At 40.1% G+C, this 71,793-nt stretch overlaps 2 protein-coding genes across 6 annotated transcripts; one reads left to right on the top strand and one right to left on the bottom strand.

Annotated features, from left to right (window-relative positions):
• Positions 1–13,173: 13,173 nt before the first annotated feature.
• Positions 13,174–30,155, bottom strand: TGDS (TDP-glucose 4,6-dehydratase). Of its 4 annotated transcripts, none has more exons than XM_013053143.2 (13): positions 29,928–30,148; positions 28,644–28,750; positions 27,590–27,656; positions 26,512–26,580; positions 25,269–25,359; positions 22,690–22,832; positions 21,472–21,570; positions 20,539–20,598; positions 19,282–19,325; positions 18,485–18,650; positions 16,572–16,630; positions 15,823–15,920; positions 13,174–14,642 (listed from the first exon to the last, which is right to left on the bottom strand). In XM_013053143.2, exons 2-13 carry the CDS (start codon positions 28,649–28,651, stop codon positions 14,572–14,574), a joined length of 975 nt encoding a protein of 324 aa, XP_012908597.1. In that variant the 5' UTR covers positions 28,652–28,750; positions 29,928–30,148; the 3' UTR covers positions 13,174–14,571. The 4 variants fall into 4 exon arrangements, with proteins under 4 accessions (XP_012908597.1, XP_012908596.1, XP_004746205.2 ...); XM_013053142.2 differs by having other exon boundaries at positions 28,644–29,522; positions 29,928–30,036; XM_004746148.3 differs by lacking the exon at positions 28,644–28,750 and having other exon boundaries at positions 29,928–30,155.
• A 1,958-nt stretch (positions 30,156–32,113) lies between these two features.
• On the top strand, positions 32,114–64,461 carry GPR180 (G protein-coupled receptor 180). Of its 2 annotated transcripts, XM_004746146.3 has the most exons (9): positions 32,115–32,392; positions 35,311–35,469; positions 43,505–43,705; positions 51,568–51,748; positions 51,890–51,939; positions 54,788–54,945; positions 57,930–58,121; positions 60,181–60,258; positions 61,432–64,461. In XM_004746146.3, the coding sequence occupies exons 1-9, from the start codon at positions 32,248–32,250 to the stop codon at positions 61,588–61,590; spliced, it is 1,323 nt and encodes a 440-aa protein (XP_004746203.1). In that variant the 5' UTR covers positions 32,115–32,247; the 3' UTR covers positions 61,591–64,461. The 2 variants fall into 2 exon arrangements, with proteins under 2 accessions (XP_004746204.1, XP_004746203.1); XM_004746147.3 differs by lacking the exons at positions 51,568–51,748; positions 51,890–51,939 and having other exon boundaries at positions 32,114–32,392.
• The last annotated feature ends 7,332 nt before the right edge of the window (positions 64,462–71,793 follow it).

Raw genomic sequence — 71,793 nt, 5'->3', positions numbered from 1 at the left:
AAAAGGTGGGTGGGGGGGGGAAGGTCAGAACTTCAGAGCCATAAATCAAAGTTTTAAAATTTGTTGGAAATAGAAAGACATTTCTCAAGGGCTTATTTGTCCTCTTTTATTTACTATTTCTCAACTTTGTAAATTTTCTTCAGCATTTTACCTGAAAATGGGCTTTCCTCTTCTCCTATCCCTATAGTTAATCCTCACAGCTGTCTTCATTAAGTGAGCAAAATTTTCACTCCAGGTCCATAGATGGGGGACTAGGCAAAGTGTAGAACTATTTTTAGACATTCGATTCAAGGGTTTTCCACCAGTTTGGCACCAAGGGAGGAAGTCCACAAGTTAGAATTACTTTTACTCCTCAACATTGACCTAATTAAGTCAGAATGATGAAAAGGGGGCTTCCCACGTTATACATTTACGATGGAAAGATTAGACTGATAAAGCAGAAGGTTTTCCATCACTGGGTAAAGCTCATCTTTTTGAGTGTGTCCTTTGGAACATAATGAGTTTAGCTATAAACATAAGAGTATTAGAAATACCATTAAAGCCAAGAAAAGATCAAAGAGCCATTTTTCAACGTGTTAACCTTAAACATAAAACTGCCAGTTATTTTACCAGCAAATGTGGGCTCATTGGGAATAAGAGGGAATGGTCCTCCTGGACACACAGCCTAAGCCAAACCGTAGGCAACTCTGAAGAACAAAAGAGAGGACAGCTCTTTTATAGAGGAAAACAGGGGGTGAGGGAGGGGGAGGGCTCTTATAAACTAAAAGTCCATTGGGGTAAACTGGGAGTTTGAAGTATAGTCGCTTCTCGTTGTCTGAGCAGTGACTGTCCCTCATGGGCTGAGCTGCTGGGAGGTGGGGGATGAGAGGGTAGAGAAAACTTCCTCCTTCCTCCTGCTGGGATAGGAAAGTAGAATGGATTAGAAAAGACCCCCTCTTCTTCTTGGGTCTGCTATTGAAAACTAGTGCTGGCATGAGAAGCCCCCTGCCGCTACATCTCCGCCCAGTTCCAACCTAAATGAGGTTTCCTTTTATTAATTTTCACAGAAGATCTGTTTCTCCAAGGAAGAACCAAAGTGGGAATTAATGATCTGTCCCTCTAAACAACAACAGAACGTACGTGAAATCTGTGGCAAGCATGAGACTTGTAAAACAGGTTGGTCTCTTGACTCGTGCAGTTCAAGGAAAAGGGGAGTTTCGAGTGGTCCATGGAGTACGAAAAGAACAAGGGGCTCTGCCTGGAGTGAGGATGGGGAGACGATGAAGGAGGTTGGCTGGATGGAAAGAGAGGCAGAGAGAAACCGAGAGAGACAAAGAGACATGACAGACCCTGCTCCTTTATAACCCCACAGATGGATAGAGATGCTGCATGTCCAGGTTGTGGGATGCAGAGATGATTATACTGCTGGGCGCATCAAGCCTGGTAGAACACACATACCCATAAATTCATGACCATCTGAGTAAAGAGCGATGGTAAAATACAGGACAGGACCTCAGCATCTGCAGGCAGATGGAACTTGGGGGAATAGATGACATTTCCGTGGCCACATGTGATGGTGGCTCGGATGGAGCTGCCAGGAAGGTGGGAGAGCCTGTGTGTCCAGCACCCTTTGGAGTCTGAAGCACTGAGCATCGAGGACCCAGAGTATATTTTCTATACCAGGAAGTGGTTTGATTTCTAAAAATCCAAGTCCAGGAAAGTGTGAAGGAAAGGTCTGAGTGGATAGGGTCTGGAGGGGAAACCAGCGGGGAAGGAATAGCAGTAAGTGTAAGGCGGTGGTGGGGGAGCTTTAGAAGAGACGCCAATTTTCAGAGATGGTCAAGGAGGAATCAGCAGGATTTAGTAACTACAGACATGGACAGTGAGACAAAGTCAATGATGGCATCGGAGTTAGTGGCTTTGAATAGGGTGAATGGGGACAATATTTTTTCAAGACCACGAACACAAGAGGCCAACTACTCTGGGACTGTGGAGGAGGGGGGTTCTCCAGTATTTCTGTGAGAGTTGAGAAGTTGATTCCATCTTCTGGAATCCAGATGGGGGGACCAGAATGCCATAGCACTCTGAGCCTAGAACCCAGGAAAAAAGGTAAGTGCTGGGAGAATGAAATGTGGGTATCATAATCACCATGAAGATGGGAGTTGAGGCAACAGAAATGAATGAGACCCCACCAGGGGAGCATGTGAGTGAGGGGCCCAAGGAAGGAATTCTGGGAACATCATCACTTGGGGCAGTGGTTCTCAACTAGAGATGATTTTGCTCACCAGGGGACAGTTGAAAACACCTGAAGGCATTTTCAGTTGTCACAACTTCGGGAGGAACAGAGGCCAGGGATGTTATTAAACCTTCTACAAAGCACATGACAGCCCCTCACAACCAAGACTGATCCAGCCCAAAATGTCAATTTAGGGAATGGGAAGAAGAAGAAGGAGAAGAAGATGCCAGCAAGGAGGAGAGAGTGGAGAAATGGGGAGTGAGATGGGAGAGGGTTGTCTCCAAAGATCAAGGAAGAACAAGTTTTAACAAATGGGGCATAAGGAGGGCCACATGCTGTGGGGGAAAGAGGAAGAAGATTGGCCTTTGGCTTCCCGTTTAGGAGGTTGACTAAAGATGGTGAAAACAGACTCAGAAAGCAATGGGGCAAAAGTCAGGGGATCCCGAGGTGAACACATGGGGGGTGGGGAAGACACTCTCGAGTCTGTTGGTGAATAGAGGAGGGAGACCAAGACAGGAGGCAAGACAGGAAGCAAAGAAGCAGAGATTCCTGTTTTCTCTATTTTTTTTTCCTGTGAAGTAAAAATAAATACATTTTATTTATGTTCTGGGCACTGTCCTGATGTTTTACATGCATTACCCCCATTTAAAATTCACAGTAAAAGGGGGATATTGAGCCCCAGCTGAAGAAATGTGCAGAAGATCACAGAAGCAGGAAGTGGTGAACTGAACTTTGAACTTGGAAGTGCTGGGGGCTTTCCTGAGCTTGGTGGTGTTTCAGGGTTGCAGCTGCTGACTTTCAGCTGCCTGTTTGGACGGCTCAAAGGCAGTGTTCAAATTCAAGAAACAGGTCAGGACAGCCTTACAAACAATGCTGGTGCTCACTTTGTTCACGCCCAGCAGGAGGCCAACAAAATGATCCCAGGACACTGAAGTTCTCCATCCCAGGTTTGGACAGTTGGGTGTAGGCTTCCTCAAGATCTCGCCAGCTGTACAATGCTGTGTGACTGATCCCTTGCTCAGTCCTTCCAAGCAGGTGACAACCCAGAAGGAAGTCTGTCTGGGCATGGTTGTCCTGGCACTCACCCTGGCCGATCCTCTTCCAAAATCTCCTGAATCATGGACTGGTGGAAGGAAATTCGTAGCGCCGATGGATCTGGGTGGCTAGGATTTTGTGAGCTTGAACACAGCTGCTTCAGGGTTACTCAAGAATGTTCAAAGGTGAGCACCAGTTTTCACATTTGCTTTGGTCTAGGAGACACAACTCCAGCACTCGTGACCGTTATATCATTTTGCTTTTTTCTACCATAGTAACCAAAGAATGGACTGAGAATGAGGGAGATCCCAACTGGGTCAGGAATGCAACATTGGGTAAAAATCAAGAGCTCCTTCCCTGGGGCGTATAGAAGGGAAGTAAGCAGGAACAGATGAAAGCATTGCTTACGGTTTTGAGGACCTGCTTATTTAGTTTGGGTACCCCCCAACCTTTGGGGGTTGAGTACCCCTATACCTAAAACTTAGACATTTTCTTTAGCAATATCCTCTAGTATAGGCATAGAATTAGGCAAGGAGAAAAGTTAGGTTCATTCAACGTTGGGCTAAGGAAAGATACTTGAAACACAGTAGGCATTCAATAGTAGGGACTGAGTGAATGAATAAATAAATGAATGGACAGATGAATGAATGAATGAATGAATGAATGAACAGATGAATGAATGGAGCTGGAAATGTGTTTACACCACTGGAGACAACGGGGGTCCGGACTGACTAGGAAGAGCTGTGAAGCCACGTGGAACATGAAGAGACAGACCGCTGAGGCTGATGTGACTGGGGTCTGAGGTGGGAACAGGATTGGATGATCCCTGAAACTCATGTCCAGGGAGATGCTCTCCAAGGAGATGCTCCAATTAATGTTTATCATCATGTCACTAAAAACGATCTGCTTCCAACTTGCCAGCTGGAAAACCAACAACAACATAAACAGGCAGTTCAGAGAAAAAGGAACGTAAGTGGCCCATAAACAGACACAGAGGACTTGAACTAGCTAAAGGTTACAGAAGGGCAATGAGACAACAGAATGTATCTTCCAAATTGGCACAGATTAAAGGGTTTGTTAACATCTACGACAGGCGGTTTCAGCTGTGCCTTTCCACGCCTCTAGACCCCAAACAGCAATTCTCAGCATCCGTCCTTCTGAAATGCGGGTCCCTGTGTGGGGAGGCGGGTACAGGGGTGTTCAGCACAGCCCTGTTTTCTGTAGCTATAACAGGTGTCACTCTAGACTCATGACCTTGACTTGGCTGTATTTTCCCGTTGGCAGTGGCAGAGTTTCTGCATCTCAGGCGCCCCTGAGCCTTTTCAAAATTCCCACTTCTCTCCTCAGTTCTTCCCCCCATTACTCTCAAGAAGATACTGAGGCCTTGGTGACGCCCCTCATGCTCCCTCCCCAACGTCTCTGTATCCAGACTCTTCTCCACTCCTGCCTTCGCTGGTCCAGGAGGTTGAGATGGACACCACCAAACCCATTTCCCCGCTCAAAGCTAATCCTTCCTCGCGGTACCCATTGACCCCACTAATTACCTGCACCCCCAAGTCATCTTTCTCTCCTCCTCTGCTGCCCAGCCTACAGTTTAGAGTAGTACAGAAGTCCCTTTGGTCCTAAAACCAAAATAGAGCAGCTTCCGAAAACTCTTTTGGAAGAAAAACTAGATTCCCTCCTCTATTCTATTATTATGACACTCACGCCTCCAGTCCCGACATGAGTGGGTTTTCCCCTCACCAAGCTGTTCTTCAGGTCTCTGTGGATACCCACTGGGCTCCCAACAATGCAGCTCCATTGACGCTATCCAACTGGTGTTACCATCAGATCCCACAGAATTCACTCCCGACTAGGGGTCGGGCTCACCAGACTGCCCGACTTCAGACACCCCTGGCAAGTCCCTCTGCTTCTGACCAGTTGACTCAAAATCGCACATTCCCACGACACCTTGGTGGGGCTTGATAATTTGCTGGCATAGCTCACACAACTCAGGGCAACCCGTGACTGACATAGACCAGTTTATCGTGAATCGTACAACTCAGCAACTGCCGGATAGAAGAGATGGACAGGGCAAGATGTGGGATAACAGGTGCAGAGCACCCCCAGTCCCCCGGTGCCTCCACGTGCTCGCCAGCCTGGAAGCTCAGCAAATCTCCCATTTCAAGAGTTTTCTATAGAGCTTCATCTCCAGGCCCTGGGCCGCTTGCCCGGGGTTGGTGCGCAGGGCTGAAGGATCCCATTCCCTAATTACTTGATTTTTCTGGTGACCAGCCCGCCCTGAGGCTATCTTGGGTCCCAACCCTAAGTCACTTCAATTAGTATGAACTCCCTTGTGATCTGAGCTGCTCAACATGAATAACAAAGACACTCCTATCACTCAGGAAATTCCTAGGGGTTTATGAGCTGGGCCAAGAGCCTGGGACAAAGACCAAATATATTTTTAAAGCGCACCTTCCATGACCCCTGCGTTGTCCGCAAGGCTGGCCATTTCTTGACTTTTCTCAATTCCTTGAAAAACTGGTTGAAATGTCGTGTCTTCAATCTTTGATCCCTAATCACTACTCTATTTTTATTATCCAAATACTCTCCTTCCCCCCAGGACTCCATAAAATGACTAGAAAATTTGCCAGCACACGTTGCCAAAACAGACACTGTTAAAAGTCTTTGCTTTACTGAACTTCAGCCGGCCTGCTGCTTGTCCTTGAATGACCTTTTTAAAAATTCATTCCTTCCAAATATTCTCCTTCTACACCTTACACCTTGGTGTTTCTCCCCTTGTTCTGTGAATCAGCGTTGCTTACCTGGCCGTTCTGTGCACCCTCCTTGGCAAGATTTCATCCACTCTCAGGGTTTTAAGAGACATTTAACTCCTTAATATGTATCTGTAGATCTTGAACCCTGCCCACCAGCTTGAGCTCTAGATTCATAGTTGGACAGTTAGGTATCTCTGCTTGGGCGTCCTGATGAAGTTTTAGCTTATATATAAGTGAGGTTTGGTGGGGGTGAGGTCTGGAGCCAACGACCAAGAAAGAATTCTTGAGACATCTTTGGTGCAGAATGGTGGTTTATTAAAGCACAGGGACAGGACCCATGGACAGAAAGAGCTGCTGCCCCAGGGTTGTGAGGGGTGGCTGATCATATACTCTGGGGTGGGGGGGGTTAAGAAAAGGGAGGGTTTGAAAGAACTTACATGTATTGAAGAAGACATGGTGGATACTGGAGGCTTTGCCATTCCTCTAGTTAAGGTCGTTTTTCCTTTTTTGTTTGTTTTTTTTTGTTTGTTTGTTTTTTGTTTTTCCTTTTAATAAGGCGTTAACAGTAAGCTAGTTGGGAGCTTCCTGGAGGATTGTCACATTCCTGCCATCACAAGTTCTTATCGATGAGCTTTAGGTTTAGAAGAAATTTAACTTTATTTACATTTCCCTGTGCCTCAGCCTCCCTCAATTTTACGGAGGGGAAGATGATGTGAGGGCTTCAGAGACTGATTTATGGGTCTTTGGAAGTTAGGCTATTGATAAGAAAGCCTCTTCCTTATAAATCACTAGGACGTTTGTAAATGGAAGCAGACTCAGGTCTTGCGGGATTGTGGTCTCTATAAGTTAACTCTTTGTTTTTTCCTTTAGGGCAGCCAGGAATGTCTGAGGAATGTCACACGTGTCACAAGGGGTGTAGTGTGCAGGGGGCCAGCTTCTGCTTTGTCCTCAGCTAGCTACTGTTTCCCTCATCAAGCCCATGGATCTCTACAGCTCAACATCTCCCCCAAACGTGACTTACCGTTTTCTTAACAATTCAACATCCAAAAACTTCAAATACCACCCAAGTCAAGAAAGTGCCCCTCCTTTACATAATCAATCACATTTTTTTGATCTAAAGAGTTCTCCCGTCTATCCCAATGCCACCTGTTCCCGGCGCTGTGCTTTCGGTCTTATCATCACCAGCCTGATTGATTGCAACAGCTTCATAACTCAGATCCCTGCAGGAGCTCAATCTTGCCAGATTCTCAAATTCATCTTCCAGACTGTTGCCAAAATGAGCTATCAAAAACGTAATTCCACAGTCAATAAAAATGGCAAAAGATCTCATAACATGTAAAAACATTCATGATATATTGCTTAGTGGGGAAAAAAAAAAAGCAGACTCCAACAAAACAGTATTATGATCCCATGTTGGTTTGGTTTTTTGTCTTTCCAAATGTATATATACGCTCCAAGAAACGAAGAATATACACCAAAATGTTACTTGAGGTTATCTTCCGGTGGTAGATCAAGGGTAATTTTCTTTTTTTATTGATTTAGCTTTCTTTCTGCAATGAGCATGGATAATTTTTGAAATTGGGAAAAAGTTTAGTCCCACATATATAACAATGTCAATTTCTGCCCTAAAATCTCGAGTCATCCCTCTGTCAGCAGGATGAGGTCCAAGCACTGTTTCAGGACACACAAGGGTTTCGAGGACCTGCCCCTTCCTTCCTCTCTGGCTTCACTTCCCCTCTCACATTGGAGAGCAGCGGGGCTCAGACATGGGGGGGCCCCAGCCAGAGTTTCAGATTCTGTATGTCTGAGGTGGGGTCCAGGAGCTGGCATTTTAAACAAATGATAGAGATATTGTTGTTCTGGGGAACACATTAAAAAATTATAACTGTGGCAAAATAGACGCAACATAAAATTTACCATCATAACTACTTTCAAGCATACAATTCAATGGCATGGGGTGCATTCACAATGTTGGGTAGCCATGACTATTGGGCATTTTCAGAACATTTTCACCTTCCCAACAGAAACTTGGAGGCATTAAACAATTTTACCCCCATCTCCTCTTCCCCTCCCTCCTTGTAAACTCTATTTTATTCCCTGTGTCTATGAATTTGTCTATTTGTAGGTACTTTGTATAAGTGGAATTCTACCACATCATCATTTGTGAATACCTCGACTTACTTATCCACTCATCTAGAGACATACATTTCAGTTTCCACCTTCCGGCTCCTGTGAATAACCCTGTGAATGTTGGTGTGCAAGGACATGTTTGAGCCCCTACTTCCCACTCTATCAGGCACATACCTAGAAGCAGAATTGCTGGGTCATATGATAATTCCATGTCTGACTTTTGGAGGACTTGCCGTCCTATTTTCCACAGCGGCTGACCCATTTTACATTCCTTGCCAACATTTATTTATTTATTTATTTATGATTTTACTATTTTCTTATTATTTTCTGCTTTTTTCAAATACCATCCCAAAATGTATTCAGTGGTATCGCATCACAGTTTTGATGTTCCTGCTGGACTAGCGACACGTTGTGAGGATGTCCATGCTGGAGGACGACGGAGGATCTCTGTTCCAGGAACACATAGTATTGTTCGTAGCTTGATGTTTCCACAGGGACGGCCCTTCTGCCTGGGATCCTCCCCAGTTTCCTCTACAGATTGTGGTTCATCCTCTAAAACACAGCACAACTCAAATGTCATCTGCCGAAGGTTTTCTCAGAACCTCTAGGTTGGCATGGCAGACCTCACAAAAGGCTCCCAGAGCATGGGAGCCATGGAAGGTGAGCACAGGGGAGGGGGCAGTGGGTAAGGCACTGGCTTAAAAGCAAGTGGTTTGGTTGAAAGTCTGCAGGGAGCTGATAAGACCCAAGACCCCTTCCCCATGGCAAAGAGCCCAACAGCGGCTATGGAGGCCTCACCACTTGGATTTCCCTTCAAGATGGAGCTCGCCACTCAGCGGCCAAGAGAGCAGTTAGCAGACATCCTCTGTCTGCAGAGTCATCAGGATCCACCTCTGTTCTTTCAGAGCAGCCACAAGCCCGTGACTGAGCACAATGGGGCATGTGGCATTTCTGCCCAGTTGGAGACTTCTTTGCCAAACCGTCTTTGCTCTGGAGCTCCCCAGTTGGCGGCCATTTGTTTGGGCAGATCTGCATCATGGGCTGAGGCTCTCCCTGCCCACCCTTCCCCTCCCCTTCCTTTTCGCAGCTGTCTGACCTGCACTGCAGCCTGGGGATCCCTCCTGTCCAGATAAGATCCTCCCTTGCACATCGTTCACAAGAATTTCCCTTCCTTCCTATAAACTGCACCCCTACCTCTGTCTCAGTCACCAGTCCCCAGAGGATCCAACGGACACAGATGGTCCCAAGAGTTGGTGCCACAAAGGAAGTGGTAAGTAAGGTTTGGGAACAGATCACTGTCTGCCGGACTGGTCATGAGAATCCCATCCTGAGTGGGGCATGAGGCACAAATCATCCCTCATGCAAGGTGGCGACCCAAGTGCCAAAATTTGCAATAATTCATTCAGACATTGAAATGTTCAGGGAGCATGTCTTAGGAGGACAATGGAATTTGCTGCTTGTTATGGAGTCACTTGGCTGCCCCACGGTGGGTGAAGAAAAGCTGAGGGCAGTTAATGATTACATGACATTTGAGGGTGGGGGCCCTATTTCTTAAAATAGGAGAACAGAAAAAAACCCAAGACCAAACTTAGAATGTAATAGTTAAAAACCTTCAAAAAGAGTCAAAAATCTTTATGGATATCCACCCAGATATTCCTATCCCAAGTGTCAGGGGCCCAGGTTTTCCCAAACATCCTGAACCCCTCCTCTGGTGGAGATAGTACATCAAAAACAAAATCGCAGGGCACCTGGATGGCTCAGGTGGTTGAGCGTCCAACTCTTGATTTTGGCTCAGGGTCATGGGACAGAGCCCCACATCAGGCTCTGCGTTCAGTTTGGAATCTGTTTGTCCCTCTCCCTCCACCCACTTGCACTCTCTCTGTCTCTCTCTCTCAATAAATAAACAAACAAACAAACAAACACAATCTTTTTTTTAAAAAAAATCACAACTTGGATCTGCCCAGGAAGATGAGTACCACCCTGACAGGGTGGCAAGGACAAAGGGCGGATCCCCATCAAGTCTCCATTTATTTCACCAGCATGGCTGGATTCTGGAGAAAGGCCATAGGCAGCTGCTCCCTCAATCAAGTAGTGGCTCCCATGGCAGTGGCCATGCCCCTGTGGCATCTCTTTTGCTAGAGCAGATTACAAGGTCCCTGGGACATGGTATCCAGCCATGGATCTGGTGAATGTGTTCTGAACTCGATCAAAAACAAACATCAGAAACCAGGCGCCTTTATGGTTTCACCCCAGGGCTACGTTTCTGGTTCTGCTCTCTGAAGAGACTCAGGTCTTCCGACCATCCCGCAGAATGTCACATTGATCTATTAAACTGATGGTCTCATGCCAGTCAGGCAGAATTAGCAGAAGGGGTTGCACACAGTTGGCTTTGGTAATTCACATGTAGCCTAGAAGATGGAAGACATACCCCATGAAGATCCAGGACTTGCCATTTCAGTAAGTTCTTGGGAGTCCAGTGGTGAAAATCAAATTGCCACATGTTGCATTCCCCTTCCACAAAGAAGGAAGCACCATGGCTGGCAGGCCTCTATGGATGCTGGAGGCAATGCATTCCACACTTAGGGATAAGGCTCCAGCCCATAAACTGGGTGACACAGAGTCTGTGTGGGGCAGGGAAAGGACCCTGAGGCAGGGCCAAGCTGGGGGGAAAGTTTCCCTGCCACTCAGGTCATATGCTCTGGTGGGGGCCCTATGGTAGTGGAGATGTCAGTCATAGACAGAGATGCAGCATAGATTTTATGGTGAGCCCCAGTGGGAGAATCACAATGCATGCACCTAGGGTTCTGGGGGGGGAAAATTTCCAATGACAGTGGAGAACTTTATGATTTTAGAAAACAGCTCCTGGCAGGTTACTAGGCCCTGGTAGAAACAAAATACTTGACTAGAGGACTTCAAGTGACCATGTCTCCAGAAATGTCCATCACATGCTGAGTTCTTTTGGACTCACTGTTATGGACTAACTTGAGTCCCCACCCCACCTCTTCAAATTCATGTGTTGGAATCTTAAGCTCTAATACTTCAGAATGTGACTGCATTTGGAAATAAGGTTTTTAAAGAGAAAATTAAATTAAAATGAGGTCAAGGGGAGGTTGGGACTAATCCAATTCAGTTCTAAACACACTGGGGTGAGCAGTGTCCTCACAAGAATGAATTTAGACAGAGACATCAGCATGCAGAGAGAGAAGACTGCATGAAGACAGGGAGAAGGCAGCTTTCCATAAGCCAAACAGAGAGGCTCCAGAAGAAACTGACCCTGCCAACGACTTGATCACAGACATCCAGCCTCCAGAAGTACAAGAAAATAAATTTCTGTTGTTTAAGCTACCTGGTCTGTGGTATTTTGTTACAGCAGCTCTGAGAAACTCATGCACCCAACTCATCATTAAGTCAGGTGGGCCCAGTAGCAGTGCATGGTGAGACAAAAATGGTCCATTGGGATTGAGCCTGGGTAGAATCAGAGGGCACCAGGAAGCTGCAGGAGTACGTAGGCTAGACTCACATGACACCAGCTTGGTCCTACCTCTCTCAGCTTCTACCTGTGGCCATGGAGGGCCTGTACAACCTCCTGAAAGGAGAGGAAAAAAACCCAATGTTATAGACTAGTTGGCTTGTAATGTGTGTACAAGCGACAAACAGATGGTGGCTGCATTAAAGCCACATAAGGCTGGCTTTAAAAAAATGTGCAAAGGAGCAATCTGTCAAAGGGCAGAGCTTTCAGCAGTGTCCCTGTTCCTGTGCTTTATACGGAGGTGACTGGAAGTGAGAAATACATGAATGCATGGGCAGTGGTGAATGGCCTGGTTAGCCTGTCTGGTGACTTGGAAGGAAAAGACTAGAGGCAGAGATAAGGCAGGCTTGGAGGCATGTGAATGGCCACATGGGGGTGGCTGGGGAGTGTGAAGATCCATGTGTCATGTATTAATACCCCCTAGAAAGCAAACACGGTGGAAGGGGCACTTAACAATCAGGTAGAGAAAATGAGTAGGTTCCTTAACTGTGGCTAGACTTCACCATCAACTACCCCAGAACGGCCGCAATGGGCACCTGAAAGGACTCACCATAGATGTGGAGATGGAACCTGCCCTTGGGCCTCCCAGCATGGACTCTTCACTTACCAAGGCCAGTCTAGCTGTAGCCGCTGCTACACACCCAACCCGCTGGCAGCAGATAAAGGCTGTGTCCCCAGTAGGACACCATTCCTTGAAGAACCAACCAGTTCCTTGGTGGCAAGTTAACTTCATTGAGTCCTTTCCAGCCTGAAAGGGACAGTGGTCTATTCTCATGATCCTTTTTCCATACGGATTTGCCCTTTCTGCCTGCAGAGCCTTAGCCAGCACCATCACCCTACCCAATCTTGTTCCTTCTTTTATCGTTACAGGTGTTAACTTTGACCGTCTGTTTCTGCATATTCCCTTCAGATTGGCTTCTTTCACTTAGTAATAGGCAGATTGGGTCCTTTTGTGGCTTGACAGTTCATATCGTTTGGATACACCAGTTTATTTATCCATTCACCTGCTGAAGGACATCTTGGTGGCTCCCCAGTTTGGACAATGACGAATAAAGTGAATAGAAACATCTGCAGGTTTTTGTGTGGATGTAAGTTTCAAGTCCTTTGTGTAAATGCCAAGGGGTGTGATTGCTGGATCACACCCTAAGGGTGTTTAGTTTTATCTTCCAAAGTGGTTGTGCCGTTTTGCATTCCCACCAGCAATGTATGAGAGTTCCTGTGGCTCCATATCCTCACCAGCATTTAGTGTTGTCAGTGTTCTAGATTTTAGCCATTCTGATAGGTATCTAATTTTTGTTTTAATCTGTACTTCTCTGATGATATATGATGTAGAACATTCATTTTTTACACTTTTTACATAAAGTTTTATTAACTGGTTTATTATCATGTGTTCCTAATGTTTGTCAAGGTCATCTCCTGAGACTAGATAAATGATAAAAGTGAAGCTATACTGAGTATATTGAAGTTGGAAATAAAAGTGTATACAAAAATATGTGCAAAAACAAACGACACAGAAAAAACGTATTTTATTTTGTCATCTATCTCAATGATCAAAGTTCACCAAAGACCATTTGCTTTCAGCGGGTCCCATTTTCGGCCTATAACTTCCTTGTCTCTCCACACTCTCACCTCCACACCCTTGTGCCCGTTCCCCTGCTCCATTTCCTCTAGCTCCTGGCCACCCCCAAGAGGCACATTCTTTCCTACACAACTAGGATCAGTGGGCATCACTTTGGTCACTCTCTCAGGCTTCTGCTCTGTCTGCCCCTCCTGACTCCCAACTCTGCCCACCTCTGGATCAATCTATTTTGACACTTCTTGGAATTCTGGAATTACAATGTTCAATTCAGTTTGTGCTTCATTCTTGTTTGGCAAATCCTCTTACTAACTTTGGATTTGCTTGTTCTTTTCTCAATCTCTACCTCCTCAAGGCCCTTCTCCAGTCTTATCCCCCTCCTTTAGCCACCTCCAAGTTAATGACCTTGTTACCCACTCCACAGAGGAAACAAGCCATCACCCATGCATGGAAGCCAGAAAACTGGGCACAATTTTGGACTCCTTTCCCTTTCTCAGTGTAATATCCAGTCAGTTGCTTTTTCAAGTTGTCTTAAAGTCTTTAGGAGACAGAGGAATTAAAAATATTTAATCAAGTAATATAAAACTTTTTTCTACAGCAAAATAAAAACATACCTTACTAAAAATAAAGCCACATTCTACATTGAATACATTAAAATATTGATATTTTATAAATAAAATCATTTTAAATGGTAAATACATGATAACATTACTCTCATATGCAGTTACTTATATATAGTACAACAACTGACTTTGAAAATATAAAAACTACATCCTTCTTTTAAAAAACATTTAACTTAATTTTATAAAATTACTAAAAGATAAAAAGTGCTAAATATGCTTCCATTGTTCCCATTTTAAAATAATTATAGCACATCAGATATTTAAAAAAAGATGAATGAGGGCATATGCCCCATCCTATATTGCCTAAGAATGAAAACTTGAGACTTTCTGGGCAGTGGGAAAGGCTGGGAAGCTGAGTTCAGTCCAGCCAAGGCTGTCACCCGCACAGAGCTGTTCCCCATCCTGGTTCTCAGAACCGTGAGATCCCTCCTTCCTGGCCTCCCTTCTATAGAGAAGCCTTCCTAGGCCTCCTGGTTCCAAACTTTCAGGAGAAAAGGTTTCTGAAAGAACCTTGATACTTAAATCCTATGGCAATACTAAAACTATCCTGAAGATTGAGGCATTTTGCATTTGAATTTTATACAAACAGTCACGAATCAATTCCATATGAAGAAGACACTTCATCAGTCACTTGATTTCATATCATTTGTCGAGGTAGAATAATTTTCTTCTTTCTCTGAAAACTGTCCTTTCTATACAAATGGTGTTTATACTGGAAAGGGTTCTAATGCCTTTTCTGCATTCTTCCAGTTGTGAAAATTCTCTCTGTACCAGTCAACTGATAGGAAAAACCAAAAGACAAAAATAAAATTAAAATATCGAACACCAGTTAGCCAACATTTACTGGGCTTCTGCTAAGTGAGAAAAATCCTGCCCCACAGCTACGCAGCTCATTTTACCTAGATTTTTAATTTAAGTAACAATCAGTCTTGTCAAAGGGGTGCCTCACGAAGAAAACAATTTGATTCTGAACTAATCAATGTCATTAATCACGAGATGTCTCAATACCTGAAAACTTAGATTTAAAAATCAGTTATTGTTTTCTTTTTAACTTCAAAAGTCCTTCGATACTGCATCTGCTAGTGTTAAGTATTTAAGACATTCTGATTTTAAGAAACAAGGAGAGAGATTAAGTTATTTGCCTTGGTTTTAAAGTTACGGAAAGAAATGTACAGTTTGTTCATGTAAATGCAGCAATACTCCATTACAGGTATGAGGAGATGTTGTGGTCTTCCTTCTGGTAATATGTAAAATTAGTTTATGTGGCTATACTATCGGTAGTTTTTTTGGGTTAAAAAATGATCAATTCTCTCTGAATTAGCTTTTAAAAATTCAACACAAGTACTCTGTGTCAAGTTCTAAACGAAGACTTCTCTTCTACATGTGAGTTTATCTTTTCTCATGAATACATTTTTAAACCAAACTTTAACATATATATACAGATTTTATATACACTCATCTTAATGGCTATTTCTGCACATACTAAATTTTGTTGGTTTCAACATAAAAAGACTTAAGACACTCAAAGACTGCAACTTGATCACTCCTCAAATAGAAGATGCCACAGACCTTAAAATGGACTGTTATTTTACATATTGCCAAGAAAGAAAGGAAAGTGCAGTAAGAAGAAAACACCGGCAACATTAAAATTCACACCTTTAAAGAATATGGAAAAAAGTGAGAAGTCTGCACCTGAGAACCAATGAACTAGGTATCTGACAAATGCTGATAAGACACAGGAAGCCTGAGTAGAAGTCAATATGTGAAATACAACATACTGGAGTATGTTGTAGGAGATATGTTACTGTTGCTGCTGGAAATACATGAAATGTAACAGTTTGAAAAGTGAAAATGATTCATCACTATAGTCTACTGAATTTATAGTGTTCTAAAAGTAAATTACATTTTCTTTAAATTTTTCTGAATCTCACCCCCTCCCCATTGATAAAGTATCATACTTGTTTTCTTTATTCCTTCTTTCCAAGGCACTTTGGGTCTCCATCCTAAGCCATGTATTTTTTCTGACTTCATTGGATATCTCATGTCGTTGGTAGGTCTCAAAAAAGAAAAAAGAAAAAAAAAAGATTTAAAATGACATTGTGGATACATATTTACAAATTTAAATACTAAGGGAGCTAATGTGTGTCCATGAACCTTTGCCATAATTCAAATTTTTTCTTCAAAAATTCTCCCTGATGACACACTTAGAGAAAATTTGTAAAATAAAGTACACGTTGAAAAAAAATCATCTGGAATCCCAGATGCCTAATCCTCTCTATGGCTCATCCTTTTCTGCTTTCAGCCACAATCTAGGTATGAACGCAATGCCTCATACCTAAATGTTTGATGAATGAATAAGTAAGTCCACATAAATATATTAGGGCTCTTATGTCCCATACCCTAAGTCAGGTACTTTATATACGTTATAATAAACCTTCAAATACTTCTATTAACAAGACATTATTATCCATATCTCACACTCCAGAAGACCTCAGACTTGGAAAAGGTCAGTAACTTTCTTTAAGTCACACAACTAGTAAGCAATAATGTTACCTTTATTCTTTTGATACACAATTAGGAAAAAAATATTTTAGTGGAAAAATCAAGAGCAATAATACTAGTTTCTGGTTAAGTCCATATATTTTAGAATTGTGTAAGTATCTAAGATTTCACAACCTTTCCCCCAAGGCTTTAACTTGTTACTCACCTATCATTCACATAATCCACCCAGCTTTCCATTTCGGACTCTGAACTGGTCTCTTTGATCTGTCAAAATGGAGAAGGCTTTTGAGTCAAAATTATAAAGTGAGATCAGAGAATAACAAAGTATTCAATAGCTGATTAAAGAGACCAGAAAAACACCCCCTTCGGAGTGCCTCAGTGATGCACTGGGTTAAGCGTCTAACTCCTGCTTCGGCTCAGGTCATGATCTCAGGGTCATGAGACTGAGCCCCACGGAGTTTGCGTGAAGATTCTCTCTTTCTTTCCTTTTACCCCTTCCCCCATCTCTAGCTCTCTAAAATAAATAAATAAAAAAATACATGATAAAAAAAATAAATAATAAATAACAAAAAATAAAATAAATAATAAATAATAATAAAACTTTAAATAAAGATTTATTTATTTATTTAAAAGATTTTATTTATTTCTTTGACAGAAATCACAAGGAGGCAGAGAGGCAGGCAGAGAGAGAGGAAGGGAAGCAGGCTCCCCAGTAAGCAGGGAGCCCGATGTGGTGCTTGATCCCAGGACCCTGGGATCAGGACCTGAGCTGAAGGCAGAGGCTTAACCCACTGAACCACCCGGGCGTCCCAATAAATACATCTTTAAAAAAGAAAAAGAACCCCTTCAAAGTGGGGGAGACAGCTAAAATGAAGAACATTTTAGGAACACTTTCCATGCTTGATAACCCATATGCCATCTGAAGCTCACAAAGAATACACATTGCATAAACTAGGGGAGAATATTAATTTTTTTGGCTCTTGGTTATTATTCAGTGTGATACTGTAATTTATATTAAGTATATATTTGGTCTTTATCCAAGTTCCTAAAACCCTTGGAATTTCCTAAGTGACGTGAGATAAAAGTGTCTTCTGCTGTTCACAACAAGCTCCTTTCACGCACACCAAGTTTATGTTAATGAGTGAATTTTGGAAAGCCCCTACAGGATGGGGGCTGGTGGCCAAGGGAACCAAACCTGTGCTTAGAGGGCTGGAGCCTGAATTAATAGCCAGTGGTCAATGATTTAACCAGTCATGCCTACTTAAGGAAGTCTCCATGAAAAAACAAAACAATGGGGTTTGGAGAACTTCTGAGCTGCAGAAAACATGGAGGTGCTGGGTCAGTGGTGGCCCAGGACAGTGCATGGTCAGTCCATGCTCCAGCATCTCCTCCGTCTAGCTGTTCCTGAGTTCTATCCTTTGCAATGAGCCAATAATCTAGAAAATAAACTGTTTTACTGACTTCTGTGAGTCACTCCAGCTAAGCACCTCTGCTGATCATCAGTCCGTGGTCAGAAGCCCAGGTGACAACCAGGTTTTGTGGTTGGCCCGTGAAGCAGGGGAGAGCCCTGGAGGTCTGAGCCTTTAGTCTATGGGATCTGGAGCCATCTCCAGGCAGATAATGTCAGAATTGAGTTAAATAATAGGCCACCCAGCTTGTCTCTGAGAATTTCTTGGTGTGGAAAACCCACATGTTTGGAGTACAGAGTATTCAGAGAGCCAAGCAAAGGAAAGTATTTCCACACACCAAGTCACCCTACTGAATCCTGAGACTGAGAACTGATGTTCACTAATACATACATACACTCCTAACTATAATTACTTCCATATCATCAATCCTTAAGATTAGCGCACACCGTTTTGTATTTCTGACATTGAGGTATTTATTACAGTAAGCTTCTACATCCAATCTGTTAGGATTTTTACTTTCCTGAAAAGCTGTTATAAATGAGTGATATAACTTCCAATAATTATATATCTTTATGTATTTTTCATTTTTTTACTCAATCACTTTCTAATTGAGTAAATTATAAACTGCTGATTTTGACTAAATGAGTGATGACTGCCACTGATTTAGGGACCATTTTGAAAACACTATCCTCTTAAAATATATACACACCAGTTGTATTAGTTCTTTGGCAAGCTGGAGCACTGACATTTCAAAATTGGTTCCGATGTTATAAATTTCACCTGGTTTCCCTTTCTTGAGGACAGTGAGAAATGCTTCTACTACATCAGTTGCATAAAGGAAATTTCTTGTTTGAAGCCCTGATCCATGAATGCAGCTGGAAAGATTAAATGAAAGGGAATCATAAAGTGTAAAAAGCTCTCCCAAACCAGGGTAACACAACGCCTGGATACAATTCCAGAGAAGCCAATTTCCATGGGGAGCCTAGAAATCTTTTACCGAAAACACTTATTCTCATGACTTCTCCAAATTTTATCCATAATTTTTAAATGACCACTGAACCTCATGCAGCACTCAGTAAGGAAGTAACACACATATAAATGATCCCTCAGAAATAACTTACTCATCAATTTTCTACTTTAAGTTCATTTTGAAGAAATATGTATAGCTCAGTGATTAAAAGGATTAAATAAATCCTTTGGAAAAGCAAAATTATATAAAGATGTTGGATCTTAATGAGATAATTCCAAGTTCTAGGCTACATTATTTAAGAACTGAAATTATTAAAAAAAAAATCCAAGTTATCTAAGTAAATCATAAAGATGAGTAACAGATTATAATTATTTAAAGAACCATCACATTGAGGGTACAAGGAATACATACATCTGTTGAAACATTCAATTCTATGGTCTTCAACTCTTAAGACTTTATGATTCTCAAGACAGGCTGTCACCAAATATTTTCCACATACCAGAAAAACATGGGTACAAAGGTAAATAATAACATACCATTTCCTGTTGTGTTGTAGTAAAGATATAAATTTTGGAATAACCTAAAAGAATATTTAAATATCATTTCAGATATCAGAAATTCACTCATTAATATGAATCTAACTCATCATAAGATTAAAAGATTATGATTATTAAGAAATATGCATATAGATAAATTCTAATTTTTTATCAGTTTCAAGAAAAAAGCTATTGTAATTTTGATAAGTGAAAGAATTCTACAATAGCCTCCTATTTCACAAAAACAAGTCATCTGCTGGACAAATATAAAGACAAAATGATACAAATAGTGTAAAAATTCAGAAAATGTCTTTGTGAACAGTTTGGTCTCATCACAAGTTCACCTTTGATTTCCTGAGGACAGGAATCATAGCCCACTTACTGCTCTGTGTACAGCACCTACCCAACCAGTGCTTGTGAAATTAATAAAAAGTGAATTCCAGTGCCACTGAATTTAAAGAAAGGTTATGTTAAACAGGGTGAGATATATTATTCACCTTATAATGAGCCTCTGAAAGGTACTCCCCAAATTAAGCAAAGGAGACATTAAGACCAACAGATCATGACACGGCCCCTTTCTTTGGCCAAAGAGATCAATGCAACCAGCTGAAAAGTGAAAAATCCCATCTCCCAGTTTTTAGGCACAGAAGGCAATGGTTCGTTCAAATTAGGTTTAATGATACAGAACCAACTGCACAGTTGGTTCAGCCTTTTAAGTACATTTCTTTATTCACAACTCGTACTATTTTCTGGAAGACATTCAGGCCAGCAACTATAAAGAGGAGCTGGGGAAAACAGTGAGCCGGCTGACGGGAAGACAAATTTCTGTCCCAGCTTCCCGCAGGACTCTCTCACTAGCTCTCAAATTCCTGGACGCAAGCCAGGAAGGAGTCTTCAGCGGCATGGCAGAGGCGAAGGGAATGCTCTGCAGAGCTTCAGAATCGTGAAGAGCACCAGGCATTTTCACATTGTGATCTCACTGGACCCCTCAAAATCCCTTGAGTATTTTCACTATCCCCCAGTTTAAAGACAACGTTCCAAGGGCGTAAGGTCACACCAGCCCATGTCAGGTTTAGACCTCAACTCAGGTCTTCAGACTCTACACCTGACGAGATTTGCACATGGCCCATACAGTGCTTATAATTATGTATAATTACAGCAGAAAATATTTCAGACAAATAACTGCAGAGAGATTATCTTAAATAACAAGAAGCTACAATCACTGAAACACAGTGCGGATTCACAAGTAAAATGTACCTTTTCTGGATACTGATGTGGTCCGTAAACATTACTGCTTCGCGTGATGACAGCTGGAAACTTAAAGAGTAGTCCATGTTAATGCAATAAGAGGTCCAATTGTAATGATTCTCTAAGATTAAGAAGTCCTGAAAAATGGGCACTTGCAGCTAAGTAACTCCACACACATCAAGGACAGAAGTGAAGAGCTTTTTTTTTTCCTGTTATAAGGTTCCTGAAAACATGGGAGAGGATAGGACTCAGAGAAAGGCAGAGGCTCCTAAAAGGAAGAGGAATATTTTCTCTCCTGGGACAAGAGCAGGACAAATACAGATGGGAGCAGGTTGGTTAGGTTTGAGAGCAGAAAATCAAGGGAATTTCCACCAGATGATTTCAGAGACTGCGTCTCAGACCTTAGGTTTGGTTAGATGTGAAACTTCACATTGTCTTTCTCTGATGCACCAACGCTTACAAATAAAAAGAGCTGGAAAGTGAAAAATCCCATCTCCCATGAAAGGACAAAGGGTCAACGCTTTGGAACACAAAAGGCAAGAAAATGTCAAGTCCATTCATGAGGAGCCGAGAGAGGTGAATGAGGCAGAGGGGACCATGTGCAGGTCACGGAAGCTGCTCTACTTTGTCTGCTTCCCCCCAGAGGATTCTGGGAATCAGGATACTCCAATAGGGCTTTTCCCTACAGCTGTCATACTTCATGTACCACTGAAGTGGGAAAACATATATAAAAATGATTTCCTTTAAGTGGTGAACTAAACAAGAAGTAGGTCCCACTTTGTCCACATGATATAGGAAATAAATATTTTAAACTCCTTAATATATAAACTCCTGAATCTATGTCTTCAACTTTAAAAATGGAATGTGGCTAATGCTAACTTGGAGTTTTATCACCTAAGTCAAAAGAAAAATGATTCCAGAGTTTCTGAAATCAGCTCTTACCTTATATCGTTCCCAGTACGACTGTACAAAACACTCAGCAGCTGCTTTAGATGATGCATAAGGATTTGTAGGTTGTTTGGGTGAAGATTCATCAAATTCCTAATTTCAAAAAGATGCATTAAAAATACATATTATGCATAGTTTCTAAGTAGAAAAAATAAGAAAACATATAATAAACTTGAAATGTTAATTACTACATGTTAAAAGACACTACTGAACCCCAACTATATCCCTGGCATTTTTCTAAGCATTTTTTATATAGTAGCATTCACAGCAACCCTATAAGAAAGGCAGAGAGAACAGCAAGTGCAAAGGTCCTGGGGCAGAATTGTGTCCACAGGAACTGCAAGGAGGCTGATGTGAGAGAAGAGAAATGGGAGATGAAGCCAGATAGCTGGAGACCATGTAGAACCTTGAAGGCCAGTGTAACAAGATGAACAGATTTTGAGCAGAGTAATGTCATGATCTGACTTTTATTTTAAAAATCATTCTGGTTACTGTGTCAGATCTGATGTAGGGTGACAAAGTTACAAGAAGAAAAAAGTTCACCTCACAAAAATTGCAATGAGAACTGAGAATAATAGCTTCTCACAGGTGGGACTGGATACTGAGGAGAAGTGGTCAGGGTCTGCTTTTTCTCATTAGAAGTTGTTTCAAATTGCTTTATTTTTTTTCTCGCCATGTGTGTGTTTTGGTAAAAATACAAAACAGAATGAGGTCACTCGTTGCAAACAGTGATGATGAAAAATGCAGATGAGAATGGAGACATCTTTTGCATAAAAAGTACAGTATGTGCAAACGATTGAAAAAGAACAGACGCCAGTTCCTACATTAATTTCATATTCACTCCTTAACATTCCACTGTTTCCTCAGGGGAGGAGGAAGGTGAGCAGGCAGTATGCCGTAGTCTAGTTACCTACGCCTGGCCATGGGAAGGACACTTGTCATATATGGACTGGGACAGAAAGGTGGGATGTTCTGCTCTCTTGCAAAATACTGTCAGTCAAATTACATATTAATTTGTACCAAGACTAGGTGGTTGTTGTCATTCAAGGTGACATTCTTTGATCTGAACAGAAGACACAAAGGAATAACATTTTGGAGAGTCCCACAGTGTGTGTAATGAGGGGATGAAAGAAACCCAGAAAAGGTTTTAAGAAGACAGATTTGCATCGTGGTCCACGGTAAGGAGGAGAAACATACCATTTCTGAGCTTACCTTATCGAGACTGCCTCCATATACTTCATCTGTGCTCACGTAAATGAACTTCTCCACTCTGGCTTCGTGGGCAGCACTCACCAAAACATGAGTGCCATAGACATTAACATACGTAAACTCAAAGGCACGTACAAATGAAAGATCTAAAAAAAAAAAAAGGAGAGAGAGAGAGAGAGAAATCTAGAATAATTCCACCCAAGGGACAAAACAAATACCCAACAGTAGACTCAGGTTTAAGGAAAGTTCTATTCACTTCTCTTCATTCACCACAACTGCAAAAGTTTAAAAAAAAAAAAACAAAAACACATTGCTATTTATGATTGCTTTAAGCCTAAATTGTGAAGCATATGTAAATTCTTAGAACCTAGAAAACTATCAGTGATAAATTTGCAGGAAACACTTTTTTTTTTTATTCTAAAAAGAAAAAAAAAAGGATACATCTAAATTTAAAATGTTCTTAAATTTAAAACTTGAAACTTCCAGTTTCATAGATGGCAAGGCTTTTCAGATCAATCTGTTATTGTTGAAAACACAACAAATGTTCGATAATTTTTTTTTTAAATAAATTTACTTGAAGAATAGGTTCTCTATAATCTGGGAATGAGGGAAACTTTACTAAAAATGGCTCACAATCCAGAAGCAAAAGGGGAAAAAAAAACCCCAAAACCTGATCAGTTCAACTGTGTTAAAGCTCTTGCACAGAAAAAACAACCAACCAAAAAATCTATAAACAAAGTAAAAAGACAAATGACAGATGAACCATGACAGACTATGGACTCTGAAAAACAATCTGAGGGTTTTGGAGGGGCGGGGGGTGGAGAGATGGGTGAGCCTGGTGGTGGGTATTAAGGAGGGCATGGACTGCATAGAGCACTGGGTGTGGTGCATGAACAATGAATTCTGGAACACTGAAAAGAAATTAAAAAAAAATTTTTTTTTAAAAGACAAATGACAAACTGGGACAAATATGTGAACTTATCAGAAACAAAAGGCTAATATATTCAATCTAAAAAGAAGTCATATAAAATAAAAGAAAACAACCCTTTTGGATAGGAGACATAAACAAATAGTTTAGGCAAAAAATGCAAAGGTCCTTAAGCTGAAGATGCTCGGCCTCAATTACAATAAGAAAAATTCAAAATGAAATCTCAGAGATGCCACTTCTTACCTATCAGATAGGCAAAAATTTAAAAATTTGTTGGTGAGGCTATGGGGGAAAAGATACTTTATATATTACAAGTAAGAATGCAAAGTGTTTTCAACCCCTAAGGAAGGAAATTTCTCAATAGCCAGGTGAATTACATGTGCCTTTCCCCCTTCACCCTGGTTATCAGGCTGAATTGTGCTCCCCCAAATTCATGATGGAACCCTGACCCCAAGTACCTCAGGATGTGCCTATATTTGGAGACAGGGCCTTTAACAGGTAGTTAAATAAAAATAAGGCCATCCAGGTCCCTGTCCACCATGACTGGTATGTTTCAGAAAAGACATTTGACACAAAGAGAAACACTAGTGATGCCCAGGGGGAAAACTGTCAGGACACAGAGAGGGAGTGGCCACTTGCAAGCCAAGGAGAGAAGCTTGAGGAGAACCTGGCCTGCTGGTGCTTGGACTTCCAGCCTCCAGAACACAAGGACACAGGCATGAAGCCATCCACTGTGGTACTATTTAAACAGCAAAATGTAGGAAATGAACACAAACGGGGTACAGCTACATAATGGAGCGTATGAAAATAAAAAGGAACGAGGAATATGTTATATTCTGCTACAGAATAATCCCCTAAATAGACTATGGAAGAGACCAAGGTAAATTATAATTTTAAAATCAAGTAACAAGGCAGTAATATACCACTAACGAGGATTCAACAATATTCTATCTTCTGTTTAGGTGATGGCTATACGAGTATTCACACTATCATTATTCATTTAACTTTACTTCTAAATTCTTCTGAATGTATGGGATATTGCACAATATAAAATGGTAGGCAGAAGATATCGCAGATGCACAGAACACTATGGATAATATAATGTTCAACTGCGTATCCCCCACCTGGCTTTAAAAAAAACACACACATGTACACACATTAAAAATATAGGTGAGGGTCGCCTGGGTGGCTCAGTGGGTTAAGCCACTGCCTTTGGCTCAGGTCATGATCTCAGGGTCCTGGGATCGAGTCCCACATCGGGCTCTCTGCTCAGGAGGGAGCCTGCTTCCCTCTCTCTCTCTCTCTCTCTCTGCCAGTCTCTCTACCTACCCGTGATCTCTCTCTGTCAAATAAATAAATAAAATCTTTAAAAAAATATATATATAGGTGAAGGCCCATCTCCCCGGAAGTTATCACTATATTGCATTTAGTTAAACTCAATGTTTTAAGATTGCATTTACAGTTATATTTCAACCTACATGAATAAAAGTGACTGGAAAAGCACACAGTTTTCCTGGAAGGGCATGGTATGTGCTCCTTCAAAGACATATTAAGTCCCTACTTGCTAGACTTCAATACTGGACTTTGATTTAGGGTAATTAGTCACTGGGAAAAAAATCTGCCCATCATAACTGTAAGATAAAACAATGCTTACCTACATGTGTTTGTGCAGCAAAATGTAGTACTATATCTATTTTTTCTGTTTCAAAAAGCAATTTCACAAAGTGAGAATTACATATGTCACCCTATACAAAAAAGAAAACAGGAAAAAGTGAAATTTCACTCAGCCACTGCCATTGGTAATAGCCATTTTACTACATGAACCAAAACAATGATAAGAAAAAAATTAATCTCCCCCATCACCCTGCTTTAATAGAGATTATCTTGAAAATCCAACCAAGGGGCCAAATAAGTATAGTAATGATGTATTTCTCCAGCATCTGAGGATATGAGATAATCAGTTCCAAATACTTATTTGCAAATATGTGTCCAAAACAGTATTTTATTGAGCACCAATGACAACTAAGAACCAAGCTAGCTTTTTCCCATAACATTTTTGCCAACCTCATGTTAATAGGAGATTTTTATAAACATATTTTTCAAGTTTGAGATAACCATTATTGCAATACATTTAAAGTAAGTGTAACCATTTACAACCACATTTTTAAAAAATGTGTTTTACCACAACTGAGTGAACTAAGTGGATTCGTTAAAGGACTTTCAATGTTATATGTACATTTAACTCTTCTAAAAATATGTATTCTCAACAATTCTTTGGTGACTGAAAGAAACGCTTTCATATAGAAGAGTGTGCTCAGTATATTCTTTATAATTTGTGGTGAAAAGCAGAGTTTATAGATTATCTTTAAAAAAACCCATAAATCATGAAATAGTTTCATTTGACATTAAAATTTCCCTTTGTAGATTAATGACCTGGCTCTCTGGTTTATACTTCGGACTCTTCTAAGAGTGCCTAGTAAATCAGCCCTCCAGAGCCATTCAATCCACTTTGATTGAAGAACATTAGCCCACGGGCTGTATGATAGGCTCTTTGGCTGTTGCCTGGCCTAAGTAACAGTCCCCTCTACACCAATCTCTTTAAAACCCAGCAAGACCTCATTAAGAAGGCTATTGAGGACCTCAATATCATAAACCATGTAAGGTCAGTCACCTATGCATAGAGCTGCCAAGGCACCAACTATCACATGCAGCTTTATAGTGGTATTAATCTAAAAGTAGTAGTCTCTGTAGCACATGGTACTGCTGGAAATTAGAAGGTCTTCAATAAGTATGCTTTTTCCAAGCCCACACTACACAAGCTTGCCAAGTAGAAACAATGTCTGAATGGCTACATAGGCACATCAAAAAATTATATAATTATAAGAAAAGTTTCATACCTGTATAAATTTGTAGTTTTGTTTGTTAGAAATGGTTTCAAGATTCTTCAAGCTTGCACAGTAATCCAGCTTAAAATACGTAAGTGAGGGAGAGGGAGAGAAACAACACAAAAAGTGATAATAGTTTTTCCTATAAAATATCGATTTATTTTAAAGACTGTAGCTATTCTGATCGTGATACAAAAACATGTTTTCTTAAAGTGTTTGCTCTTTGTTTTTAGAAGACGTCTCTGGTATATTAGAAAGTAAAAAAACAAAAATCATGTAATTTTGTTACTTTTTGAAAATACAAAAAATTACTTTTTAGAAACCCTTCCTTTAAAAAATTTTCCGGCCCAGATTTGCCCCCAGCCACCAGAAAAGCTTACCATTTCTTACTGCAAAAGAACTAGTACTTGAAAACAATTACACCTTTGTTATGCATATTATAACTCATTACACTGTTTTCAGAGTTAATTGTTGGTAAATCCCTGTATAAAGGGGGAAAAAATTACTGTCTCTGATAGAAAGGCAGGCAAAAATTGGTAAGACCTACAGATAATTCTGTCTATAGATTTTTTACGATCATGTCTTATGAAATTAAGGTAACTGTGTCTCATGTTTCAAGTCAAAAATCCAGTGATTACCAATCATGGCTTTCAGACTCTTCAGGGAGACTTCAACTATTACAGAAAAATCCTCAAAACTAAATTAGTTTTAATTTAAGAAATAAGTATGTAATTTTCCATAAGGTGGCAGTTATAATATCAAATAATAAAATAATAAAATCAAATAATCAAAGTATTCCAATTCCAGAAAAAGATTAATAATCACAAGATTACATTAAATATTGAATTCAGGGTTGAAGATATTCTTCTGGTAAAAGTACTGCACTTAAAAGCTTTACTTTATGGGCTATCATAATGAAAAACTTCTAAAAGACTAAGATTAAATATAGCATGATCACATGACTATGTAGATCCCTAAGTTGCCAAAATGACGGAATAAAAACTAAAATATCAGTGGGATAAGATTCTAACACTTTAAAAAAAAATGTATATAAGTATCCGTGCATGAAGCTCATTTTTATAAAACTCACCTTGTCTAGATTTATGATCATATAGTTTGGATAGTCTTCTACTAAAGAAACGATCATATGTGATGCGCTTTAAAAAAAAAGTATATTTTGTTAGTAGAAGATGTAACCTTTTCCCTAAATTCTTCACATTTCCTAAATGTTACCTTAACCTGTCGAGTATTAGAAACTATTCAGAGATATCTTTAAGTTTCTGCAAAATAACAGAAATAACATTAAGTACACTGAATACACTCCCTCCTCCACCCCCACCACTTTTCACTAACTTTCTCAACAGGATCAATAATCGGTATTGATACATCAATATCCTTTGGCACTGTGGAGAAAAGAGAATTTACTGGTCCTGGGTATAAGGAAAAAAAATTGTCTAACCAAACAATTTGTGTCCACGTGCTTTGAGTGTGGGAGTGAAGCAGGTTGCTAAGTACAATGGGTGGTGGTCAGTACAGACAGACTGAAACTATAACATACCTTTAAAGAGACCATGGGTATAACTGTGCAAAACTTCAGTAAGTATGAGCACAGTTGTTTATGTTCACAGTAACCCTACTGCAATTACTATCTCCTGGTGCAAGAATTTGGTGGTGTAAACTACAACATTCAGGGAGGTTCTAGATTAAACAGAGGTTTCCAAGCTAATAATGGCTGCAGCCATCCTGAATTGGGTAACCATATTGGCTCCTGGTTTTCCCAGGAGCAGGAGTGGAACCAGAGGCATCTCTCAATGAGATGGTCCACCAGATTTCCTCATAGACACCAAAACATTCGGCTCCCAGGAATAAGGGCAGCCCTTGACCAAATTATGAACTCAGAGTTTGTACTTGACAGCCCTTTCACAGCATTTTCTAGAACCTGCCCTTCTGGGACCAGCATTCTCACACAAGTACCACCCTTTTATGGCCATGCCCCTCTTCTCATTAGATAAACCCTGCCTGCCTGGTACCCTCCTCCAAGTTATTGTCAGATTTAAAGAGGTGACTTAATGTGCCAATGGGGGATGTGATTCCCATGTTCCCATGTTCTCTTCCACTAGACATCGGGAGTTTACTGTTGGTACCTGTGCATTCATCCATTCAATAACTACCGATGACCTTTGTAGAACAAGCCAGGCATTCTTACAGATGCTGAGGGAACAGTAGTCTCTGCCCTCATCCAGTTTACATTCTAGAGCAGGGATGCAGGCAAGAAGCCAGTAAACATTAATACACAAAATAACTTCAGGACTTCAGATAGTGATTAGTGTGTTAGTTGGGAATGGGGCGCTTTTAGATAGGATGGCTAGGTAATGCCTGTCCCAGGAGGTGATTGATGTCTACGCAACCATCGGAAATGAGTGATGCAAGCGCTCTAACAGAAGAGGAAGCAAGTGCAAAGGCCTCAAGACAGGAGGAATGAGCCTCAAGCGTTCCAGAAATTCCAAAAAGGTTAAGTGCAGCAGGTACAGAAAAACAAAGAGGCAGAATGGCAGATCAGGTTGGAAGATCAGGCCCCGGGGCACTTGAGTCTTCTAGATATGCAAAAGAGTTTGGATTTTATTCTAAATTTGACAGGCTGGGGTAAAACTTCGTGGGTAAAACTGGGGTAAAATTTTGTGCACTTATCTACTTAATAAAAACTGACTTCTGTGTGCAGAACAGACTTTTAGCCAACAAGGGGGGAAGCAGTAGGACCAAATCAGAAAGCTACAGTCGCAATCCAGGCAGAAGCCAGTAACGTGGACTAGGATGGGAGGGGGAAGGGGCGAGAAGTGGTCGCGTGGGAAGGGGATGCGGCGAGAAGTGGTCGCGTGGGAAGCAGTGAACGCGGACTCACTGATTGCACGTGGGTGTGGGAGGGCAGGAGGCATCGCTCAACTCGTCCAGCTCAAAGCACCAAGAGAGGGTGTGGAGGTGTTGCCGTCGTTGTTTTATAGCCCGCTGAATAAATGAATGTCCAGCTAAAATCCAAAAATCGTTTCTTGGCTCTTACATGCACAAGGCCTGTCTGCGTACGGAGGGGGCGGGCTGGAGGCTGGGGCCGTTGGTGAGGAGTTTACCGCCCTGTGGGGGCACTCGGAAGAGGGTCAGGTGCATCCCGGGCCAGGTAAGAGGGCAGAGAGCACCACCGCGCTTCAGCTTCGGTGGGGAGGCGCCTGAAAGAAGTCGCGGTTTCAAAGGAACCAAGACTTCGCAAGCGGGGAGAGGGGGAAGAAGGTAGGCTGATGCTGTTCGTGCGTTAAGACCCTCCCACATCAGACCCCCCCCCCCCAAGCTGGTTCCAAGTTGCCAAGAGCAAGCAGAGGCGCAGGAAAAGGTTGGGGTTTCGGGGGAGCCACTCCTCGTCCAGCGGCGCCGTTACCTACATGAAACCAGCACCCCCGGTCACCAGGAGCCGCTTCGCAAAGCTGCTGGGAGGACCCAAGGGCTCCGTCCGGCCCGCAGCCGACATCTCCCAGCTCGGCAGTGCCCGGCAGCGGCAAGCGCCAGATCTGTACACCGCAGCGAAGTTCCACCGCGACTTTGCGCGACGCGTCTCGCGGCCCCGACACGTCAGTGGGGGAAGGTGGCAGCAGCTTCCGGAGGCGGGCCCGCTTATCCCCGCCCCCTTGCGCGCTGGGCGGGGCCCTCGGGTGCGCGGGCAGCGCCACGCTTCTGCGCAGGCGCAACTCTTCTCTTTCCCAAACAGGGCCCGTTAGGTGTAATTGGGGTGGCTGGGAAGTGGGGTCTGGAATGTTTGGTGTCAAGTGACACCAGAGTGGATCAGGCTTTACCTGGGTACGCAGATGGTCGGAGTTACGAACGATTACCTTCGTTTTATTCTTGTACTGCTGGACAATTTCCACAGATGACTCACCGGTTGAGCTGAGAACTTCAGAAGTCCTCTGCTTGCAAAGTGTGGAAATGGGAGTTCGCAACTACAAAATGCGTTTTGCTTGGTTGTTCATATCATTACCGACAAATCAGGCTGCTGGCAGTTCTGGTAAAGAGGTTCCCTAGACCCTACCCCTACGGTTCTTGCTCACCCTGCCTGCCCTCCTTGTTTCTCCTTGAATTTTTCAAGCATGCTACTTCCCTTAGGCCTGGATGCCCTCTCCCCAGATGCCTGCCTAGTTTTTACCCTTACCTCTTCCGTTCTCAAGTTGAAGGTCACCCTTGTAGAGAGTCCTTCCTTGACCACCCCAATTAAAATAGCAAGCTCTACCACAGTCCTGCTGAACCATTTTATGCTTCTTTCTTTTTTCTCCATAGCAGTCATCAACATTTATGTTGAAATACTCGTTGGTACTGGCCAGAGAGGGCAGGGTCTTTGTTTTGTTTCCTGCTATAATCCCAAGGCCGGGAGACCAGGCCTGGCACAGAATAAATGATAAGTTAATGTTGAATGGATAAATAAATATCCTGATTGTTGTTTTTTTTTTCTTTTTTCATATAATGTGTTGGCAAAGTATAAAAAGAATGAGAATACCCATCATTTGTTACAACCTTTTTGGGGGACAAAGTGGTAACATACAGGAAAAGGTCAAATGCACATAACTTATGATTCCCAAATTCCATGATGTATAATATAGATAATTGCAGAAAAACACAAATATGTTCACCAATATATTGTTTATATGTAATAGTGAAAACGTGCACACAATCTAATAATACTGTCTCACTTCTTAAATACAATGGATCTCGAGTGCTACAGGCTCAGACAGGAGAACCTGGCGTGTTCAGCGAACTGACAGGGGCTCGGTAAGAATGGAGATGAAAAGTCGAGTTGGAAATTGGAGAGACTCGAAAGCTATAGTCTGGAGTCTGGCTTGTGTACTACAGGTGATCAAAAACCTTTGAAGGAAGTGATGCAGTCAAATTTTGTTTCCCAAAGCTTTCTGTGGCTCTAGGGTAGAGATGGGCTGTGTGTGGCCAACTGGAGAAAATTAAGACTGTGCCACAGGACAAGTAAGATGAGACCAGGATGGCCTGGATATCCAGAGTGGCAGCTGCTTCCTACCATCGCCTCCCAGAAGAGGGGCTAATAGACATGTTTCATTGAGATAATTGGATGTACGGGTGTACGCTGTACTTTGCAGCTGTCTGACGATATAAATCAAGAAGACAGGTAACCAAAGAAGTTAAAATCGGTTAGATGCGCCAAGAGAATTCTTGCATTAAACTTGGACATCTACAGTTACAACTACGTATCTTTGGACAGTAAAACGGAAACGTCCAGTTTGCAAAGGCACCTCGGCCTTTGCGGGAGCTTTCTTTTCCTCACCAGAACCGGTGCCATCGTGCGCTTCTTCTCAGTTCTTCCAGAACCCTACAAACTCCCTGGAAAGTCCTCTGGAGCCTGGCGCATGCGCAGTAGTACCACGCATGGAGACGGCAGAGGTCTAGGCTTTTTCCGTAACCGGAGGCAACATCCTTCCGAGTCTCCGTAAAAAAGGCGGGAACTAGCCGGCAGGCTGGGGAGTGATGGGACGCGCGCCTCCACACGTCCCGCCCATCTCGGCCTCTGATTGGTGGGTGTGCTTGGCTCGTGGCGGAGGGGCCTGCCACATAGGTTGTCAGTCTTCCGTGGGCTGGTCCGGGACGCCGGTCCTGCTCCCTCCTCCCGCGGCCCCGGCTGCCGACGTGGGGAAAGCGGCCGCAGGCAGTTAGGGCCCGGGTGTAGGTGCCGCGAGGGAGAGGCGGGGGATGGGAGCCCTGCGGCTGCTGGCGGTGTCTCTCGCCTGCTGCTGGTGGCCGCCGGGCAGCCAGGGTAAGACCCTGCGGGGCAGCTTCAGCAGCGCCGCGGCCCGAGACGCTCAGGGCCAGAGCATCGGCCACTTCGAGTTCCACGGTAGGTGCGGGGGGCGGGGAGCGGGATGCAGGCGCGTGGGCCCACCTCGCGGGCAGCGCCTCCCCGCCTCGCTGGGGGAGGCCTGGAGCCGGTGGCCGCGACGCGGGGGACTGCCCCGGCTGCACCTGGACTTCCCGCAGCGCCGGCAGCCCGCCCCCGACCGCAGCTGCCGGGATCCGGGACGCGTTCACGCCCGCCGTGCTCCGCACTCCCTGGTCTGCACCCTCCCCCGACTAGTGACTGTGGTCCGCACTGGAAACACCGTTTCCCCCTCCCTGCCCACCCGGACGAAAGTACCGAGGACTTCCTCCGCTGCATCTTTCGAGATCCTTCCCTCAAGGAAGCATCCTTTGCTCAGTCCTGGCTCAGCCTGGTTATATACACTAAGACACTGTACTTACGGGTGCATTTAAGCTCCAGAACTTCGATTTACTGGGTTTAGTTTTTGTTTTTAAGATAATTTGCTAAAACCGACTCGAAGCAGAGAGGTCTTGGAAACCAAATAAAATACTTGCTAATCTAGTGGTCCCGAGGGGGGACAGTTTGGTTACCCCACTACTAAAGGAGTAGATTCACCATGGATCAGGAGGCCTAGAATTCACTTGACAGAAATGCCTGTAAGTGTGTTCTGGAAGCTTCTTCATAAGTGTATCCTTTCTGGCCTTTCTGAAACGAGAACTGCATTTGATTCTGACTTCCTGGTCTCCCTCAAAAAGCAATGTCTTAAATGAATGAATTTGCAGTTCATTCTAATTTTTGCTTTACTTGCACTCTGGAAATTGAAGTGATTTTCTGGGTTCGTACTTTTGGTACTCTAGTTGACTGGTATTGTATTCCAAATAATTATTTGCCCTGATGAGGATGGTATCCTTGATTAATACAGTTTTTAGCGTTAAAAGATGCAATGTCAGACTGTTGTCCCAGAGAAGGTAATAGAGCAAAGAAACTATTTTGGTGTAGGGAAGGAATTTGAAGTATTGCAAAATTACAGAATTGGTGTAAATGGAGGGGAACCTGAAAAAAAAATATTTTTTTTTAAATCAAAGTGTTTAAAATAGCTGAGAAAATGAACACAGTTTTCCAATATCCTATGTGGCACAGAGGTTGGGTGAAGAAGAAACTATAGAAACACTTTATTATTTTTTTTTAGGTCACATTTTTAGTTTGTTTATTTTTTTTTTAATCAGTTGGCTGTAACTGTACTTTGAATATTGACAGTGATAGCAAAGACACTACAATAAATAACACAACCTGGACAGTGCTAGAAAATCTGGGATATATGGATGCTATGATGTGGGTTATCAGTAGCAGAGGGACTTAGAAAACCCGGATATCTCATCATTACTTGGTAAACATGGAGGGGAAACTTAGGTAGATAATCCGGATATCTCAAGGAAGATTGAGGACCAAGTACGTTAACACACATACACGCTCTTTCTGTGTATGTGTGTGTTGTGTGTATGTATATAAATTTTTTTATTATTTCCAGTCTTCCGTGAATTTGAATTCAGTAAAATAATAATACTAAGTAATACTGAAATAATTAACTAACTCAGAATGTGATTTAAAATGTTAAGCCTTCATGTCACTTCTAAAATTTTGGATAGTTTGTAATATAATCAATTTATGTAGGAGACTTGGACATTCTTTGATACATACTAACATGAATTTATTTAAAATGTTTTTTCAGGGCACCTGGGTGGCTCAGTGGGTTAAAGCCTCTCTCTGCCTTCGGCTCAGGTCATGATTCCAGGGTCCTGGGATGGAGCCCCACATCGGGCTCTCTGCTCAGCAGGGAGCTTGTTTCCTCCTCTCTCTCTGCCTACTTGTGATCTCTGTCAAATAAATAAATAAAATCTTAAAAAAAAAATGTTCGTCAAAGTGATAATTATAAAAAAAAGGACAACAGCACAGGAGAAGAGATCTTAAAATGAAAACTGAAAACCGCCTCCTGCTTTACCTCTCACCCAGAGTCCCTTTCCCTAGAGGCAACTACTTTTTGCCATTTCTGTTCGGGGTCTTCAGTGTACATTGTGTGTACAACCAGGCTTATTTTATAATGTCTCACAACATCTATTGTTCTGCAAGTTCCTTTGTAAAAGTCAAAGATGTCAAATCTTTTGTCAAGTATAAAATGTCTACCTCCAAACTCATTTGTTTAAACTTTCTTGCTATTAGCTATGCGTATTTTTTACATTAAAAGTATATTAACTCACAAGTTATATTAGAAAACGAGGAACTTTGGTGGGAAATTTCTGTAGATAGTTTATGAACAAATAGTAAAGATGTGGAGTGGTTGTAGAATGAGGCAAAAATTCTCTTATGGTGAATGTCCAAATACAGCAGATGTTTGCTGTTTATTCAGTGAAATGGCATCACTTTTCATTGGAAGTGTAAGGAGATACCACACATTAATTTGGATAATTAATATGAATAGTCTTTTGATTTGCACCTGAATGGGCGCCTGGGTGGCTCAGTGGGTTAAAGCCTCTGCCTTGGGCTCAGGTCATGATCCCAGTATCCTGAGATGGAGCTCCCCCCCCCCCCCCCCACACACACAATCGGGCTCTCTGCTCAGCAGGGAGCCTGCTTCCTCCTCTCTGCCTGCCTCTCTGCCTACTTAAAATCTCTGTCTGTCAAATAAATAAATAAAATCTTTAAAAAAAAAAGAATGAAAGAAAAACTGTTCTTGGATATTCTATAAGACTGATGAATCACTGAACTCTTCCTCTGAAACTAATAATATTAATTTAATTAATTAATTTAATTAATTTAATTAATTTAATTTAAATTTTAAAAAGCAAAAAGGAAATATGCTTTTTAAATTCCTGTTTTGATTAATAAAGGTGTTGAATTGTCTTATCATGTGAGTTCCATACAAGACCAAACAATTTAATAATTTTTGTCTTAATGTCAAGGTGACCATGCTCTTCTGTGTGTCAGAATCAACAACATAGCAGTAGCTGTTGGAAAAGAAGCTAAACTCTACCTGTTCCAAGCCCAGGAATGGCTAAAGCTACAGGAGAGCAGTCATGGTTATAGTTGTGGTGAAAAATTATCCAAAGCTCAGTTGACAAGTGAGTATATCTTCTTTTCTTTGATCATTAGATTTTGTGGGGTTTTTTTCCCTCTTGAATGTTAAAATCTTTATTTTCATATCAGCATGTTTCATGACACATCTCACTGTGATGACATTTTGTCTAGAACATTTTAAGCTGAAGTTCTCCTTGATCAAAGGATAGAATGACTTTCCCCTCCCCTTGTTAAAATTTTGTGAAACATATCCAGGTAATATAAAAGGCATACTCTCCTTCATTCAGACTTCTTACAAGTCAGTCACATAATTCATACCAATATGGCAAATGTATTTTGGCCTAGTGGCAGCATAAAATGAATAATAGCATTTGTTGAATGTTTATTATCTGCTAGCACTGAGCTAAGCACTAAATATGTATTATCTCAGTTAATTGTATGATTTAGCCCAATTGATGGTGTTTGTTTAAGATTTTATTTATTTATTTGAGAGAGAGAGAGAGAAAGATCATGAGAGGGGAGAGGTCAGAGGGAGAAGCAGACTCCCCACCGAGCAGGGAGCCCAATGCAGGACTTGATCCCAGGACTCCAGGATCATGACCTGAGCCAAAAGCAGTTGCTTTTAACCAACTGACCCACCCAGGCGCGTTCAAGTGATGCTGTTTTGCAACGTGTTATTGGAACGTGGGATCTAGTCATAGGGTAACACAGTGTCGTTTTAGGATGTACCAGCACCGCATCATTTGTAAACTTCTAGATTTGCTTCCGGAAAAGCTCTCTTATTATCATAGTTGCCTGTATCTTTGAACCCCTTTACCCTCATCAGCCCTATCCCAAGTATTAGCGTGTATTATCCAGAATTAGTGAAATTCTTTTTAATTTCTGTGGAAATGAAGGGCATATGCCCTGCTACCCATTTTACCCCTTGGAAGGTAATTGGTTGTAGGAATGTGAAGCACCCAGGGAAAAAAAAATAGGAATTATTCCTCTCCTCTCTTTCCCCCCTTTTGTTTCCCCTACCACGTTCTGCATATCAGCGAGTCTGAATCTTCTTTTAATCTAGTCAAGTAAAACATTGCCATTTTCTGAACTTTCAGTCTTAGTCTCAGCAGCTCTCTGGTCCCTCATAAGGCAGCCAGCAGGAATAGGGGTAAGAGGAGAAGCCCCTGGGGTGCCTGGGTGTTCAGTTGGTTGAACATCGGACTCTTGTTTTCAGCTCAGGTCATGATCTCAGGGTTGCAAGGTCGAGCGCCACACTGGGCTCTGTGCTCAGCACAGAGTCTGCTTGAGATTTTCTCTCTCCCTCTCCCCACTTCCCCCACCTCATGTACACATTCTCTCTCTCAAGTAAATAAATCTTTAAAAAAAAAAAAGGTAGAAGCCTTGCAATCCCTGCCACCTCTTGTGGGGCTCTCTTATCTAGATCAATGAGATGACAATGACAGGATGTTGAATAAGTCTTCCATGACTAGATTTAGGTATCAAAGAGATGGTTACATAAACTTATTTTCCCTCCCCTGATTTTCAGAACTCACCTGGGAAATTTGTCAAATGCTCAGTATCAGTTGTCTTTTCCTTTCTATGCCAATTCCGTCATCTAAATGTTCCATAGATGGGTGAAAAGTTACAACCTTCCATTTCCACTTATTATGTCCGAAACCAGTTTATCATCTTGCCCTTCCAAACCTGGTTGTCTTCCACTTCTGGTGTTCCCTGTTTCAAGATGGCACCACCATCTGTCCTAGCCAGAACCCAGGGAGTCTTCCAGCACTCCCTCTTTGAGCTCTCCGTCCCCTTCCAATCTATCAGTAAGTGACCTCTGAATATCTCTGGAATTCATCTGTTTTTCTGTGTCCCTGCCCCTCCCATGTTATTCCAGGCTGTCATAATCTTTTGCCTGTTGCAGCAGTCTCTTTCCCGGCCACAACTGCCATGCTGGTGCCCCCCTTAACCAGAGCGATCTTTCTGAACAGCAGATTTGATCATGTCGCGTTCACTTCCTCACCTACACCCAGAAATACTCCAGTCATTTTCTTTTGCGCTTAGGACAAAGACAGGTGTCCTGGGCCTGCTCCGCAGAGCTGTCGTGGTGTAGCCATATTTACCGCCCAGTTCCATCCCACAGCAGTGTCCCCTCCTGGCTCATTTCACCTGCAGGCTTGTTTTATTTCAGTGCTAGCCTGAGCCTTTGCACAGGCTTTTCCTCTGTTTGTTCTTCCTTCCCTCTCTGGCCCCTCTCTACACTAAGTTGACACTTGAGTTTTTATAGCTAGTTTTTTTCCATAGCACATATTATAGTTACCACTTTATATCTTGTGTTTTTGTTATAAAATCAGTCAGAGCAGCAGGGCTCTTTTGCTCCACTCGTTCATTTCCATTGCTTCATGTACTAGACAAGGCGCTTGTGATGGATCAGGGACCAAAATATACTCTTTTGGCCCTTAAGGTTAGTGGGGGGTGACAGAAATGAATCTGATCGATGTGAATAAATGTGAAATTACAATTGTGATTAAGTACTATGCATGTTAGTTACATGGTAGTATGAGAATGAAAATTTACAATACCCTAGTGCTTAGTTAAGCTTTTACTAATTGTTTGTAGGATGAATTGTCATAGAGCTTAGGGCTCGAAGGGTATTTTGTTTTATTTTAATTCCGGTGTAGTTAATACGGTGTTATATTAGTTTCAGGTGTATAATATAGTTATTAAACAACTCTGTACTTTGCTCAGTGCTCATCATGATCAATGTTCTCTTAATCCCCTTCAGCTTTCCCACCCATCCCTCCACCCATCTACCCTCTGGAAACCATCAGTTTGTTCGCTCTAGTTAAGAGTATGGTGTTTGCCTTTCCCTGACTGACTTTTTTCACTTAGTATAATCCCTAGCTCCATCCGTGCTTTTGCAAATGGAAGATTTCATATGTGTCACCTCTTCTTTATCCACTCATCTGTCAGTGGACACTTGGGCCACTTCCGTCTTTTGGCTATTATAAATAATGCTGCAGTAAACATACGGGTGTGTGTATCTTTTCAGATTAATGTTTTTGTATTCTTTGGGTACATACACAGTAGTGAAATCACTGGCTCATATGGTATTTCTATTTTTAATTTTTTGAGCAGCCTCCATATTGTTTTCCACAGTGTCTGGACCAGTGTGCATTACCAGCAACTGAACTGAGGGCTCCTTTTTCTCCACATCCTCACCAACCATTGTTACTTCTTGTGTTTTTTATTTTAACTATACTGACAGATGTGAGGTGATATCTCAGTGTGGTTTTGATTTGCATTTCCCTGATGATGAGTGATATTAAACATCTTTTGATGTGTCTGTTGGCCTTCTGTATGTCTTCTTTGGAGAAATGTCAGTTTATGTCTTCTACCCATTTTTTAATGTATTATTTGTGGTTTTTTGGTGTTGAGTTGTGTAAGTTCTTTATATGTTTTGGATATTGACCTATTATCAGATATGTCATTTGCAACTATCTTCTCCCCTGTTGTCTTCCTGTTTTATTGATTGGTTCGTTCACTGTGCAGAAGCTTTTTATTTTGATGTAGTCTCAATAATCTATTTTTGCTTTTATTTTCATCACCTCAGGAGACATATCTAGAAAAATGTTGTGTACAGCTGAGGTCAGAAAAATTACTGCCTGTGCTCTCTTCAAGGATTTTTATGGTTTCAGTTCTCACATTTAGGTCTTTAATCCATTTTGAGGTGTTTTTTTGTGTGTCTGTATGGTAGAAGAGAGTGGTCCAGTTTCATTTTTTTTTGGATGTAGCTGTCCAGTTTTTCTAACACCATTCATGGAAGAGATTGAGGGGGGTTTTTTTGGTTGCTAGGTTGATTGCTTTATATTTGGTCTTTTTCTTCCAGTAAAAACTTAGCAGGCAATTTAAAGCTTTGAGCTGTAGGAATTGATTTAGTTTTTTTGTTACCTAGTTAATGTTATACACTATATTCTTGCAAAAACATAATTTTTGTATCAGTCCTATACCTTCAGTCACAGACTTTAGGTGTATGGGGAAAGCATGGTGCAGTGGAAAGACGTCTAGACTGAGAATCACTGCTTGTTTTCTTCGAGCCTCACTTTACCTATTCATACAGCAAGAAAGTTGGATAAGTTTTCATTAAGGTTCCTGAAAGTCATAAACTGCTGTGATTCTAATTACAACTTTTTAGGATGTTGCATATTTATAAAGCTACAACTTCCAAAACTTCTTGCAGTTGTTTCTTAAACTATTTTTCCCTCTTCTCTATTCTTCTTCTGTTGAGTGCAAGGATATTTTTTGGAATTAATGGAATGGAAGATCTCAGGAAATAGGCGTTTGTGCAGAATGAAGATTGTTTTGTTAAATTTGGGGACCTGAACTAAATTAAGTACGGGTGAGATATATCATCCACTCTTTTTCCAGCAATAGAAGCCAAGTCTTAAGAAATATCCTCCAGCTTTTACATATTAGTTGTCATACTTATAGTATCTTATTATTCAGGTGCATTGAAACAAAAAGCATGTCTCTAAATTCATGACAGAGTAGTGGTACCACATATTTTTAAATAATTTCTTATAGAAATAATTCTCATTTCCTGGCCATTAATGTGGCAGAATTAAGAGCCTTACACCTACTTGGTAATGAGTTCATTAATTATGCCAAATTCCTATGTAAAACCTTACTGCTGCTATGAAACTATGAAAAGTCTAAGACAGATATGAAAAGACAAAGACAGATTTGAAAAATTCTGTGGTGTTAAATGTTGCTTGTGAGTATACTTTCCCTCAAATTAGTGTTTGAGAAATTATTTTTCAGTCTTCCTTTTCCTCTTTCAGTAAGCTATACTACACCAGATTTTTTTTTTAAATGATAACTGTTTTATAGGTTTTTAAAGCAACTGAGACAGTTAAAAACACTGAAAATTATGACATTATATAAAAAGATTTAACGAGGAAATTCAGGTTGCAAAAGCTAAATATTTTGCTTATAAAACATTTTTAGTATTGTCTTTGTATACCATATGCACAATAATTCCTTTTGTACACTTAATGTATTTTATGAATCATTTAAAGGTGTTAGCATTTTATTATTCTGCGTATTTTCTTTTATAACATGATTGGGCAGCTAGCCATGTAACACCATTTTTTGTAATTCAAGTTTTGTTAATATGTGAGATTTTGTTAATATGTGAGATACTAATTACATCAGCATGGAATACGCATGCTGTGTGCTAATCTGTTGTCTCAAAAACAATGAACGTACAGTTTTGTCAAGATGTTTGTTTCCTAGGCTTGCTAAAAAAGGCCACGAGGCCAAAAAACCAAAGGCCAATATCATTTTTTGAAGCACATTCTGTTTTTATTTTATATAAATCTGCATAATTGAAAATGAGACATTCAGAAGTATATTGGTGAAAAATACAATGGTTAATTTTTATGTTGTTTTATCTAAGAAAAAAGTGCAAGTGATAATGATAAAATGGAACGTTTCAGACCCTTTATGTTATAAGGTCCAGATTATGTAATTGGGAGCTGCACATTTCAAAAACCTAATTTCTGAGCCACTATTGGTCATATATTGAATTCTTATTAAAGGTCTTCAAATATTTAACAAAAACTAGGCTTTGCTACATTTTTCAAGAAGCTATACAATAAATAAATAAACCAAAAACAAAAGTATAAATGTCAGCTAAATTAATATAGCCCAAAAAACAATGCTGAGGCATTGTTAATAAAAATCATCTTGTCTGCTTGAACTACTGTTAATGAAATTCCCAGTTGTAAAGTCTAAGTCCTCAAAATGTGAATCCTGACTAGATAAATGTGTATCTCATTTATAAAGATAACTTATAAATAGCATTTTTTAAAATTTTACTCACAAAGTCTCCAATCATACAGATGAGTTGGAAGTGTCATACAACTAACATGAGTGTATCCTTTGCTTAGATTCAGTAATTGTTAATATTTTGTTACATTTGCTTCATATTTGTATGTGTGTGATTTTTGTTTTTAATCGAGGCTTAGTAACTAACATAGGCCATGGGTGTCGTGAGCACTTCTTCATAACAACAATTCCATCATGACATCTAAGAAAATGAGTAATTCATAATGGCCCCATGCAAATCCCCATGTTTATCTCAGGAAGTGTCTTTTGTTTATTAAAAAGCATTTTTGGGGGGCACCTGGTTGGCTCAGTGGGTTAAGCCTCTGCCTTCGGCTCAGGTCATGATCCCAGGGTCCTGGGATCAAGCCCCGAGTCAGGCTCTCTGCTCAGCAGGGAGCCTGCTTCCTCCTCTCTCTTTGCCTGCCTCTCTGCCTACTTGTGATCTGTCTGTCAAATGAATAGTAAAATCTTTAAAAAAAAAAAAAAAAAGGCATTTTTTTTCTTCATCGAGAAAAAGATGAAGACTAGCTGACATGCTGTGGGGAGTTGGGAACTGGGCCCATCATAATCTTATATTTTTTTTTTTTAAAGATTTTATTTATTTATTTGACAGAGAGAGATCATAAGTAGGCAGAGAGGCAGGCAGAGAGAGAGAGGAGGAAGCAGGCTCCCTGCTGAGCAGAGAGCCCGATGCGGGACTCGATCCCAGGACCCTGAGATCATGACCTGAGCCGAAGGCAGCGGCTTAACCCACTGAGCCACCCAGGCGCCCCATAATCTTATATTTTAAGAATATTTTACTTTGGGGGAAAAAAAAAGAATAACTTTGTAGAGAATCAGGCTCTTTATTTGGATTTCCATATACTGTCTCATTTGCTCCTCACAAGAACTCTGAGTTAAGTCAAGTATCTGAATTTTACTGCTGAAAAAACACATCTTGAGTGAGTAAGCAATTTCTTTGTTGAGTCGCAAGGTTATTAAGTAACATCACCAAGACTTCTTCTAACTCTTCTCTTCTTTTTATTATACATAGCACTTGAGACACTACTGTCCTACAGCTTCATGGTAGTGTTCGAGAGTGCCTCTTAAGTCAGAATCGTACTTTCAGATTTGGGCGGCATCTTAGACATCACTAAGTGTTCCTCAAAGGGGGTGCTCTTGGCATTTTGGGCAGAACAAGTTTTTATTGTATGAAACTTTACCTTGGATTGCATGAGGCTTAGCACAGCCTCCCTCCAAGGACCTTCTCAACTATTTTGACTACAGAACTGTCCCTGTACATTTCATTTTCAAATGTACTGGAGGGCAGCAGGATTACCCTGGTTTAAGAGCCATTTATTAGTATAACTACCTTGTTTAAAAGAAAGAAAAAGGAGAATCAGTCTTTCTTCAGCAATTACTATAGGGCAGGTATCATGGTAAGTGACTCATATAACTTAGTCCTTCCATCAGCTCTTTGCTCTAAGGATTCATTCTACAGCTGAAAAAGTATCATAACATATAGCTTAAGTTTACACCAAAGGTAAGTATTGGAGCCAAGATTCAAACACAGATCTGTGTGATGCCAACATTCATGAGCCTCCCCTCCCCCCACTGTATAGACCTGACCCAGTAGAACAACTCTGATATTCTGGTCATTTCTACTCTTCTCCTTTCAGTACCTTTTTAAAGAATAATCAATGAGAAAAAGATTTTGGAAAAGCTTTTGAAGGTATTTGTGGGTCATTGTTTTTAGATCTAATGATTCTCTGAATTGAGTGTTCCGTTTTAATTTTAACTCAAATATAATTTTCAGAAATGTCACTGCAGTTGTTACACAGCATTGTGAAGGTACTTAATGCCTCAGAACTGTACACTTCAAAATGGTTAAAATGATAACTTTTGTGTTTATGTATATTTCCTTATAATAAAAAATTCTTAATGTTACTAATCTACTTGGAAACTTTAAAATTTAAAATTCATATTCAAAATCTCATTGAAACCATTCTGCTCTTGTGGTGTTTGACAGTACCTCTGTAGTGATCCCTTTGGTTAAGATACATTATCATTCTTACGTGCCTTAAGGTTTACAGCCTTATTCCAGTACTACACCGGGGCTTCGGTTTTCAAGGTAGTAGGAACAAAACAAAAGAATTCTAATTTATGACTGAAACAATGAGTACGTTTGAGAATTTTGCTTTCAAAGTGCTATTTTCTTTGTTTTTAAAGTGACCATGAATCAGACTGAACATAATCTGACCGTGTCCCAGATTCCATATCCACAAGCATGGCACGTGTTTTATGCAGACAAGTATACGTGCCAAGATGACAATGAGAATTCTCAGGCGGAAGATATCCCGTTTGAAATGATGTTACTAAACCCGGATGCCGAAGGGAATCCATTTGATCACTTTAGTGCTGGAGAATCTGGTAAGAATATATACTTAAGTGTATATCCTAAATATAGAAAAAAGCCTGTGCACTAATATCTCCATTTTATGTTTTTTGAGTATTTAAAAACAACTTAAGTGTCCAACAGTAGGCAGGTGGTAAGTGAGTCCTCTTATAGCATTTTATTTTATTTATTTATTTTTAAAATTCTATTTATTTATTTGACAGAGGTCACAAGTAGGCAGAGAGGCAGGTAGAGAGAGAGGGGGGAAGCAGGCTCCCTGCTGAGCAGAGAGCCCGATGTGGGGCTCGAACCCAGGACCCTGAGATCATGACCTGAGCCAAAGGCAGAGGCTTAACCCACTGAGCCAACCAGCTGTCCCCTCTAATAGCATTTTAATAGCCATACTATTAAGTTAGAAAAGCAGAACACTAAGTATTATATTTTATGATTTCAAGTATGTTAAAAAATGCAGAGAATTGAGAAAGAAGTATAAAAATACGAATAGATTGTTTCTGTATTTTAGGTAGTAGAATAACGGATTTTTAGGCTTTTTTCCCCCATGCATTCTAAACCTTTTTGTTATTTTTATGATAACCTAGTTATCATAAAACAGAAAAATGCCAATAAATCGAGCCACCTAAATTGGTAAATCAATTTTTTTTTTTTTAAAGATTTTATTTATTTATTTGACAGAGAGAAATCACAAGTACACTGAGAGGCAGGCAGAGAGAGAGGAGGAAGCAGGCTCCCTGCTGAGCAGAGAGCCCGATGCGGGACTCGATCCCAGGACCCTGAGATCATGACCTGAGCCGAAGGCAGCGGCTTAACCCACTGAGCCACCCAGGCGCCCGGTAAATCAATTTTTAAGTGAGGTGGAAGCTGCACGATTTTGTGTGGGTGTCCTTTCACCAAGTTGTTTAAAGAGGTCAGGGATTGCCTGCATGGGAGCTTGCAACCATTTTAGGAACGATCAGAGTTTTATAATGCTTTCCAAAATCTGATTTACTCCTGTAAAATGTTTCATCAGATTTTTGGCTGACTGCCTGTTGCCCTACAGGAGTAAGATTCCTAGCCTGAACAGAAATAAATGACTTTTTGTGACTAATGATAAACATGCTATACAGTATTATAGCAGATGTGTAAATTTACATGTCAGAATAAAGATTAAGATTGTAGGACAGCTATCAAAAGGATAAGGAGTTTACTTCTTAATGATTACCCATCTGGAAGAATCAATCTGCTTAGAGAAAAATTCAATCCCATTAAATCTCATTGGCCATCAAGGTGAGTGGGTGCAGGTAGAAGAAATTGAGGCTATATTAAATGAAACCAATTGTTTAGTTCAAAGTGTAAATTGCCACAGCTAGAAATGTAACTCAAGGAACATGTCTTATGGACAGTAGGTTACCAGTAACTTAACCTATGAAGAGATAAATTTATTTTTATGTCTTATAGTCTGAAAAAAATATTTAGTGACAGACTGCCGAGACCAACATTTTGAAATAGTTAAGTTTAAAAGTTCTTTCTGTGAAGGAAATGACAGAAGGGTAAGCTACTCAAATTATTTTTGAATGCAAACGAATTTAAGAGTTAAATTTTATGGGGCGCCTGGGTGGCTCAGTGGGTTAAGCCTCTGCCTGTAGCTCAGGTCATGATTTCAGGATCCTGGGATTGAGCCCCACATCGGGCTCTCTGCTCAGCGGGGAGCCTGCTTCCTTCTCTCTTTACCTGCCTCTCTGCCTACTTGTGATCTCTGTCAAATAAATAAATAAAATCTTTAAAAAAAAAAAAAACGGGTTGAATTTTACTTAATACTATTTTGGATCAGTATGGTTCATTATTGGATGTCAATACAGTCATACCATTTCTTTTATCATCATCACCATTATTATTACCATTTCAGAGCGGGGAGGGCGGGAGGAAGAGGGAGAGGGAGAATCCCAAGCAGGCTCTAAGCCACCAGCACAGAGCTCAGCTTGGGGCTTGATCTTGTGACCCTGAGATCATGACCTGACCTAAATCAAGAGTCAGATGCTTAACCAACTGAGCCACCGAGGGGCCCCATTTTTTTAAATGTTTATAAAAGATGTTGACATTTATTTTCTGTAGTTTAGAAAGACATCAGTGAAACTCAGGTCTACTGACAGCATTGGATGACAGGTGAACTAAATTGCTTGTAAGGTCCCTTTTAACCCTAACTCTCTATTATTTCATGTGACAGTTATTTCTAGGACTGGTAAAGGCTCAGCAACAAGTACTGCTCTGCTGCATTCACTGTGTGTGCAAACACTAGGGCCTGTAGTGTAGTCAGTCCACAAGCCCTTTCCCCTCTTGGCATCCTGGCAATTTGCGTAGAGCTCAAGAGGTTGTTCTATTTATTGTGTGGATCTAGAAGACTCTACTAGCTCCTGATATACTTCTTTTTGCTTCCTTATCCAGGCTCCCATTTTTGGTCTCTTTCCTCATCCCCAGTTAGACATCTGAACATTGACCATAGGCCATAGGGTGATCACGTCTGTGACCTGTGCCACCCCTGGGCCACTGAATGTCAGCCATACTTGCCCAGGCTCATCCTGAATTATGGCTAGCTTTTTGTTTAGGGTTCACGTGATCCATTCTAATTCAGCTCTTAGTCTGGACTCTTTTTGACCTTCCTTCTCCAAGACTGATTTTGATTTGATGCTTATGTTTATGTTTAAAATCTTTTTTTTTTTTTTAAGATTTTACTTATTTATTTGAGAGAGAGAGAGAGAGCATGAGAAGGGAGAAGGTCAGAGGGAGAAGCAGACTCCCTGTAGAGCTGGGAGCCTGATGTGGGACTGGAGCCTGATGCGGGACTCAATCCTGGGATTCCAGGATCATGACCTGAGCCAAAGGCAGTTGCTTAAGCAACTAAGCCACGCAGGTACCCTAAAATCTGTTTTATACGAGAATGGAGAAATTTACATCGGTCATGTCACCAACAATATTTCAGTGAGGGGCAAAACCTCACTACAGTATGTATGTTCATTAAGCATGATTCTGTACAAGGTTCATCTGTGGGAATGGATTATTAACAAGTACCAGCCATACTCAAAAGTCTTCATAGTTGTTAGGTGGTTGGCTTAATTCCTAGGCATCACATCATTTTCTCGATTAAGGTGCCTAAAACCCTTAAAATATGATTAATCCTACATTGCCATGACATGATTAATTCTACATCAAAGTCTAAATCAGTGGTCCTCAGCCCATCACTCTGCATCTGGAGACCTTTAAAAACAAGACAGATGTGCACCCTCTGAGACTCAGATAGATTTGGTTTTGAAGTGAAAGCCAGGCAACTATGGTTTGTCAAAGCTCCAAGTTGATTCTAATATGCGGAACCAGTGATCTAAAAGTCCAAATGCCAGGCGCCTGGGAGGCTCAGTTGGTTTAGCATTTGCCCTTGGGTCAGGTCATAATCCCAGGGTTATGGGATTTGAGTCCCACATCGGGCTCCCTGCTTAGTGGGGAGTCTGCTCTCTCACCCTCTCTCAGATAAATGAATAAAATCATTTAAAAAAAAAAAAGTCCATATCCCACATTGTTTTAGAGCCTTGAGAGGGATTCTTCCTATTCTGTAGCCTCAGGTGTGGAATTTCTTCCCAGGGAATAATCCCCAGTTAGTTCATTTTAGAAACTTCTGCTCATTTGTTTAATTTTCTGCCCTGAATAAGGAAAATTGATTTGCTATGGTTTTTGCTGAGAATTGACGATTAAGCTGTATGTCTAAGGAACTTGAATTAAAATAACCTGGTGCAGGTAGCTGCAATTAATGTTACATGTTATTCTGGTTAGATTTTACAATTTGTTTTCTTTCAAACAAATTTTTTTTTTGTATCTATCAAACTTTGGTTCATCTCATATTTTATAGATTGGTTTAGGTTTTAGAAAAACACCAAGGCAAGGATGATGCCACTTGACCAGATACTACATAGGAATATTGTGCTTTAAGGTAGAATATGTTCAACTCCTTCTTAATGATATTAGAATCTTCATTGACTACATTTGTGCTCTTGTTAGAGACCAAAAGAAGTACTCAGAATCCTGAGAGTTAAAAAGCATTATTATCTAAAGTAGGCTGGTTTTCGTCAGAATAATATTATATTATTCTCTGTAACATCTGCTATCTCACTTGTTTTTAAGATTCCAGATACTAGCTCTGGTAACATGTTAGAATGCTTTTGGCTTAAAGTAATGGAAAATTCTCATGCAAGCAGTATACCGCTTGCAGTAAGGAAATTACCTTCCATAACAAGAATTCCCGGGTTATTCAGCGTCTCTCTACCCTCCTATCTTCGGACCGACAGCTTTGTCCTTAAGCGAGCTCCCTCATGTTCAAGGGTAGCCGCAGTTCACTCTTTGGGCGTCACACCTAGATAATGACAAGATTCAGTATCCCTTTTTTTTGAGAGCAAGGAAACCTTTCCCAGAAACTCCCTCATTTGACTTCACTGGCCAGAGCTGGGGCACATGCCCTTACTCTACACCATCGTAAGAGAAATGTAAGTGGAAGGGGTCCGAAGTGGGATAGGCATAGACTCATGTGTCAGAGTGAAGGGTGAGGCTTACCTCTTCCTGGCAGGGCTGTTGGAATTTCTGTGATCAGTCGAGGCTAGTCAGGATGTATCTTGAAACACTTGCAGGTGTTGTGGACTTTGGGGTCGGCAGGTGTGTTCCAGTGCCGATCAGTCGAGGCTAGTCAGGATGTATCTTGAAACACTTGCAGGTGTTGTGGACTTTGGGGTCGGCAGGCGTGTTCCAGTGCCGCTCCCCTGACCCAGCGACTCTCCTCTTTTCTTACCCTTTTTTCTCCTGTCATGTAGCTGGAGCTGAGTTTTTTGAAGCTGTCCTGTAAGTTTTCTTCCTGCTGAGTTTTGCCAGTGCTGCTTTAAGTTCGCCTTAAAATCTGCGTGCATGCTCCCTCATAACATACATGTGGGCCACCCCCTTGCATGCTCGCTCGACAGCATTTTTCTTCCTTGTGTACAGGTGAGAGTTCATACTTAACCACCCACCTGTCTTAAAAGTAGAATCTAATTTCACAGTGAGCAAATAGAGTTGGCTTTCTTGTGAAGGGTGGTGACAGAATAAAAAAGTTGATCACTGAAGAGAAAAGAACAGAGTTCTTTTTTCTAGAAGGGATTTAGTTAAGAGAACAGTACGTGCAGAATCAGCATTTTACCTCTAGACTGTCTCGTGGACAGAAACAAGGTAAGAGTAATGATGAATGAAGTACAGGACCCAGATGTCCTGAGCTAGTTCAAGTTACCTAACGTGTTATCTGAATGAAATGATTTGTTGCTTATAATGTTAGCTTTTCTGGAGGGTACATTTAATATTGAATAATCCTATTTTGTGCTGCTGACATATGTCTTCTTTTCACAAGTACTTTCTACATTATTCTGAATACTCAGTAAATAGTCTGCGGATTTTCTTTTTGTCGTGGATTTGTAACCTGATGGAGTTTGAAACTTGATCTTGTAATAGATACTCTGTAAAGTATTTTAAGTAAATAAAACAAAAGAATGCCATACTTAATTCTGTATGCTAAGAAGGGAAAATAAAAACTAAGATTCAAAAGACAGGACCTCATAAAGAATTTTTACTGTAGTGATAACACGTTTAGCGTGTTTTCTGTCTTGTTCCATTACTGTCATAATCCCAGGCTTATTGTCTCATTATTTCTAAAGCTGGAATACTCTTCGAGTTTAAAAAGAAATTATGCCTTTTCAGTTATTTGATCTTCTCTTCCTGAAGTCCAAACATGCTTTTTCACCTGCATGAGAGAACTAGCGACATTTATATACGCAGAGCAGGAGAGACACCCAGTGGCTGAAACACTACTTCTCTCTCTCTCTTATTCCTACCCATTCTAAAAACATGACTGAGATTGAAGCATCTATTGACTGTTTTTCCTACTATTTGCATCTTCTGGATTGCTTTTTTCAAAATGAATACTCCCTTCTCTGCCTGTTGATTGGCGTTTAGCTCGGGTGGGAAACCGGAGCAGATTCCGAGCCCGCGATCGGATGGCAGTGATCGCAGTTCGGACTCTTCGTCCCCGGAATCAGCGGACGCAGCTCCCCTCACAGCCACCCGCGCTGTACTCCAGTGTGTTTACATACAATATCTGGTGTATTTAGATAAATATAAAATCTTCATATTAGGAACTAGCAGTGGTTGTAACCAAGTCAATGTACAGAAGCTAGTAAACTCAAAGCTAACCCTCTAGTTCATGATAAAAATTTTCTGAAACTTCTGAAAAATGAAGACACAGTCAAAAGATTCCAGGTAGGGACGCCTGGGTGGCTCAGTTGGTTAAGCAGCTGCCTTCGGCTCAGGTCATGATCCCAGCGTCCTGGGATCGAGTCCCACATCGGGCTCCTTGTTCCGCAGGGAGCCTGCTTCTCCCTCTGCCTCTGCCTTCCACTCTGTCTGCCTGTGCTCGCTCTCACTCTCTCTCTTTCTGACAAATAAATAAATAAAATCTTTAAAAAAAAAAAAAAAAGATTCCAGGTAATGCAGAAAAAGGGGGTGTTTATGTTGTGGTTGCATGAACACTGTACCGGAAAACTGTAGGAACTAGAGGCTACGTAACGACTGGCACCGTTTCTTTTTTTTTTTTTTTTTTTTTAAGATTTTATTTGTTTATTTGACAGAGAGAGACAGAGAGGTCACAAGTAGGCAGAGAGGCAGGCAGAGAGAGAGGGAGAAGCAGGCTCCCCACCAAGGAGAGAGCCCGATGTGGGGCTCGATCCCAGGACTCTGAGATCATGACCTGGGCCGAAGGCAGAGGCTTAACCCACTGAGCCACCCAGGCGCCCCTCGACTGGCACCGTTTCTAACATAAAGTCTGCTCATTTGCTTTGCTTTGTTCTTGTCTTTACCAACCAGCTCTCTTTGCTTATTTGAAATTCCTGTTTACTCAAAATATTTATTTCACTGTGGCCTGATCTGACATCTTTGGTCTGTCCCAACGTCGGCTCCCTTCAACTTCAGTTTCTGTTGCCTGATTCTTTCCATGTTTGTGGTGTCATTTCCTGAGAGAATATGATTAGCCTGACTTATCTTTGAGAACCAAATTAGTCTGGCGGCCAGTGGCTGGTCTTCGGGTTGGTGGCCGTTTGATTAGGTATTACAGTTTCAGTCAACTGGGAATGGAGTCTCATGGTCTCCGTGGGATTTCCTCTTTGACAAGAGCTGACAGTTTTCTTCAGGAGGGGCCTCTGGTCATAACAGGTATTTTGAAACTTTGTCCAACCGGAAATGTAAGGTCATGGTACATTCCAGAGCTGTTTTTTGCATCAGAATCACCTGATGAGCTTATTAAAACACAGCTTGCTACTCCCCTCTCCCAGAATTTCTGATAAAGTAGATCAGGGATAAGGCCCAAGAATGTGCATTTCTGTTTCCAACAAGTTCCTTGCTGCTGGCGCAGGGATGGCACTTTGAGAGCCATCGTCAGGGTGTATTAAACTATTGTTGACCAAATCTGTTCCTGAGTTTCACACTAAAGTAATCCACTTTGGGGGCAAAAAGTATGTCTAACTGCTAAAATCCTGGTTTTAATTTACTGTTTTCTAACGAAACTGTGCTCTTATGGTTAGTTTTTAGGCTTATCCCCCGACCACGATGATTTTTATAGATTGACTTTACCTTCTTTCGTTTAACCCGTCTTCTTAGATTTAAATCTTTATCCCAAAGTAAAAAATTGTTTACATTTTAACAGTTTCCCTTTTTTTCCATACACAAGTGAATGCAATGACTCCAGTTAAAATGCCAAGTTCTAGAAATATACTGAGGGAAGATTTGAAAACAGCCCCACACTGTCCCTGGCTCTGTTGTACTGAAGCAAACCCCTTTCTTCTCTTCACAGGGTTACATGAGTTCTTTTTCCTCCTAGTCCTGGTGTACTTTGTGCTTGCTTGCATTTACGCTCAGTCACTGTGGCAGGCTATCAAGAAAGGAGGGCCCATGCACGTGATCCTCAAGGTTCTGACAACCGCGCTGCTGCTGCAAGCCGCCTCGGCTTTAGCTAATTATATTCATTTCTCCAGGTAACTCGAAACCACTAAAGCTGTGTTCACCATTACATCTAATTAATCCTAATTAGTTCGCCAAAATTATGCTTGCTTTGATTATGAACCATCTTTGTGCATTTGTAAGTTACACTAATACTCTTCTCTTCACTTTCTCAGTTACTCCAAAGATGGAATAGGCATACCTTTTATGGGAACTTTGGCAGAATGTGAGTATCTTTCTGAGATGTGTTTTTTGAAACCTAAACTTGCTATCTGCTTCTGGCTTGTTTTGCTTTTTTTGTAAATTATGTTCATCCCGATACAGCTTTTCTATCCAGGGTTGGGTACAATTCAGCCCAAATGAAAAGATTCCGTTCCCATCTGTCCGGTTTAGTTTCTTCTTGATAATACGTAACGAGGGTCATTCTTCATTGTTTCGGGAGCATATTTATATGCCTTCTCTCAGTTTACCTCAATAAAAACTCAGTGAAGTAGAGACGTTTATCCCTAGTTTGCACGTAAAGAATCTGGGGTCATTGACAGGAAGCACATTTCCCAATGTCAGCAGCTGTTGCGTGGGAGACACCAGACTCGGAGCCAAGTGTTCTGAGCCCAAAGCTGAAGGTGGTTTTCCTACTTTCATCCCTTCTTTGACTATTTCTGACACAGAAATCAAAGCCAGAGAGTATATGATACCTGTCATGGAACTGACCTCACAGCTTCGTTCTTTTATTTATATGAAGAACTTTGATGACGTAATTTTCCAACTAAGCGTGATGGGAAAAATATTTAAAAGTTTCCATAATCTATAATGCCATTTTTAGTCCCAGAAAAACAGTCAAGATTTACTCTAAAAAAGGAGATTCTGAATACGAAACCATTCTATGATTTACTTTTTGAAATAGTTCCATAGTTCTCTTGTAGTCTCATCTCTATTTAATAGAGTAGCTCATGGTCATCTCTGTAATGATCTCGGATCCATTTATCATCTTGCTGCCTATTTTAAGATTTGAAACCTCTTAGAACCTTTGTTTTTCTACTGCAAAGGATGTGTACTGGTCACCTCTTCAACACGAATAAGAGTTGCTTCTCCTTTTTGAACAGTATTGAGAGTTCTGGTGTCTCCTGCTCTTGTCTCTTAGGTCACTCAGGATGTTTAAGAGAACCGTAGAATTTTATTTTATTTTTTTTTAAGATTTCATTTATTTGAGAGAGAGAGAGAGAGCTTGAGAGGGGGAGAAGGTCAGAGGGAGAAGCAGAGCTGGGAGCCCAATGTGGGGCTTGATTCCAGGACTCCAGGATCATGACCTGAGCCGAAGGCAGCCGCTTAACCAACTGAGCCACCCAGGCGCCCGAGAACCATAGAATTTTAAAGCTGAACAGAACCTGAGAAATAATTTAGCTTATGCATTTTGAAAGGCAAAGCACACAAAAGCCCATCAGTGGAAGCCAGTACTATAATCAGGGTCTTTTGCATGTTTGTCAGTGCTGCTGCGCACAGAATACTGTTTGAGGCTGTCTGGCATCTTCACTGCAGGTTAAAAGTTAAAAGGTTTCTTTTCATTAAACTAACAATGAATGTTGATTAATTTTGGTGTTCCAACAACAGGTTTGATTATTAAATGATTAAAATGTCAAGATTGTTAATAAAATAACAAAGAGTGGGATTTTTATGTGATGTGTATATTTTATCTACAACTGGGTATTTTTCAGTGACAGGTAAGCAGGGTTCTACCTATACATACAGTTACGGTATTCTGTCAGTGTGTGTCTTAGTATACAAAGGAAAGAGCCAGAACATCAGGGTTTTTACCCCCAGGTATTGTTTTTGCTAATTAGCAACTTATGCAGGACTATTCCGTTGAGTGAGCTCTTTAAGTAACTGAGTATGTATTTGTGAGATATTTGATAAAATAATTGGCATCACAGTCATTTACAACCTGTGATGAAAGAAAATTGTGCTTGATCTAGAAGGCCATGACATTTTGTACCATTCCAACGTAGTAACAATTCATTATCAGAATTCACTGTTACAAATATATGAACATAAATGTCGAGTATCCAGTTTTCATTTGGATGGCAGAGAAGAGGGAAAATGGTAAAAAATATATGTGAAAAGGTGTATCATTAAAAGGTTTTACGCTTGCAGCTTTTTAGTATATTATAGTACAGCTACTTTTACCTGTTTCGGCAAAAATAGCTTTATATAAGAGAAGTGAAAGTCTTAGATGTCCAAGGTGAAGCTGACAATTTGAAGAAAGTTTCACTTTGTTAAATTTTAATCACGTTTATTCCAAAATCCACATCAGAATACCCTATGAGAAAGTGATCATCTCTTTTTAAATCAATAAATACTAGTTTCCAAAATAAAAATGCGTGGAACTTAGAGTATTTATAGAGTGTTGTCTTTTCCAAATGGGGAACTGGATGGGTGGTCCTGTCGCCTCGTTTTTTAAAGTAGCAGCCTTCCCTGCAGTGTCGGTGATGGCCACGTGGTGGCGCATCACACTAACGCACGGAGCGTTTCATTCGTCCCCAGGACTCTTAACACTAAAGCCAACAAATTTGAATGTTACAGCAGCCATGTGTTTTATTGTCATGCTATTTCTTATTAATAATTTTAGAAAATGAGGTCACATTATAGAGTTCAACCATCAAAAAATAACGACCTGGAAATGATACTAGTATTGTCCACATTGCAGAAATTACTTTTAAAATGTGTTTATTTTAATGAGCAGTCAGTTATAGAGAACAGTATTATATAGTAAGAAAGGCTAAGAAAAATGGGAAACACAAGGAGATTTAAAGTTGGTCTTAATAAAGATATATATATAGAGAGAGAGAGAAAGGGAATATTGCCATTGTTCTATTTTCAGAAATGTTTACAAAATTATTGGCAACATTTTAATTTTTAGAGTTCTACTTGAATATTTCTTATTATTGAATTTTATCAACTTCTCTTCGAAAATGCCTCTCTTTTTGCGTTTAAAAAGATAATTATATTCTCAGTGCTAAAAGGACCTAAGCCTTTGTATTATGAAAACTTAGTTGACTTTGGTTTTCATTTCCCATTAGTTTTTGACATTGCGTCCCAAATTCAAATGTTATACCTGCTTCTGAGTCTGTGCATGGGTTGGACGATAGTCAGAATGAAGAAGTCTCAAAGCAGACCTCTCCAGTGGGATTCAACTCCCGCATCCACAGGCATTGCAGTGTTCATCGTCATCACACAGGTGAGTGTTGATGCTCAGTGTTTGTACTTCGAATATACAATACTGTAACCTTGAGCATAACCTCATTTGAAAAGTGAAATGGGACCAATGAGGAATTTGTCATTTTAAAGCATGAATTTAAAGAGTGACATATCAAATAATGTACATACAGTATTGAGTGCTGTATATGTCGATTGCAGAATTTAGTTATAATTTACTTGACTTTGAGCTTTCAATCAGCTTATTTTAAATGTGCAGAATGCTTAATATTAGGATAGATTCTCATTTCCTACTTAATAGCTTTCTTTCATAATTTCTAACACATAGTAAGAACTTAACATTTTAAATGAGTGCATCAGTGAATTTGAGATTCATCCATGGGCAAGGATTTTTAGGTCCAGTTCTGTTACTTTATACATGAAAGAATTCAAAGGAAATCTGAGGTTAATGAAAAAGCAAAAAATGGAATAAGAATGAATAGGATCTAGTTTTTGAAAACAAGTCCAAGATCGAATTTAGTCTTTTAGAAAATTTAGTCCTCTTAGCCCTTTTTTTGTTTGTTTTCTTCTATTCTAGGATCTCCATATGCCTATGTGCAATGGATTTTATAAAAATTATTAAGGAAAATATAACGAAAAATTTATACTGAGTTTATGACCATCATTAGCTGTAGATGAAAATGAAATCTGTACCTGGGCTCTACAAAGGACATTATAATCTAAATCTTAATACATTAGAGTGAAAAATTCATTAACTAAGGAGAAGTCCTGTGCTTTGCTCATCTCTATACTCATAGTATGTATTTAGTATAGTAGGTGCCAAGTGAAATAGGTGTATTGAATTTCATGATTGGGTTAGAAAGAGATCATGTCACAAGTGATGATATTTAGATAGGAAATAATGCCTTTCTAAGGCACTGTGTTAGAAATGATTAAGATAAGGGCAAGATTCTACCAACTTACTGTTTCTAATCTAGAGCTTATGGAGAGTAGTGTTAATAACATCAAATTCTCATTTCTCAATAAAGAGCTTTCTTAAGAAATGACTTTTATTATTTCATTATAATTTGAATCCATTATCATAGACAAATATGAATTGAGAACTGAGATTATGACACTGCTCTAGAGCTTATATAAGCTCTGGTTCTCAGTAACCACCCAGATGAGGTACACATGACTAAATAAATACATGCCTATTTTCCACAGGTCACATGTTAGTATACACATCAGGAAAATGTAGAATTTTGAATATATAAAAATGTGAATCATGGCAAGTGATGGGGTTTTGTTGGCTTTATTGAGGTATAATTAACAAAAAAAGTTGTACATGTTAAGGTATACAACTCGATGTTTTGATATATGTATACATTGTGAAATGATCCCCAAAATCAGACTAGTTAACATATCCATCACCTCACGTAGATACCAGGAGATAGTAGTTGTACAAGAGCACTTCTTCACTGCAAAAGTTAAGTTTAGAAATAGAGGTTAAGGAATCGTATGGGTATAGTAACTTGGGGAAGTGAAGAACTAACACTTCAGTAATGGAGAGCAAATACTCAGCCTAAGGAGGAAATGCATGTGTGCAGCATGGCCGAGGAGCCCAGGTAGGTCTAAGACCAGGATAGATGATCTGAGTAAGAAGAGGAAGGGGTTGCTGACAAACCCTGTAATGTCTAAGAATTGGATTTAATGACTGAGTTTCAATCTGAATTCTTTGGAAGCCACTGAAAACCATTCTGAAGGCTGAGTTGGCAAATGAAGGATACACAGAGCTACTGATACTATGAGGGCAAAAACATCATAGTAATTTGTGATTGAAAATTTGTGTTTGGAAAAGATGGAAGGAAAGTGTTTCTACTGAACAGCAATAAGTAGAAGAGCTAATGAGGAACTGCTGAGCTTTCTACTGTAATGGTAACAATATTGGGGGGTCAACAAACAAAAGGATGAGTAACTGCCATTATGCATGAATAGCCTGGGTACTTATAGTGAATTTTAAAGCTATACTCTCCTTTAGGGCACCTGGCTGGTTCAGTCACTTGAAGATTCAACTCTTGATTTTGGCTCAGGTCATGATGTCAGAGTCCTCCGTTTGAACCCTCTGTTGGGCTCCACACTGGATGTGGAACCTGCTTGGGGTTTCTCTCTCCTTCTCCCTCTGCCTCTTTCCACTGCTTGTGTGTGTGTATGTACTCATTCTCTCTCTCAACTTAAAAAAAAAAAATACACAGTCTCTCCCTCTCTCTCTCTCTCTCCCCTTTATACTGGAGAGTGACATCTAAAATCAACAATTCTGACTTACTCACTTCTGGATTACAGAAGATACCAAGATAATTTCAAAGTTATCCTGAGATGATGGACTTGAATACATTTTTTTATTCAAATTTCAAACTTTTGTATTCAAAATTCAAAATTAATTTTGATTCCTAATATGGTGCTGAAGGAAGAGAGATTTAGAAGAAAATTTAGGTTTATTCTCTTAATGGTTTAACTTACTCTCTCTTTTTTTTTTTTAAGATTTTATTTATTTGACACAGAGAAAGAGATCACAAGTAGGCAGAGAAGCAGGCAGAGAGAGAGAGAGAGAGAGGAGGAAGCAGGTTCCCCACTGAGCAGAGAGCCCGATATGAGGCTCGATCTCAGGACCTCGGGATCATGACCTGAGCCAAAGGCAGATGCTTAACCCACTGACCCACCCAGGCGCCCCAGCTTATTTTCATCTTTAGAGATGTTTTACTTGAATTGTGGTCCCAATTGCATTTTTTATCTTTTGTATGTGATCTTTGATAAAAATCCCTGTTCTTTAGCTTAGGGGATCAGGGAGGAAAAGTCTGTGCCTAATACCTGTGCTTTGTTACTCAGCAGCATTTATAGTCTGGTAAATCTTAGAACCTCTTAGGAATGTTTATATACTCTTTAAGGGAATGTTTGAAAAGAGTTGATAAAGTACATATGAGTAGACAAGATTTTTTTTTTCTCTAAATGTAATATTGTATTTTGCAGAGTATTTTGCTGCTCTGGGAACAGTTCGAAGATACCAGTCCTCACAGCTACCATTCGCATCACAACTTAGCAGGGATCTTGCTAATCATTTTAAGGATTTGCCTAGCATTGTCATTAGGCTGTGGACTCTACCAGATCATCACAGTGGAGAGAAGCACGCTAAAAAGGGAGTTTTACATCACGTTTGCCAAAGTATGAGTTTGGGTAGAAAATGGCTTCTTCTGATTATCAGCTTTGTTTTGCTGTTTTGGGAAGGTTAAGCAACCCCATGCTGATGTTGGTTAAGCTCTTCTGACACGTTAGAGCACGAAGATATGCCCTTCATGTTCTTTAACTCATTTAATCTTTACAGCCTATGAGATATAGATATTATTATCCCATTTTACAGAACCTATGAAATAGTAGTTTCCATGTAATCTTAGGTCAGTTTTGCCTGGGTCATACATAATTTCTTCATCAATAGGAATTTCACATTTTTTTCCTGTAGTATCCAAGGTTTTAAAAATATAAGTTAGAAAACAGTTTACATTTCTCAAAAAGCACTTATTAATTGTGAACTGTTCCATCAGAGTGGCAGTGTTTTCTAACCACGAGGAGCTCTCTGCGGCATACGCAGACGAAGCGGGACACTGAGGACATACTGTGTTTCAGCACCTCCGTGTGAGGTCGCGTTGACTTTATTCCTCCTTTCTATGTCCTTGTACAGGTGGGATCTTAAAGCAAATTGAATTTTTTTTTTTCTCTACCCATTTAACAAAGGAAAAGTTGAGAGAATTTGGGAGAGTGACATTGCAGGAGCCTACCTCCCTAGAAGGTTCTGGTTCTCTGTCAGGTTGAGGGAATCCAGGTGCCTTCATCCTGGTGCCTCAGAACAGCATTCAGATAAGCTGTTCCGTCAGCGGCCCCTTCCCACCCCCACCGGAGTGCCCAGGGCTCCACCTTCCAAGGCGGCGGTGGCAGAAGCACCAGGGTCCTGTCCCAGCCATGAGCAGTTCCGAGCTGCTCGGGCAGCCCCAGGAAGCCGCGTCCGCTGTCTGTGTACCAGACAGGCAAGAAGAATGCCATTTTGCGTTTGAATTTTGCACGGGGACAGGAGTGCTTTTTGTCCAGAAAGGTAACATATATTTACGGTGTTTTAGAACTAAATTTCCTCTTTTGTTCTGAACTTTTTCTTGAATTTAAAAGAATTATTTTTATAGGTGTTAATCTAACTTTTTAAATGGGTTCAAACATCTGAAAATATTTAAAAAGAAACATATTCTTTACATCTCTCCCATCTACTCAGATATTATCTTGTTATATAATCACTGCTATTAATTCCTAACTTACCTTCCTAGAGAATTTTAAATATTCCTATGTATTCCCTCCCTTATCAACACAAACAGTAGCATGCTAAACACATTTTTTTAAAAAGATTTATTTATTTATTTGATAGACAGAAGTCACAAGTAGGCAGAGAGGCAGGCAGAGAGAGAGAGGAGAAGGAAGCAGGCTCCCCATTGAGCAGAGAGCCCGATGCGGGGCTCCATCCCAGGACCCTGGGATCATGACCCGAGCCAAGGTGCATAACGCAGAGGCATATGCCACTGAGCCACCCAGGTGCCCCTAAACACATTTTTTTTAGCATCATGTTTTTTCCTGTATCTTCAACATACTGAGCATCTCCACAGCTACTATTTTATTAACTTATTCTTTTACTTAAAATTTAATTTTGAAAATGAAAACACATGGTAGCTCTTGGAAAAATAGAAAAGAGATGCTGGAAGAGTACGATGTTAAAAGGTATCCCATCCTTACTTGCTCAGTTCTACTCTCATGTGTTAACCCACAAACGGGCCACTGCTATTCGCCAGTGTTTTGGGTATTCTTACAGAATTTCTTCGTGTATCTCTACATGCAACTCGTATTTTTTTCTTTTTATGGGAATATTACACATTTGTACCTTGCTTTTCTCAATTTTTAATGTTATATTAATGCATTTTCATGTTTAAATATTTAATATAATATATACAATGTAATATATTAAAATGTGTATATAAGATTTATAAAATTTAAAGTCTGCGTTTGGTTAGAAACAAAACATTATCATAACAATAGCAAATTTATTTTTACATTTTATTAGATAGAACTTTTAAAGACCAGTTGAGGTCGATCAGGACCTCCTAAAGAGGTTAGTAATGTTTTTTATCTGGCATATTCTGGAAATAAACACACAGCTGTACTCATTTTACTTATTTGTCATTTGTTTCAGGGCTGTATCTTGTGGTTTTTATGCCATCCAGGTCTGGCATGTATTTCTGTCATTTTTAGTGACTACCAAAGAGATAAGGTAAGTAATACACCTGATCCCAAGAGTTTTTTATTGTCTTTATTAACAAATGATTAAAGTAGAAAAGCCCTATTTATCCACGTACCAGGTTTTCTGAGTTCTTTGAAACAAGATAATTGAACTGGTGAGTATATAAATTAAAACTTTGAAAGAAAAGCATTCAATTTTAGCTAATTAAAAAATGATGAGAATCATTTTTATTATCTCAGCCTATTTTATTTGTAACACTGTTTTTATAAATTTGTTCATGATCCATCTTTTTTAAGAACAATTGATTAAAATTTTTTACAACACAGTGGTTAAAAACCAGGGTAGATTTGTGAAAAGTCAACCTAGTGGCTGCACAAGACACAGACCAGAGTGCCGTGCACAAGGATGCCGCACCTGATCGTGCAGCTGCTGTCTTCTTAGGTCAGCGGCTCCATCATCTCGTGCTTTGCCAGCCACCGCTCCCAAGCAGTGCAGTGTGGCCTTGAACGCACACAGATGGCTCTCGGGCTTGAGGTATTCACAAAGGGGAAACAGGTAGGAAGGTAGTCTACAGAAAGAAGCAACTTGAGAATTTTTCTTTTTTTTAAGATTTTTTATTTATTTATTTGACAGACAGAGATCACAAGTAGGCAGAGAGGCAGGCAGAGAGAGAGGAAGGGAAGCAGGCTCCCCACTGAGCGGAGAGCCCGATGTGGGGCTCCATCCCAGGACTCTGGGATCATGACCTGAGCCGAAGGTAGAGGCTTTAACCTACTGAGCCACTCAGGCACCCTGCAACTTGAGAGTTTTTGAGAGAGCTTTTAGAATACTCTTCAGGATTCAGGTGGGTCATGCCCTACTCCGCCTACCAGATCAGCCCTGAACCTGGTTTTTCTTCCCACCTTCTGTAGTGTGTGCACCCTGAGGGGAAAATGCTTTAGCAAACTGTGTCTTATTTTGGAGTCTGTAAACTAACTGTTGAATAAATTTTGCCTTTGAACGATGACAGTTCTGAATGTTAGTCGTATTTTCTTACTGAACGTTTCTTTGGTAAAACTTACCCATGTTAAAGACAGAGGCCAGAGCAGGGTACGTGTATATATGCTCTGTATGTAAGTGGGACGGATATAGGTTCATGATAAATTGAATGTAATTTGTCTGTTTCCGCATGCAGTCAAAGCATTCCCTTTCTTTTCTTTCCAGGTTGTAACAATAGGTGTTATCCTTTGCCAGTCCGTTTCCATGGTTATTCTCTACAGACTCTTTCTGTCCCATAGTCTATACTGGGAAGTTTCTTCACTTTCTTCAGTAACACTACCACTGACCATATCATCTGGACACAAAAGTCGGCCTCACTTCTGATACTTGATTTTCTTTAAAGGAAAAGTGAATTGATTTCAGAGTGCAATGAGGATCCAAATACAGTGACTTTTTCTTTTCATACTTTTGGTATGAAAAACTGAACCCAGAAGGCAGAGCATGGTATTTATACAGCTGCATTTAAGCAGTAGCAAACTGAAAAAAGGTAATAAATGAAATGTTTTGAAATATGTTTAATAAACTTTCAAGAAAGTGTGTTGTTCTAAGGTGACTTATGCAGTTTCTCTGTGGAAATTAAGATGAAAAAGAATTACATGATATTTTGGTAAAAGATTCACCACTTGTGATGCTTCATCATCTTATATCAATAGTTAACTCAGGTTTGATAGTCTTATGCAGAGTAATCAGTTAAATGATTACTTGCTTGTACATATCTAAACTAACTCCCATGACTCCAAATCAGTGTAACACTGGTTAAAAACTGCTTCTTTTTATGCTTTAAGGAAAATGCATTTCATATTGGAGTTTAAAGGAATTAAAAATGAGATTACTTCAGAATGTGAATATAAAATGTATTTATAGCTAAATGAGTAAGTGTTTTCTTTATTTGTGTGTAGGTTCTTCTCTATCTTCTATCACTTTCTGGCTGTAGTTCAGGTTCTGGCTTGATTAGCGAAGGGTTTTTGACATATAATTTATGAAAAATAAAGCTTAGATACATTACTATTGGCTGTTCCTTATAAAGAGTTTTAAAATCTGAGCACTTAGGTGAAGGGACAAGCAGGGTTACATGTTTAAAAAGAAAGAAGAAAAACGTACCTTGTGATATGGTACTAAAATTCTAATCCCGATATAATTCATTTCTCTTACATTGAATCCCCAATCATAATTAAGCCGTATACACAGATTAAATTAACAGAAGCATTTCACATAAATGTTGGTTTCAGTCATCAACTACCCATGAATTCCTGCCCAAGGATACTTAATCAGGATTAAATTTTCTATGAATAATTGAAAAACAAAATACTCACTGGATTTGTTCTAATCCGTGTTGGCACTGGATTCTAAGTAGTTGCCATCTTGAATCCTTTGTAATAAAGCCATATTTTTGTGTGTATGTGATGCCCCAGTATTGAGTATGCTAGCGACAAAATACTCTATCAAGTGCCTGTTTAAAGAATTGCTAAACGGTTGTCAATACGCGCTGTATAGAGTGAGTATTCCCGTTGGTGGTCACTGACTGGAAACTACTCTGCATGTCGTGCTGTTCAGGCCTTTTCATTTCTACATCTGGCTTTTTTTTTTTTTTTTTATATTTTTTATCTACTTCCAAAGGTATTACATTTTTAAGCAAGGAATGGTGCACTGACCTGGTAATTAAAGTCTTTAATGAAATAGTTAAAATAACACAGTATAATTTGTAAGTACTTATGGCTTCGTCTTTGTTCTTACCTTACACCTAGTCTCCTGTGGAAATGAACAGTATTCTGTCTCATTTTAAAGGCAAAATATATATGTTCGTGAGTAGCAAACTGACAGAGTGACAGAGGTCAGCCTGCTCATGAAGTCATCCTTCTAACGGGTCTTTGTAAATTATTTAATAAAGGAGGGCTACAGGTTATCTCTAGGAAGTGTGAGGTATATTTTAGGTTTACATGATCTGCTGTGATCATGACCTTTCCTTTTCCCACATCTCACTCATAACCCCAGGTACTGCCTGTGAGTTAAACGGAACAAAGATGGGGAAACCTTTTCATAAATTTTGTGAACTTGGCACCCGTAGAAATAGGGAACAATTTTTCTGTTACCTTACACAAAGAACATAGAAACTGTAATCCAAATACAGGAGATGTGTTGTTGGTCTTGCGTATATGAAACTTATGAGGTCTTTTTTTTTTTTACTTTATTATTTTTTAATTTATGGTTGAATTTGTTGATAATTTATTTTGTTATTCAAGAACCATTGTTAAATGAAGGAAAACGATTGTTAATAATGAACATATAATGTAGAAAACATTGTTAATAAATTTAGTAATCAGAGCTGAAGATTTATAGTCCGTAAGTCGTGGCACAGCGTGCGCTCTTCTCTTGTTGAACATTTACATGGAGCTCTGTCGGCACAGAGTGTGAGGGATAAGGATATACTGCAAACTCTCATTAAAGATCGAAACTTTCCTACTTTTTGTTCTGTCAGATCATGCTTTTTTAAAATGTGTTTTTATATTTTTCTTAAAGAAGATGAATGCTTATGTCCAGAGCTCTTTTTCTTTCCTTTTTTTCAGATGCATTTTGTTTTTTCTCTTAGGAAGGTGTAGAAAATATTTGCCTTTATTGACACATGTAATAATATTAGCTCCTACTTAACTGAAAGTCTACTGTGCGTCGAGCACTTCCTCTTGTCCCTGAGCCCTGCTGTGCTAGCAGAGCTCCCCTTTACCTGAGTATAAGAAAAAATGATTTCTCTAAAGCACCAGACCTCTCTTTCACTTTTCTACTTTTTACCCTCATGACTTAATGAGCACCTATTAGGTGTGCATGTTTTTAGTGAAAATGCATGGCCATCTGTAGTTAATTTTAGCTGTTGACTTTAAGTAATTGTACTAAAGTCAGAAATGAGCTTGCATATCTATCTGTAAGTATGGACCTCAGCACATTTCAATATTTGAATCTTGGCTTTCAGCTAGAAGGAGAGAGAATCTAGACAGAAGAGTTTGTTTTAGGAAGGTTTTCTGTGGTCTGAACTTGTAAGCCAAGTCTGTTGAAACAACAAGATCTGTAAGTGTAAGGCCAACTGGAATGTAGAGACTGGAACGTGTACAGTAATATGAACGGTGGCCCTTCTGCCTGTTTCCCTTAGGAGACTCTGCCTAGTCTCTGGAATTATTTGAATAACATTCTCTTTGAATAACTTCACTGGTATCAAATCTTTGAGGTTTTCTGTTTGGTTTTGAGAAGTAATGCAGTAACTAATCAATCTGACACTAGATCTAAGAGGTAATACTGGTTTTTGGACCAACATGAATTTGAGAATTGAGACAAGTAACAAGATCGGTTTTCCTGTGAAATCTGAAAACTACTGTGGAAGCACAGTAGCCTGAACTCCTTGCAGAAGTTCTCGAAGGAATATTCCTGCTTCCACCCTTGGGCAGCTTTTTCTGCACAACCCCCATGGCATCGTGCCTGCTGTCCTCTGGGAGTGTTGTTCACATAGGACGCCAGGAGATGGAGGAGTGGCCCTGCCCACCAAAGTCCCTTCTCTGCGAAGGGAAGGGAAGTTAATTGGATAATGGCATTCTCTATGCTAGTCTTATGCCTCTTTTTAAGTTTGAAATTATTTTAAAATAAAGTTTTTAAAAAATACAAAGATCAAACTGACTTGTTAAAAAACTCTCCATTTGCTTTCCATTGCACTTAGAAAAAAGTCATCCCTGCTCGTTTCCGTGTTCTCCAAGGCCCCAGGTGATCTGTTCCCTACCCCTATCTCTGATCTCATTTCATACCACTCTCCCTCTCACCATACTCCAGCCTCATCATTAAAAAATACCTCATTTATATCATTGCCCCAGGGCTTTGCAGTAGCTGTTTCTTCTGCCTGAAATACTTTCTTCCAAATCTTGGCGTGGTTGTGCGACTGAATCCTCCTCACTACGGGTTTTCAGCTCAAATTCCTTTCCGAGACCTCTGACCATCTGCAGTGGCTTTACCTAGTGCCACTGTGGCTAAGCTGGAGATACGTTCCTCTTAATTCTCCCTGCATAATTCTAGGATAGTGGTATGACCTTTAGAAAGCAGAAGTTCAGTAGCCAGATCCAGATTCTTTTTATAATCGAAAGGTCCAAGCAGACCATGCATTGTTGCCGCTCACCCACATCATTGCTTATCAGCGGGCTTATCTTTTTGGTCTGTGGGCCAACAACCGGGCACACAGGAACGGCAGCTCCTACTGGATCACCTCCTTTATTTTCTCCTCAGCCAGGTGTGACTGAGGGTGCCAGGTTGCGCCGCACAGCCCCCTCATTGAGTTGGAGGCTTGGCGGCAGTGAGACACTGGCATGAGTTCCCGCGGGTTCTGCTCCTCCTGGCAGGTCCCAGTATGTTTTCGCTTCCCCCACCTCACACCCACCTGCCTGACACAAAAGAACAGCCTCCTATAGTCCCTTATTTTATATACTATTTTATATATTAAAATGGCGTGTGCACGTGTGTGTGTGTGTGTGATACTCTAGTGTTCTCTGATGAGGTGCTGACTGATAGGTATCCTGTCTGTGCTGCTGCCCCGTCCTAACTGCTCTGTCACATTTCCCCCTGTCTTGTTACACTACTTACCACTTGATCTCTGCCTGCTGTCTGTCTGTCCAGTTAGAGTGTAAATTCTGAGGGACTTTGGCCATTGTCTCGGTTGTTCATTGCTTTTCCCTAGAACCTTAAGTGTTCCCTGGTGCACACTAGATGCTCAAAAATATCTTTTGAATTAATGAATAAAAGCAATTTTGAAAAAGTTTCAGGTATGTACTTAACAATATAGCATTAATTAAATCATAGGACCTCCCATAATGACTTAAAATAATGCCTTGTCTGTTTTTACTCAGTTACATGGAACCAAGAATGTGTAAAAATCTTGAGTAGTCAAGTAGTTGTTATGAAGTTTGATTTCTAAAACTTACCGATTATGAGAGGCTTCCTCAAGCTGTCAAAGAGGAGGTTTTCCTCTATACAGTATTAGCATCGTGTGCCTTGTTTCTTAGCTCATAACAACTAAAACAACCATTTAAAAGAAGTTTGAGTCAACCAGAGGAAGAAGGTTGATGGTAGTGAGAAGTAGCTGGGAGAAGTCAAAAAAATTAAAAACGACACTAACTCATATCGGAGCCTGGGATCATTTAGTGTGGATGAAAACAACCCTGTGTGCCGGGTAGACTCTTAGAGCTTTATTGTTCAATATAACTTATGACAGTGGCTCTTAGTAGTCAAAGATTAAGTTATACATTATGTTCAGTATCCTCAGAGAAATGTGCAAATACATTGTAGTGTTTTATTCTTAAACAGGTAATGTAAAAAATCAGAAGGTCGAAAAGGGTAAAAAAATTTTCTTTCAACCATTCATTTCCCTTCCTTGCATCCAGCCTCTGCTATCAGTTTCTTATTTCTACTGGATGGCCTGCGGTATATGAAACACAGATTATAGTATATCATATACGATGTTATACACATTCAGCAGTTTATTCTGTTTCCCTGTCTACCGAATTGCCCCATTTTTTTCTTTGGTTGCATAGAACCCCATCAAATGGGTATATTTTAATTTTTTTAAATCAGTTCTCTGTCACTGGACAATGTTGGTTTCCACTCTTTGGTTATTACAGGTAGCTTCTAAATACCTGGAATAAAATAAAATGAATAAAAATTTGCCTGGCCTTCTTCCCCTCTTCCTAGCACTACAACCCACTCCTCTTCCCAGGATGTATGTTCTCTAAGTTTCCTGAGTTTAAGAAGAGTTATGTTATTCATGGTGGAACCTGGAAGCTTATGCTAATGAGATGACTCTGGATGACGACTGACCACACCAGAAAGACCAACCATGTGATTAGGAGTTGGGGCTTTGAGTCACAGTGATAGTGGCCTGACCTCTGGGGAGAGAAGAGGGACTCAAAGAGATTAAGTTCAATCTTGTGGCCAGTGATTCAGTTGGTCTTTTATATTTTAAAGTTTTGATGTACCTGGAATTCCTTTTACTATAAAAATATGAACTAGGGTTCCAACTTATTTTTTTTTGATAGTTGCCCACCTTTACAGTGTCACAGATTGTGTATTCTACTTTTCCTTATTGATTTGTTGCCAGTTTATTTCTGGACTTAAGGCTGTTCCAGTGAACTGTCTTGATTCATGATCTAGAACCACACCGTTTCAGTTAATGTCGCTTTAAAATATGCCATACTGTCTGGTGGAGAAAGTTAACTTTTAGTATTCTTGCTCTTCCTCTTTTATAATTTTTATGATTATACCTACCAGGATTTTATACGAACTTTAGAATCAACTTTTCTGATTTTCAAAAGAAAAGTCTTGTTTACTATTTTTAGTTTGATGAATTAAATTTCGATATCAGTTTAGGGAGATTTGACTTCCTTAACATGTTAGATATTAAGTCCATAGATGGTTGCTCATCTTTTTGGCTCCTTAGCAGGGCATTTCATTAACTGTGAACCTGTGGTTGCTGTCAGTGATCGAAGAAACTGGTATGACATACCTTTCTATTTCTTTAATGTGAACATGTGTTTGTCAGTCACTTTTTAAGGACTTCTTTATATAGACTTTGTACATTTCATGATATCCCCTGGATATTTTTTTTTTAAGATTTTATTTATTTATTTGACAGAGATCACAAGTAGGCAGAGAGGTAGGCAGAGAGAGAGGAAGAGAAGCAGACTCCCCACGAAGCAGAGAACCCGATGTGGGGCTCGATCCCAGGACTCTGGGATCATGACCTGAGTGGAAGGAAGAGGCTTTAACCCACTGAGCCACCCAGACGCCCCTCCTCTGGATATTTTAGTGTTTTCTTTCATTCTGTCTTGCAAATGGCTGTTATTTTACATGTGAGGCCTGTTGATTTCTGTATTTTAATTTTGCTCCCAATCTTAACTGAATTCTCCTAACAGTTGTAATAATTTCCTAGCTGATTCTCATATATATAGTGATCATATTTATCCTCTCCTTTCTCTTTTTTACCTCTCATTTTTACCCTCTTATTCCTAGTATCTTCAAAACCATGTTAATTAGTTTTGGTAACACGGCAGTAAGAATTCTACATTCCTCATTGATGTGATTCCAAGTAGACTTGGGGGAAAAAAAAAAAAAAAATATATATATATATATATATATATATATATATATATATATATATATATATATATAGTGATCCCTAGAGCAACAGCTACACACACACACACACACACACACACCCCAATCTTTTGTCAAATTCCAATATGAAAATTAAAATGGAATGCTAAAAAAATGTTCAAATGACCCAGAAGAAGAGAGGACATGGGAAACAGAGGAATTAAAACAAAAATAAGCAGAAAATGATAATAAAATGATAGACACAAATCTAAATATTAATAATCACACTAAATGTAAGTGTTCTAAATTTATCAAAAGACAGAGATTATCAGCATAGATATTTTAATATCCCAATTGCATGCTATCTACAAGAAACTCACTTAAATGTAAATATTGTGTTAAAGTAAAATGACAGAAAAGATACACCCATGCAAATAATAATCAAGTGAAATCTAGAATGATTATGTGAATATCAAAGTACACTTCAGAGTAATGAAAATTACCAGGGATAAACAAAGGATGGAAAGATTAAAAAGTTAATTCACTAAGAAGACCTCACAATCTTCATTGTATACATCAAACAGCAGATCTTCAAAACACATACAGCAAAAACTGTCAAAACTGAAAGGAGAAATAGACAAACCATATTTGTAGTTGGAGACTTAAATATTCATCTCTCAATCATCAATAGAACTAGTAGAAAATCAGCTAGAGTATAGAACTGAAAAAGACTATCAATGTGATCTACTTGACATTTATAGAGCACTCAACCCAACAGCAGCAGAATATAGTCTTTTCAGGTACACATGGACGACTCATCAAGATAGACCATAACCTGGGTCATAAATCATAACAAATCTAAAAAACCTGAAATTATGCCAATATGCTCTCTGGTCATAATCCATAACAAAAAGATAGCTGGAAAATCTACAAATAGTTAAAAAAAAAAACAATACTTTTAAATTAACTGTGGCTTACTAAATATATTTTGGACTGAGGAAATGTAAAAATGTCATATCAAAATGTATGGAAGGAAGAATATTTTTTAGCATTAAATGCTTATAAAGAGGGGCATCTTGCTGGCTCAGTCAGTAGAACATACAGCTCTTAATCTCAGAGTTGTAAGTGCATGCCCCACTTTGGGTGTAGAGATTACTTAAAAATAAAATCTTTGGGGTACCTGGGTGGTTCAGTCAGTTAAGCATCTGATTTTGGCTCAGGTCATGATCTCAGGGTCCTGGTGTTGAGCCCTGCATCAGGATCTCCATTTAGTAGGTAGTCTGTTTGTCCCTCTCCCTCTGCCCTTCCTCTCACTTGTGCTCTCTCTCTCAAATAAATAAAACCTTTAGAAAATAAAAAATTAAAAAAAAATTAAAAAGCAACCAAAAATGCTTATGGAGAAAAAAAAGTCTTGAATCAATAATCCAAGCTTTTTTTTTTTTTTAAATTTCTTTTCAGTGTACCAGAATTCATTGTTTATGTATCACACCCAGTGTTCCATGCAAAACGTGCCCTCCATAATACCCACCACCGGGCTCCACCAACCTCCCATCCCCCGCCCCTGCAAAGCCCTCAGATTGTTTTTCAGAGTCCATAGTCTCTCAGGGTTCATCTCCCCCTCCAGTTTCCTCCAACTCCCTTCTCCTCTCCATCCCCCCATGTCCTCCGTGTCAATAATCTAAACTTTTAACTTAAAAAGGAAATGAAAAATAAACCTAAAGAAGTAGGGGGAAGAAAAAAATAATTAGAGTAATTGTCAATGAACTTGATCACAGAAATCATGGAGAAAATCAACAACCGGTTCTTGGAAAAGATCAATAAAATTAATAAACCTCTAGCAAAGCTGACAAAGGAAAAAAGGGGTAACATGAATTACTAATATAAGTCGTGAGAGAGGAGGTCTCAGACTCAGCAGACATTAACAGGACAATAAGGAAATACTGCAAAAAAAAAATCCTCTATGTAAATATGACAATTTAGATTGAATACCAATTCTCTGGAATGTGTATGTAAAGAACTATGTACAGTCCAATATTTTACTTTACTCACAAGCTAACTGGTTAACCTGTTACTGCTTCATAAAGGCTGCAGAGCACAGGAGACTCCTAGGTCAGAGATGAAGAACTTCATTACTCCTCGTATAGCAAATATCGTGAGCTTCCTATTGGTTGGCATGAGGTACACGTAACTCCTAAATCCATCAGGCCAATAGGTATATTCTGCAGTGGGATTAGATAGATGTTACATGTGCAGTGAGATTCAGATAGCCCCCAAGGAACACCACAGTTGGGAAATTTATCTCTTTGATAACTGGCACTGTGGGGATGCCTGGATTCAGTGGGCTGAATGTCTGACTCTTGATTTCAGCTCAGGTCATGATCTCAGGGTCATGAGATCAAGCCTCACATTAGGCTCAGATTCTCTCTCTCCCTGCCTCTTGCCCTGCCCCACTCTCTCTAAAAAACAAACCAAACAAACAAAACCCTGGCACTGTGATGAGAGGAAAATGTCCCCTAATCCTGCTCTCTGCAGACATAGCCCTGAGAAAGGGCCCAGAGAAGGAGTGTTAGAGCTTTGCATTATTAGAGCAGAGGTTAGAGCTTTGCATTATTAGCATACCAGCAAGGCCACGCAGGGATGCCTGAGACCCAAGCATACTACTACAAACACCAAAGTAGCAAAACTCACTCAAGATGAACTAAATGTCCAAAATAGTCCTGTAACAACTAAGGAATTAAAGCCTTTGAAAACAGAAATCTCCAGGCCCAGATGGTTTCACTGGTGAATTCTCTGAAACATTTACAAAAGAAATAGCACCAATTCTACACAATCTCTTCCAAAAAGTATAAGCTGAGGGAGAGAAAAAGTAGAGGTGGTTCAGTGGAAAAGTGAATGCCTTTTCAACAGTGTTGGAACTGTTGGACATCCATATGCAAAATAGATGAACCTCAACTGCAACCTCCCATCTTATACAAAAATTCACTCAGAATTAATCAAAGTTTAAATATAAAGCATAACACTATAAAACTTAAAGAATATATAGGATGAAGTCTTTATAACTTAAGGTTAGGCAAAGAGTTCTTAGACAGCAAGAGCCCAGACCCCAAGAGAAAATATTGATAAATTCAACTTCATTAGAATTAAAAACTTAGGCTCACAAAAGACACTGTTAAGAGGATGAACAGGCAAACTACAGTCTGGGAGAAAATATTTGGAAAAAATATTTGGAAATCACATATCCAATAAAGGACTTTACATAAAGAATGTATAGAGAATTCTTAAAATCCTACAATGAGAAGATAACCCAGTTTAAAAAAAAAATAGACCAAAGTCTTCACCAGGCACTCATCAAAGAGAATACACAGATAACGAATTAGCACTGAAGAGGTGTTCAATGTAATTAGTCATTAGGAA

The sequence above is a fragment of the Mustela putorius genome, unplaced genomic scaffold (genome assembly GCF_011764305.1).
Source record: "Mustela putorius furo isolate JIRA1106 unplaced genomic scaffold, ASM1176430v1.1 tig00003974_pilon_pilon_pilon, whole genome shotgun sequence".
In the NCBI taxonomy this organism is placed as follows: Eukaryota; Metazoa; Chordata; class Mammalia; order Carnivora; family Mustelidae; genus Mustela; species Mustela putorius.
This window is presented reverse-complemented; position numbering and strand designations above follow the sequence as displayed.

Bases quoted from the DNA above. Each gene is read 5' to 3' on its own strand.
- TGDS (XM_004746148.3), bottom strand. From the start codon at position 30,013: ATGTCGGCTGCGGGCCGGACGGAGCCCTTGGGTCCTCCCAGCAGCTTT. The intron at 21,571-22,689 runs GTAAGCTCAGAA...TTTTGAAATTAG, and splicing joins ATGGAGGCAGTCTCGATAAG to GAATTTGATGAATCTTCACC. The intron at 20,599-21,471 runs GTAAGAGCTGAT...CTACTCTTTAAG, and splicing joins CGTACTGGGAACGATATAAG to TTTCCAGCTGTCATCACGCG.
- GPR180 (XM_004746146.3), top strand. From the start codon at position 32,248: ATGGGAGCCCTGCGGCTGCTGGCGGTGTCTCTCGCCTGCTGCTGGTGG. The intron at 35,470-43,504 runs GTGAGTATATCT...TTGTTTTTAAAG, and splicing joins ATCCAAAGCTCAGTTGACAA to TGACCATGAATCAGACTGAA. The intron at 58,122-60,180 runs GTATGAGTTTGG...CATTTGTTTCAG, and splicing joins TTTACATCACGTTTGCCAAA to GGCTGTATCTTGTGGTTTTT.